General features: G+C 38.7%; 1 protein-coding gene across 1 annotated transcript; it reads right to left on the minus strand.

Annotated features, from left to right (window-relative positions):
- Window positions 1–6,440: 6,440 nt before the first annotated feature.
- Window positions 6,441–33,707, minus strand: LOC131243145 (peptidyl-prolyl cis-trans isomerase FKBP18, chloroplastic). The gene is made up of 7 exons (XM_058242276.1): window positions 33,351–33,707; window positions 23,429–23,499; window positions 23,232–23,318; window positions 7,544–7,693; window positions 7,374–7,433; window positions 6,612–6,657; window positions 6,441–6,576 (listed from the first exon to the last, which is right to left on the minus strand). The coding sequence occupies exons 1-7, from the start codon at window positions 33,580–33,582 to the stop codon at window positions 6,560–6,562; spliced, it is 663 nt and encodes a 220-aa protein (XP_058098259.1). The 5' UTR covers window positions 33,583–33,707; the 3' UTR covers window positions 6,441–6,559.
- Window positions 33,708–72,089: the final 38,382 nt, after the last annotated feature.

Below are 72,089 nucleotides of genomic sequence, written 5' to 3' on the forward strand. Positions count from 1 at the left end.
TTAATGGTAATAGCGATATTTGGCGATTGTAGTAATTGTTGGCGATCATAATTGGTGTTTGACGATAATCGGCAACTATATCAATTTGGCGCAGATAACTTTGATATACTTGAGAATTTGCCTACTTTGATAATGCACCCATGTCTGGTGGCCTATACAAGGACTTGATTTAGGCTCTACGATAACATGAATTTATGCCCTATACAAGAGCCAAGGTCCTACACAAGAACTTATGTTTATGCTCTACACAAGAGCCAATGTATTACATAAAAACCTAGTTGAGTTTGGGTCACAAACTCTCACCCTCAATCCAACACAAGGAAAGAGAGTATACAGACTCTTATAATTGACAACTTACTTGTTGGATTGATTAACTTTTGTAGCGTCGTCTTGAGTTGCTTGATCGATGCTCTCCCGTACTTCAATCAACTTCCCTTCATTCCCCCTATTATGATGTTAATGCTTTGCCAAGGCTTTAGATCTAAGATCAAACACCATGTATGTAGTGCTCCTTTTGAGGTGACTAAGGTGATAGGATATTTTGGTTGAATCTCCTACAACTAATGAGAAGTTGTAATTCAATGGGGATTCACCTATGAGTCTTCTAGTAGATTTAGACAATGGTATGCCTGTAGAGGTTGAGTCTAATCTCTAAAAAATGGAAGAGTTCAAGCACATCTTCAAGGTGAAGGTTGGATTCCTCATTATAGTGTTAAAATGAAGGAAGATGACTTAGAATTCTTTGGTTTGGAGGCTTGGGATGAGGGATATGATTATAGAATCACCTAAGCTTCTATTACATAAAAAATCCATCCAAATGCTCAAGAACCGAATACTCTTTATAAGAAGTTCGAGTTTCAATGGTCAGAAAACGAATAGATAATGACTCTATCGATGCCATCAAATGGTCTTTGATGCCATCGAATGACCTTCGATGCCATTAAGGTGACCTTCGATGCCTCCTATGGATGTTGGGCACATCATTTTGGGACGGCGTTAGCTATTTGACCATGATGTGATGATATATGGCCGCGTGAATGTGTGTTCTTTTATGCATCAGGGCAAGAAAATCACTCTAGTTCCTCTCTGACCAAAAAGCAATGAGGAGAAGAATGCTGATGGAAAGTCAAGTAACCCAAGGGATATGAGGAGATCCAAACCCAAGTCTCTTCATGTTGTCAACTCCAAGGAGTTTAAGAGAAAGGCTAAGATGGATTCGAAAGTGTACGACGTAGTGGCTAGGGAAGTTATGACGCAGGGATAAACATGATGAGGTCAAGCACCGGTCTTCCTCAAGAGGATAACTATTCCGAATCCACGGAATTTCTCTGGATTCCTCACAGAGGCTTCTCGAATCCACAAGAAAGAAAGCCAAGAAAAATAAAAAATAAATTCTATAAAATTCGAAATTGATTAATGAATCAAATAAATGAATTCACAACCCTTTAAATAGGGGTACCAAGCAATGAGAGAGAAATCGAAAGCAAACTATAACTAAAGCTCCTAGAATTCGTAACTTACTATAAATAGTAAACTTGCTATTTATAGACAGTCGTGATGTCTACTAGGGCGTAAGTTTTTCGGCCAAAAATAGTAAGTGTCCTATTTGGCTTCACTAAACTGTTCTCTTAATCATTCTAAGCACTTTTCATGTTGGACACAACTCCTAAAGCCCAACGGATGAAGAGTTATAATCAAACTAAAACTAACTATTTATAGTAAAAACGGAATTAAAATAGGGAAATAACCGTCAATCCGGGGGTATTTTGCAAATCCGGCTTGCGCAACCCAGCATAGCTGGGTTGAGTAGCTAAAGTAGCTCGTTTTACCCTAAAATCATATATTTTATGCCCGATAACTCATTCTGGATTGTGAGATACACCCGATCTAAGGTCCGACGGTCCATATCACTTTTGTCATCGACCGAGCCTTTTCTGATCCATCTTGGACATGAAACTGTCCATGACCCGCTCTACATCAAGTTACACTCGAGGTTAGTGTAGAGGGACCACCTAAGGTGAATTCGATTTTGAATGAGTTTCACAATCTATTCTTAGAGGACTTACCAGATAAGCTTCCACCCATGAAGGACATCCAACATGCTATTGATCTTGTCTCTGGGTTGACTTTACCAAACCTTTCTCATTATCAAATGAACCCTACGGAGCATGTAGAGTTGAAGAAGCAGGTATATGAGCTCCTTGGGAAGGGTTTCATCCAGGAGATTTTAAGTCCGTGTATCGTGTCAGCGCTTCTCACACATAAGAAAGACGACACTTGGAGCATGCGTATGGACAACAGAACCATCAATAAAATCACTGTCAAGTACCGACTTCCCATACCACGCGTTGATGATATGTTAGACATGATGATGGGTGTCACCATCTTTTCGAAGATTAACCTCAAGAGCTGGTATAACCAAATACGTATATGCCTAGGAGATGAGTGGAAGACAACCTTCAAGATGAAGGATGGATTATACGAGTGGCTAGTCATGCGCTTCTCACACCTAAGAAAGACGGCACATGAAATATGTGTATGGACAATAAAACCATCAATAAAATCACAGTCAAGTACTGGCTTCCCATGCCATGTTTTGATGATATGTTAGACATGATGACGGGTGTCACCATCTTTTCAAAGATTAACCTCAAGAGCAGGGATCACCAAATACGTATGTGCCTAGGAGATGAGTGGAAGACAACCTTCAAGATGAATGATGGATTATACGAGTGGCTAGTCATGCCCTTTAGCTTGACTAACGCTCCAAGCACATTTATGAGAGTGATGACCCAGGTATTGAGACCCTTTATAGGTAAGTTCCTTGTGGTGTATTTTGATGACATTCTTATTTATAACGCATCAAAGGAACAACATCTCCACCATATGGGGCAAGTTTGTGGGGTCCTCAAAACTGAAAAGCTTTATGTCAACCTTAAGAAGTGCACATTCATGTCAAAGAATATTATCTTCTTAGGGTTCATCGTATCATCTAAGGGCATGAGAGTAGATTCTGAAAAGGTCAGGGCCATAATTGAGTGGCTTGAACCACGCAATATTCACGAGGTGCGAAACTTTCATGGCTTAACAACTTTTTATAGGCGATTCATCAGAGGGTTTAATTCCATCATGACTCCCATCACAGATTGCATTAAGAAATGAAAGTTTGTATGGGCTAAAGCTAGCCCTAAAGCATTTAAGGAGATTAAGGGCAAGATGAGTGAGCTCTCGTCATGCAGCTTCCATACTTTTTTAAAGTCTTTAAAGTTGCATGTGATGCATCTGGGGTAGGTATATGTGGAGTGCTTAGTTAGGAAGGACACCCCGTTGCTTATTTTAGTGAGAAGTTGAATGAGGCAAAGCAATGATATTCTACCTATGACAAACGTTATATGCAGTCGTCCAATCCTTGTGCCATTGGCGACATTATTTATTACCACAAGAATTTGCCTTGTTCTTTGACTACGAGGCCTTACGTTACCTTAATTTCCAGAAGAAACTAAACCCTATGCATGTTAAATGGGTCTTATTTCTTTAGGAATATTCCTTCGTTCTTAAACATAAGTTGGGGTTGAGAACAAACTTACTAATGCCCTTAGTCATCTTGTAGTGCTACTCCAGAGTATGAGTGTATAAGTAACTGGGTTTGAGCGGTTGAGAGAAGAGTATCCTACATGCCCAAACTTTAGTGAGTTGTATGCGTTACTACGAGATAGTACGTCGAGCGACAATCACAAGTTTGTCATCATTGATGAGTTCCTATTTAAAGGTGACAAACTCTACATTCTCTATACTTTTCTCCGTGATTTCCTAGTTTGGGAACTTTATGCAGGAGGAGTAGCCGATCATTTGGGGAGGGACAAGACCATTGCCCTTGTGGAGGATAGATTCTATTAGCCAAGTCTCAAGCGAGATGTTGCCAAGATAGTTAGGCAGTGCAAAACTTGTTGACTGGCAAAGCAAAGAAAGCAAAATACAAGATTATATACACGTTTGCCAGTGCCCGATGCTCCATGGTAGGACATTAGTATGGATTTTGTGTTGGGTTTACCGAAAACTATCAAGAAACACAATTCCGTATTTATGGTTGTGGATCGTTTTTCCAAAATGACCTATTTCATTCTGTGCTCGAAAACATCAGATGCCTCCAATGTGACTAAACTTTTATTTAGGGAGGTAGTGTGTTTACATGGTCTATCTTAGACCATAATGTCTGATCGTGATGTATATTTTATGAGCTATTTTTAGAAGAGACTATGGCACACTGCCCATCATCCTCAAACAGATGCTCAGAGTGAGGTCATCAATATGAGTCTTGAAAATTTTCTTAGATGCCTTGTGGGTGATCATGCCAGAATTTAGGATACTGTTTTGCCTATAGCCGAGTTAATGTATAATAGTTCCATTAATAGGTCCATGGGTATGAGTCCGCTTGATGTTGTGTAAGGCTACAAACCTAGGAAATCCATAGATCTTATACCTATGTCTGCGTCCCATAGGCCATCTGAGTCAGCACATGAGTTTGCACGTCATATACATGAGTTGCATAGTGAGATCAGGAAGCGAATTAACTTCAGTAATGAAAAATACAAAGCATTTGCTGATTCTCGTTGCAAATTTCAGGCATTCAAGGTAGGAGATTACGTCATGGTTTATATGAGGCCTGAACGGTTCCCACATGGGGCTGTTAAAAAGTTGTAAGCACCGAGTGCAGGACCATACAAAATATTGCAGAAATTGGGTCCTAATACATATGTAGTAGAACTTCCACCTACCATGGGAGTTAGCTCTACTTTTCATTTGGAAGATCTAGTACGTTACAAGGGTCTTGCTACTTCACCTTCTGATCCATTTTTATACCCTCAACAGACCATGATCCAGTCCCTAACTCATAGCCCCTATCTCACCCATCATCCCAACCTTTGCCACCCTTACCCTCATTGCCTGCTCGAAGTGAACAAGTTGAAGACATATTAGATGCACAAACGGTTTTGACTCGCCATGAAGGATTTCCGAAATTCCTCGTCAAGTGGAATCACAAGCCGATTTCAAATAGCACATGGATTACAGAGGCAAAGTTGTAGACTTTGGATCCCGACATCTTAGAGCGTTATGGGAGTTTTAGTCCATCAGAAGTGAACTCTTCTCAGCCGAGGAGAGTTGATGAGAACATCACATCACGTACACATTTGCATATGTATCATAGGCGGAGGCGGGCAACACCGATTTCCCGGTGGCTACGTGAGTACCCATGTTCATGTTGAAGACCCCAAGTGCATGTGCCAGCATCTAGAAGATCTCACACTCGGAAGATGCACATGGGTTGCTTTAGGGAGCGATTTGGACCGTCGAATTTGAGGGATGTGATGATCGGGTAGTTGGATCACGTGGATTATATGATTGGGCCATTGATCATGAATCATTTTTGTGATCATAGGATATAACTATGTTTTAGGATTTAGTTTATGATTGATTTATACTTTGAATAACTTATGAGTGATTTTATTTGATTTTTCGTTAGATTAGGTTTATTGTGGTCTAAATAATTAAAATAATGTTTAATTTGTAATTTTGAAAAAAGTCTTGAGGACCATTTAAAAAGATAAAAAAGATTTTTTTTTTTTTTTGGGGGGGGGTGGTTGACTGCCTTTATGGTGATTTTCTCTTCTTTTTTTTCTTTAAAAAAAAAAAAAAAAAGCAGCAACAAAGTTTGTTTGTTTCTTCTTTTTCATGCGACGTGAAGACGTATTACAAGCGATTTGAAACGAAGATTGGTGCGAAGCTTATCTTCAATCACAGGAGTGCGAGGCTTCTAGTTATCCATCTTTGAGTTCTTTCAAAAATGTACTTTGTTGAAACCTCCTAGTCCTTTGTGATCTCTTAGGCTTAAATTATGCACGATCTCCTTTTGAAATCTTGGTATTTGTGATAATGGTAGCAAGTTTTTTATTTTGTATTAATTAATTTAATTTTGCTGATTGATCTCTCACAATATTTGAGTTCATGCATTGGTCCTATATCACAAATTATGAGTTTTGTTGGCTAGTGGTGACTCTCACTCAAGCACATCATATGTTGAGCCCACACATATCTGTCCACCACAGGCACTCTTAAGCATCCACAACAATATTGCTCTAATATGATGTTTGACTTAAGAGAGTACATTGTGGAAGATGTGGAGAGGAAGAAAAGAGGAAAATATTTTCACCTAATCCTTTTCCTTCTACTAGCACTTTTTATAGATCCCTGGTTATAAAAGATAAGCTCAAAATAAATGCAAAAGAACTATATAATATACACCATTATCTTTAAGGATATGGTTACAACTAATTATATGTAATCTCACACTCAAATACACTTCAATGCACGTGCAACAAAGATTGTGTACTCTAACACACACACACACACACACACACACACACACACACACACACACTCCATACAGAAATATTTAATAGCACCAATGCTTACAAAATTCATTTCAATGGGAAATATACAAAAGAATCATTTGCCATAGGGTGTTAAAATTCATGTGACCATGTGATTCACCTAACTTAGGCTACTTCTCTGATGGAGGTAAAACTTGTAAAAGCTCTACATTCATTTCAAAGGTACAACTTCTAAAAGCTCTACATTCATTTCAAAGGTAGCCCCTGGCTGCAAAATAAACAGAAATTCAGTGAGCAAGATTCCCCCCCCTCCCTCCCTTTTCTTTTGATAAGCATGTGTATACGCACGTGAACTTCCTTAATGGGGGCATGAACACAGATAGAACATGTAGATGACAAATCCAGCACCCATTTTTGCAGGGAGAAATAAAATTTGGATAGCTATATCTCACTGGGCACCTGAACTCATCTAATGTACATGTGGCATACATTTACGCTAATTTGCACAATCCAAGTCATGGGCCGGATATGGATAGAGCATAGCCCAAATATCACACTGACAGGACAATCCTAAACATGCCATTAGTGACCATCAAATGGATGGTTAAAAAATGGCATCAATCAAAATTCAATGGGTGAAATCCAATGGTTTTAAGATCATCTAATTGGTGTGATTTCTGGGCTATGCTCCATCCCCAAATGGGGCCCATGATTTGGATAGGTAGGATTGGGCTGCATGTATCTTGCATGCACATTGGATGGTCACATGGCCATGGCATCACCCTTTTATAATATTATTTTAAACACATGCACATGCTTAACGTGGGCATGGACATGTTTGCGTGCAACCATACACGGAGAGGCATGGGGGTCCAAATGAGTTAACACACAACACCAGGGAACACCACTTGAACACTGTTGCCATTGCACTGAGTGGATTTGATTATAAATGAACAAGTTTTAGAATCAAAATGCAGTATTTACCGGGATCTCATTCATTCCCTTTTTGCCATACCCAGCCTCCGGAGGCACGATTACGGTCCTCTGTGCAATCAAGATATAACATAAAAATCAAAAGGGTAATCGCATAGAAATCAAGATATGTCGAGGACATTAGATTGCAGATTCAAAATGAATGAGGGAGAGAAATTCACCTTCCCTCCTACTTTCATCCCCTCAGTTATGGAGTACATAGCTGGGGGTGGTTTTGGTGCAGCCTGGGCAGAAAAGAGACCATTTGCGCTGTCGACGTATTCACGCTTCCGTTCTTTTCCCGGGGGTGCTCCGATGGTAAATGCATATGGCTACTTAAGCATCATGGGACCACGTCAGTAACTATTTTATTTCTGAAATGGACAACTATCAAGGAGACCAAAAATTGCAGAGGAAGCATTCGATGCTCAACCAGACTAGATGGGCATTTTTAATTTGGGACAGCAGCTGCAGGTGGGCCACTTTTCTGTGATCCAGGTCATCAAGCTAGTGGAACCCAGTTTGGATGAGTCATGCCCCAAAGATGTACCCCATCAAATAAGTTTAGCCATGGGATTAGCAGAAACTTTCTCATTGAATGTGGAACATTCCCTAAACTGTCCACTTACAGGCCACCGATTGGATCAATTGAGATCTAATAAAGTAGAATTTTAGGACATGGCCCATCCATGATTAGGCCTGCCAGATCATTGAAATGTGGCCCCCACCATTACAGTTGTTGCGCCAAACCAAAAACACTATTTGGTTTGGTCAAGAATCATATTATACCTTCAAACTATGAATGCTACGCAGAAGAATTGAATCTAGGATAATGGCCAAAAACTGACAAAATGTTCCAAAACATAGTTTTGAAACTCGAAACTCCACTTGGCCAAAAGTTTATTGAGTTGAGTCTAATGGAGTAACTCGGGCAAGGGTTTTTTTTTTTTTCCAAGTCTTGAACAGAGTTGATGGCGTTTAAAACTTTAATTTATGAAATATTGTACTTTCTTAGTAACTAGAGTTATTTATTTATTTACTTATTTAAATTATATATATATATATATATATATAGTTGTTAGTTCTATTGAGTTGTTTTCTCAGTTCCAAGTTTTGTGAAATCGAGTGAAGCCAGCCTAGTCTTGGAAAAGTTGTGAGTTGTGACCAGAGAGAATTGAATTGAATTGATAAGCCAAGTTTGAGTCATGTTTATCAAAGTTTTCAAACATAGGCTGAAACAGTTACAAAAAAGAGTTGAGGAGCCCTAGTGGAAGGACAGGCTAAATTTCATTAGCAAGGGATTGGTTACTTCGTTGGCCTCATATAATAAATAACTAAATTCAACTTCTACAGTAATGAGTACGTCCCAAATTTCATCCTGATGCGAGCTGATATCCATGTAGAAAGATATTGTAGAGAGTATGCATGTGTATAGTCTCTTGTATTCCTGAGGAGTACCATATTTCTCTCATATATAAAATAAAGTATGTGTTACTCTTTGACACAAGTATATTATCCTAAACTCTCTCTCTCTCATCCTCTCTCTTTCTTTTTTTCTGCTCTCCACTTAGTATCGAAGTAAATTTCCAGGCTGATGGCAGGGGTTTTTGGTGGAGATGACTGCTGACATTATCTGTTTGTATGGGTGACATCAACAATGTATGGTAGGACAGCCTTGCGAGTCTTGCTCTCCTTAGCTGCCAATTTCTTCGGGCCTCTTCAACAACTCAATTTAAAAATGTCTTCTTGCATAGATATGTTCAATAAGTGTGTACGGCTCCTCCTCTTGTGTTTCTTCTTGCTGTCGAAAAGGGGTCCATTCATAAACTTTGTAAGGCTATATATGGTTTGAAGCAATCTCTGAGTGGTTTGAGCGCTTTAGTCACGGCTTACTAAAGTTCAGATACACTAGAAGCCACGCTAATCATACTGTGTTCTTCAAGCGTGCTTTGGGCTTCTTTATTGTGATTGTTTACGTTGATGATATTATCGTCATGTCTGATGATGTAGGTGCAATCTAGTCCTCAAAATCATTTCTAGGCAAGGAGTTTGAGATAAAGGAACTAATGCAGGGGCATTTCACACCGGGCTCGAGTGGGGTAGCCCGTGGGATGCGGGGACACACCCGGGGTGGGTGACCCATGTGATTTGGGGCCCACGGGGGAGGTCTCGTGTTCGAGACTCCTCACCGGGGGTGATTAATGCAGGGGCATTTCACACCGAGCTCGAGTGGGGTAGCCCATGGGATGCGGGGACACACTCGGGGTGGGCGGCCCATGTGATTTGGGGCCCACGAGCCCACGAGGGGGGTTCGGCCGAGGTCCTGACGCATGAGATGTGGGGCCTAGGCTACAAGATAAAGGGATTAATTCGCCATACTCTAATAGTTCGAGCTTTTAGAGCAAGTGGTTAATTCTCCTGCATCAGGAAGTTGGGCATTTATGCTATTTTGTAGGTATTGAAGTCGTGTGTTTACATTGAGGTATCGTGATCTCTCAAGGAAGTATACTCTTGATCTTCTCCACGGTACTGCCTTCTGGGCACCCAGCCTATGGATACCCCCATTAAGCAAAATCATTGTCTCCAACTAGATAGTGGAGATCCTATTCTTGATGTTGGCATGTATTAGCCCCTTGTTGGCAAACTCATTTATCTTACCATGAACCATCTAGATATTGGCCATGCTGTTAGTCTGGTGAGCTAATTTATGCATGATCCTTCCACCTGTCACTTTCATGTTGTTTATTATATCATGAAGTTTTTAAAGGGTTCTCTTGGTTAAGGCATTCTTTATTCCAAACAAGATCATTTGCAAATTGAGGCCTATAAGGACACTAATTGGGTTGGGTCGCCTTCTAATCATCAATCCACTTCCGGTTATTGCACCTTGGTTGGTGCAGATCTCGTCACCTGGAAAAGCAAGAAATAATTTGTCACAGCTCATTCCAATGTTGAGGCAAAATATCGAGCTATTGCTCATGATGTGTGAGAATTCCTTTTGTGCACCTTGTTGTCTGCATTTGGGCTTTATGCCTCCTCTCCCATGACTCTTTAGTCTTCACTGTGATAACTTGGTTGATAGTTACATATTGTCTATTCACACTACGCACATTGAAGTTGATTATCATTTTATTTGTGACAAAGCAGTTTCAAAGGAGATTTACCTCTTTCATCAAAAGTTGAAAGATCAACTTGCTGATTTTTTACCTAAGGCACCCACTGTCATCACTTGAGTCAGCTGTGCACTTTGACCATGATAAACAGTCATGCTCACCCCCGGGATACTAGGGAAACTGTTGCTTTGCGCGTGTGCGCACGGGCGTAACAACGCTGGGGGTTGGTGGTAGAGAGATATATTTAAATGTATATGTTCTCTTGTATTACTAATGATTATCATACTCTTTTCTTTATCTCATATATAAAGTACGCTAATTCAAAAAGGCTAATTGGGAAAAAAAATCGTACTTTTGTAAGGATGGGGATTGCTGTGTACATCTGGAAAACCTCTTTAGATTTATTTAAGCAACAACAATGTTGCAGGAATAGACCAAACACAAGCAGGTCACTATCTTTAGAATTAATTTGCCCCCATGAGTGCACTGGATCGACAATAGAAAAGTCTCAAGGATTTAAACGGCCCACCTCAAACATGTATTCAACTCTAGATGCACTACCAGATCGAGCGGGAAAACTACAAGGGACTCAAATTGCACAAGGATTTGAAAGATGTTGTAGAGAGAGAGAGAGAGAGAGAGAGAGAGAGAGAGAGAGAGAGAGAGAGGCATGGGTTTTTCTTGCCATGGTTTAGACTACTACGGTTTATATGGAGAGCAAAGACTCTCTCTTTCTGTAACGGTTTGAGACAGTTAAAAAAATTAAAGAAAAACATTACAAAGATAAAGAGAAGACAGTTATAAAGCTTAAAGAGAAAATCGTTACGCAAGACATTTGATTTTTTAAATTAAAAAACATTAAAAAATTGCCCATGGCAAGGAACAAAACCACACACCAGACTGCATCGCTCTGTGCCACAACGACCACAATCATAGCCTGGCCCAATGTAATGCCCGCAATTTAATAAATTTTAAATTTTAAATTTTTAAATTTAATTTTGAGTGGGAAATAGATCCACCGATCTTATCATCCTTCCTCTTTATCTCTCCTTATTCAAAACTTTCCTTGTATCTCATAGTCTCCCAATGAACCCTCTCCCTTAAAAAGGGAACGTAAGAGATAAAGAGTCCTATCAAAATTAAAAGAACCAAAGAAAAACTTGTAAAATAAAAAAACACGAAAGTGAAAGTGGGAAGGAAGATTTTTGGAATTCGTCTATTCAGGTTAGTGTATTTTTTTTTTCTTTGTTTTCTTTATGCAATAGTTAATTTGGCATGATCAACACATTGGACAAATTGGATCAGTCAAATATCCATTGTGTAGGTTTAATTCATTCATATGGAAAGGTACACTGATGCGCATGGTTTTAAGGCTGATGTGCAAAAGGTGAAAATTTTCCATTATGGACATCGATCGGTATGATCTGTACTATTCATGGGTGTTCTAAGACTTAATTATATAATATTTTTAAGAATCAAACCAATTCGACACCTTAATAGACTGTAATGATCATAGATTTATCAATTTTCTTCTTTAATCTAACGAAATTGAATAAATACCGAAAGAGTAATTCTCTACACAAGATACAACTTGGTACAGAGAATTATATGACATAATCTGAAATATATGATTAAATCATCACCATTCATTAATTTCTTAAGATTAAAATAAATTAAAATCTTAAATGCCAGAGCGATCGAACCATTGGATGAGTAGCATCGATTAGAAGAAATGATAGATAATGAATCATATGTTGATTCATTATTGATTAAAAATAATTCTTCTTTATGTAATTTTAGGAAATTCTAATTCAATTCAAACCATTGGTTCACGGAATCATCTCCACCGCATCAAGATGAGTGATCCCGATATGTTTCCCATCCATCAAGTTAAAATAGATGGATTGTTTAATATGTTGTACACTTACTCTGATATAATAGTCATGTACTCTTAGTTGATTTAGATGAATGATTGATTTCTGTATTAATATAATAATAATGATTTGATTTAATTAATGTGGTATAATCAATTATTTGAGTTACTGTATTAATGCAACTTATATGTCGAATTAATAACTGGACATGAATTGAATGATATACTGGATAGTATGGGACTATGTTGATTCAAATGTAATAATCGAAATGATCTATGCAATACCTAACTCATGATTACTTGATATGCTTGTGCATCTATCAATTGCATACATGACACGTGCTGAATTCCTGGAGGACCTCCCTAGATGATATACCTAGTAGAATCATTACCAGAAGCCCATTATACTAATGGAAGCCTAGTTAAGGAGTAGATGCGGGCCTTGCCTATGCCTACCAAATAGTAAAAGCCTGTCAAGGGGCGGATGCGGGTTGACGGGTTTCCAACTCAAGCAAGTGGACGGATTCTCACTTGATGCATTAATGCATTGCATAATATTTGCATTTAAAAAAAAAAAGTTTATTGTATATGATTATTGACATTCTATTATAATTTGATGTAAAAAACCATGTCGGGTATTCTCACTAGGCCTGACCAGCTTACCTTTTATTGATGTAAAACTGTAGAGATGAGCAATTAGCTGATGAGTTGGCCCAAGAATAAGAAGTTGTGGTTGAACTGGTGCACGTCACACATGAGACGTAGTTGTACCTATCAGAAGAGGAACTGACCGCATTTGGACCATTCCTAATTATTCAATTAGAAGTTTATTTGTTAGGATGATTTGATTAGTTGTAGGATTTTAAGCATTTGATTGATTTTATTTAATTGAATTGTTTTAAGTCTGTAGCAAGTATTCATTGGTAAGCTGTATTGACTGATGAATGATGACAAATTTCTGCTGATTAAATGTTGAGAATGGACGAATGTTGATGATTAAATCATTGTGTAAATGATTGTGAATGGACCTAGTTGGAATGTAGAAATGAATATTAATTTTGCCTCTGAATAATCGTATAATGGAATGAAGTTAGTACACTTTGTGTACGAGTTACGACTCGAAACTTGGGTCTGAGGGTGCACACTCTGTACTTGAATTTTGGGGCATGACACCCAACATGGTGCAGCTCAGCAAGCACATGTCTAAAAAATTGCAGAGGCACACCTACCCCCATGCTCCTCATGCATACTCTAGAAGCGACTCGAGCCCCCAAGGAAGCTCCTTTTCTTATGAAGGTGATTTAGAGCTCTACCCTATCCAATGTGGGAAAGACACGAGCTAAAAAAACACCACCAGGTTTGTCTTGAGACCACTATAAACACAAGAATCTCCCTCTTGATTAAAAATAAAATGTTTTTTTTTTTTAATTACAAAAAAATAAAAATAAAACTTGGGGCAACTATGAAGAATATGAATAGATATAGATATCAAACAATTTGAACCTATATCCGTAACTTAACCTGATTCTTATTAGAATATTAGTGAATTGAGCTTTGAACTTGTATTCTTTTACTATAAGACTCAAGTTAATTTGCTCACATTTTTCAACCACAAGATTTCCATGCCATGTGCAAAATCCTGTTTCATGAGCGCTCTAGAGATTCAGCTCCAAATGTCATAGGAAGCGGCCATACTTCCAGAATCATATATAAGTGAGTCTATCAAGGACATCTTGTAACCAATATCCAACTATAATAGTTATAATCTCATTAAGGAATTTAATCCAGCCTATCTCATATTATGGTAGTAGCACCATTTCACACCTCCGGAATGTGATTTTCAGAATGTCAGTTCTCATTCATGTTGGTGCTCTTTAATCAAACTCCCAATCTCAATTACCCATTGAACTTAGATTTCCTAGGATTTCCATTTATCAAGTTGGGTTCATAAGATTGAAATTTATTTTAAGGGCTACAATCTCATTCCCCTCAATGTTTTTTCTCTATCTTTTGTTAAAGGATTAGCCAAATTCTCACATGATCTGACAAAGTTGATAACTATCATCTCAATGTCCTTAACTCCTAACACAGTTGCAGTTTAGTCGCACCTGCTGGATTTCAAATTGTATATTTTGTTTTGGGCTCTATTGATAGCTGCACAATCACAATGTATTACAATCAGTGTTCGAAGAATCAGTATCGCTATAAGTTTTGTTGGCCGGGGATACGGAAACAATATCGATATCGCCGATAGTATTGCTGATAACCAGAAATGCAGGAAAACATGGGAAAAACCATAGGGTTTTCAGTGAAACTTCATGAGATGCTAAAATGCATGTATTTGCATAGTTAGGAATAAAAAGTTTCAAAAAGAATGTATGCCCAATAAGTTTCCATTTAATGGGGGCTTAAAAGCATGTGTAGTTGTAAGAAACAGTCTAACCATCCAATCATCCATCCAAACATCCATCGATATTGCAGAATATCGGCAACTTGTGATATTTTGCTAAAAAATCATCAACAACTGGAAAGGAAACGAAAGTTGTTGTCTTGATGTCGCGCATGTTGCGATAACAATAATATTGAGATATTATCAATATTAACAACGACAAATTGAAAACTGCATACAACAATGTGCTCATAAAAAAATGAAATAGAATTTTTTTTATATAAATAAACTTTCGTGATATCTCTACTTTGGCGATATTATTGAAATATCACCAATACACTTGTGATGCAAGCGGCACCTAGAATTTACACAGTCGAAAATATTGACCATAACGATACATTGGCAATATAAGTGACACCTAAAATTTACACAATTGAAAATATTGATTATTGGTGATATCGATACGTTGGCGATACTTAGCGATACATTGTTGATGCCTGGAATTTCTAATACTACCGGTGTTATCGGTATCGCTACCAGTATTATCGGTATCGCCAAGATGGAGATAACGATAATACCGGAGATAATTCAATAAATGATTACAATAAGAGGATAGGTTTAGCCCTAAAGACAAATTACTTCCTAAAGTTTTTATCCATGTAGCTTCTTCCCCGGCTCTTAGGACTATGATCTCATATTCCATGGTTGAATGAGATATAACTGTTGTTTCTTCGATTTCTATGAGATCACACTTCTACCTAAGGTGAAGATATAGGCACCTGTGGATTTAGACTCATCAATGTAAGAGTTCCAGTCTACATTACTTAACCCTTTTAAAATAGCAACATAACTAGAAAATTGAAGGGCATAATTTAAAGTTTTTTTTTTTTTTAGATATCTTGATACTCTAAATACAATATTCCAATGACTTCTACTAGGGTTATGTGATTATCGACTCAATTTACTAACTGCATAGGCTATATAATGCCTCGTACAGTTTATTGCATATATTAAGCTATCAATCACGCCTGCATATTCACGCTTTAAAAAACCATGACCTTTATTTCTAGTTAATGTAACACTAGGATCGAATGGTATACTCACCAGTTTACCATCAAAGGTATTATGCTTTGTAAGAATATTCTTGGTATAGTAGGATTGTGAAAAGCAATTCTATTTTCATTCCTAGTAATAAATCCGCTTCACCTAAATCCTTCATTTTGAATATTGATGATAAAAAGTTTTTTGTTTCTAGAATGACTTCTAAATTCGTACCAAAAATCAACATCTCATCCACATACAAGCATATAATAACTGTATATACGGTTTTTCAGTATATCTATTCATATAAGTGGCTTTTCAGTATATATATTTCTCTATATTAGTGGTTTTTTAGTATATATATTTGTCTGCTTTATTTATTTTAAACCCATATGATAAGATTTTCTGGTCAAACTTCTTATGCCATTGTTTAGGCCCTTGTTTTAAAGTATATAAAGATTTAACCAGCTCACATTATTTTCCTCTCATGTTATCACAAACCCTTCAGGCTAATCCATATAGATTTCTTCCTCCAGATCGCCATTCAGGAATGCAGTTTTTACATCCATTTGATTAACTGATAACCTATGGATGACAACCGACGCTATAAGGACTAATATGGCTTTATACTTCTCTACAGAGCCATTTGTCTCACTTTTCTTCTTGAAAATTCTTTTTTTTTTTTACTGAAGTCTTCACACCTAGAGGAAGATCAACTAGGATCTATGTTTCATTAGAAAGTATAAAATCTATTTCATCATTCACTACTTCCTTCCAAAAGGGAGAATCGCAGGAGGTCATTGCATCTTGAAAGGTTATAGGGTCATCTTCCACCATGTAAGTCTCAAAATTAGGTCCAAAACTAATAGTTGTCCTGACTCTCTTACTTCTCCTTGGTTTAGAATCTTTGTTTTCTATGGGTGTTTCACTAATCCTCTTACGAACACTAGAATCAGTTTATGATTGAGTTTATCTTTAAAAAAGCTAGCATATACTGATTCTATGACTTATTTGACATTTATATTTAAGAATCTATAGAATGCGCTATTCTGAGAATATCCTATGAATGCGCATTTCTAGGTTTTAGGTCATAGTTTGGGTCTTTTAGGATTTGTCATCCTAACATGAGCTAGACAACCCCACACTCTAAGGTGACTAAGATTAGGCAATCTACCATTTCAAATATCATAGGTTGTCTATTATTCTATTGGACTCTTAAGAGCATAACATGCAGACAAGGGAGCTTCTCCCCATAGGTATTTAGGTAAGCCGGAAAATAATTAACATCACATTTACCATCTCTATTAATGTTTTGTTTTTTGTGTTTGGCTACTCCGTTTTGTTGAGGGGTGTACAGGGCAGAGACTTGTTTCCTAGTTCTATTAGAATCACAGAATTCTACAAATTCTTTAGAGGTATATTCTCCACCTCTATTGCTTTTGATAATTTTAATTTTATTGCTAGTTTAGTTTTCAACTTTTGATTTGTACACCTTAAACTTTTTTAAAGCTTTAACTTTATTTCTTAACAGAAATACACAGGTAAATTTGAGTAGTCATCTATAGAAGTAACAAAATATGACTGACCACCTTTAGTCATCGTGTTTTTTCTTCTTTTTTTATTTTATTTTATTTTAAAGTCACATATGTCAAAGTGTACCATATCTAGAATATTATTATCACTTTCAACACCATGAAAGATTTTATTTTTATTTGGTGATGTTAGATTGGGTGCACACCTCATAACCTTTGTGAATTTCATTGCTCGCTTTAGGAATGAGACCAACTTTACCCATGTTTTTCAACAGTCTGAAGTTAACATATCATAAGCGTCCAGGCCATACATCCAATGACAATAATATAAGAAGAATAATTAGAAGCTACACATCCAATGACAATAATATAAGCAGAATAACTAGAAGCTATGTTCTTATTAATAACACTCAATTTTAAACATCCCATCACAAGCATAATCTTTTCCAACAAGTACAATTTTCTTGGAAATAACAAATTGATCAGATTCCATCAAAAGTTTAAAACCAGACTTGTTCAAGAGATACTCACAGACCAGGTTTTTCCTCATTTCTGGTGCATAAGTTACGCTCACTACAAGAACGAGTTTTAAGTCATTCACAACAGGTTCGTATGTCTTGAACAGGTTTCTACCAAAACAGAAATGAGTGGATGCACGATCCACCATCCACTACTCTTTCCCCCCACTGACCATGTTGACCTTAGAAATTACTGTTACAAATGGCTCTTCCATTCATGCTTGCTTGCGTTTCTGGGTTAGGCTGTGTGTGTGTGTGTATTAACACACACTCACACCCACACACACCACGATGGGTACTCAAATCCATGACCTTTGTGTTGAAACTCTTGTGAGTAGGCTGTGGTTGTTGCTGATTAGCCTTAGGTTTCTTGCAATCATAGCACTATAGCATAATGTGCAAGTTTACAACACACATAGCAGCCACCACCCTTCTTTCTCTGGTCCTTGGGTTTTTTCTGATTTTGATTCTGGTTGGGTTTTTGGGTTTATCTTTCATGTTTTTCTTTTTAAGAGCTAAATGGTTAGGTTTGCCATGTTATGGTTTTTCTTTCCTTTCCTCTGTCACATTTACCTTAAATACAGTTTCCAGTTCCTCCTTTTGTCTCTATTTTAAACTCTTCCTCAATTAGCGGGTGGAGTTTGAGTCTTTCAAGGGACGTATATTTATTTTTGTGTCTAAGGGTATTCAAGTAGTCATTCCAAGATGTTGACAATTTTTCTATGATTGCAGCTACTTGGAATTGTTCATCTATCCAAATATCTTATTTCATGAACTTTCCCTTGTAGTTCATGCACTTATGACAATAGAGGTTTCTCATTCACCATTTGATCTTTGAAATATTTGCTCACAACATACTTTTCAGTGCCTGCTTCATTAGTTTTATATTGTTTTTCTAAAGATTTTGACAACTTTCAAGCAGTACCAGTTTCAAAGTATAAATCATAGATTTAATCGGCAACAGATTGAGGATATGATTCTTGCACGTGTAGTCATCATCTTTTCATTTCTTAAGAGCATAGGATGAACTGGGTTCGAGTTCACAAGGAAGGCAAAGTTCAATTAGCACATGAGCCAATTTTAACGATGTCAGCAAAAACAACACCTTTTTTTGCCACCATCAAAAGTTAGTTCCATTGAACCGGTCCAACCTGACAAGTTCTTGGTTCATAATTTTCATATATGCGTTTGAAGCCATAATAGTCCTAAACTAGTAAATTCAAAAAGGTTAAGAACTGAAGAGATCATACTTTTGTAAGATGGTGCTTGTAATGTGTGTATTTGAAAAACCTCTTTAGCTTTTATTTGAGTATCAATGATGTTGCAGGAAGAGAACAAACATGACCAAGTCGCTTTCTTTGGGAGTAGTTCCACCCCATAGGAGTGCACTGGATCAACAACAGAAAAGTCCCAAGGATTTAAACAGTCCACCTCATACATGTGCTAAATTCTGGTTCCACCACTAGATCGAGCCAGGAAACTACAGGGGACTCTGATTGCACAAGGATTTGAAAGATGTTGGAAGGAGAGAGAAAACGAGACAGGGAAAGCAGGCAGTGGTTTCCCTACCTTGGTTTAGACGCTGCTATGGTTATATAAAAAGCAGAGACTCACTTTTTGTAACTGTTTGTGATGATTAAAAATTAAAGAAAAAACCGTTACAAAGATTAAAGAGAAAGACGTTACAAAGATTGAAGAGAAAATTGTTACATAAAACATTTATTTTTTAAATTTAAAAAAACATTAAAAAATTACCTGTGGCAAGGAAAAGAGCTACACATACACACCATACACCACACTAAACTAAACTACATTGCATCGCGCCACAAATTGGCTTGGCTCAGTGCATGGCTGCACATTTGTGAAAAGTTGCACAGGGCACACCCACCCCACGCTCCTCAATAAAGTCTTTAGAAGGGATTCAAGCCCCTACAGAAGCTCCTTTTCTTATGAAAGTGATTTAAAGCTCCTCTATCTAATGTGAGACAAACAATAAGGGCTAGAAAAAACACCATGTTTGTTTTCAAAGCACAATAAACACAACAAAGTAAATGTTATTCTTTGGGCTAACCCAAGTATCTTGCCCTAAACCCTCTCTTTCTCTCCCCTCTTTCTTTCTCCTTCTCCTTCCTCTTCTTCTTCCTCATCCATTCTTCTTTCTTTCTCTCTTTCTTCTCTCCTTTCTACTATCCATAGACGGACTTCTTTCTGATGCCCATGATACAAGATTAATCTAATCACCCTCAACGAGTAGATGCCTTGACAAGGATGATGTCAAGATCTTCAATCCATTGAGCAGTCCTCTCACCTTGTCTCTGTTTGAGTCCATTAGTCCAATCAGTCTCAAAAAGGAAAATTCAACATCTCCACTTCATATCTATAAACACATAATACATTGGCCAGGACTAGATTATTGAGTTCCATCGGAAGCAATGTTTTAAATATAAATGATATCAGCTGATATATCCCACGATATATCTTGTATCTTACCTGTGCAATACGAAAAGCACAAGTAATGCCGATATATCCCACGTTTGATGCGGTGAGCATTTTCAATTTTCGATTCCTTCTTTTTTTCTTTCTTTTTTTTTTTTTTAAAAATTATGTTAAATCAGTGTCAAATGGTTACAAATCCATTGGTTCTTCATATTTTGCATGACAAATCATGGAGTTGGAACTTTGATTTCGATATCCATTGGTTTTTCATGTTCTCCAAGTTTTTTTTTTTCGAAATTTTCCTTCAACCAGTTGTCAACTAAGACTAATTTTGAAGTATTTAAGAGTATTTGATGAAATGATCATCACATACACTCTAATTTTGAAATTTGAGTGTAGGTGGTATGATTTAGAAAATTTTGGGGAAAATTCAAAATTTTATCAATTTCTCCCAAATTGCTTGCAATGTTGCACTCCAAACATGAAATCAAGCATGTATGAGGGCTGATCTGCTGATTTGTTAAGTCCTTGTCAATTTTCAAAAAATAAAAATCATTTTTAATAAAAAAATTAAAAAATATATATATTTTTTCGAAATTTCCCTTCACTCAGCTGTCAATTGAGACTAATTTCAAAGTATTTAGAGGAGCATTTGATGAAATGATCATCACATACACTCTAAATGTTATGCATTCAATTCAAATATAAGTTGCATTAGTTCAGTCACATAACGCATAGCTTAGGACCCTATACAAAGGAAACCTATTATGTGCACTTCTTTTTTGAGATGTTATGGTTTAAAAGTGTGTATAAGGTCTTCTCTAACAATCCCTAAAGTTTCATTGAAAAATTCAACCATTTTTCCAATGTTTCCCCATGTTCCCCAAAGTGCGATGAATTACTCGATACAAATGATATATTCCGTGCGATCATGGTTCTGAATGACGATATCGACCACCATATCAGCCCTGCGGAAAAATGATACAATACGGCATCGTGTATCGAAATCGGGGCTGTATCAGCCCGTATCAGTCAAAAAAAAAAATAAAATAAAATTTTGAAGCAAAAAAAAAATACAAAAACAAAAAGGAAAAAAATGAGATATTCACAAATTTATCATATATTTTTTTTGTGTGTGTGTTTTTGACCATGTATTCAATCGTGTATCGAACCATTTTTTAATGAGAATGTTGTTTGCCGATTTGACTTTTTGAAGATAAACTAAATGGGCCCAAATTGAACAAAAATTAAACATGATTTAGTGAACAATGGCCCATTACATTGAAAATGCAACAAAAACAGATGAAAAGAAAACAGAAAAAAGTGAAGGTTTACCCTTCTTTCTGATTTCTCCCTTAATGGTCCACTTCGCTTCAATTTGCCGAATCCCATTCCAATCATCTGTTTTGATCCTAAAATAGGTCTAGATCTAGCCTGAAATGAGTTTTTAAGATTCTTCCATGGTTTAAATGAAAAGAAGCAGAGGAGACATGAGTGAATTTTTGGAAAAAATAAATTAATTAAAATTTGGGGCTTTAAGGGCGTATTGGCATGTATCAGCCCCATATCAGCCATATCGGCTCTGTATCGTCTCCGATATGGGCTGTATCGACCGATACGGTCCAACTGATTCCGATATGGTTGATTCAACCCTGTATCACGTATTGTATCGAGTCGATACGGACAAGATACTCCTGTATCAGCCGATACGATACCGATTCCAATTTTCAGAACTATGAGTGCGATGACTGATATGTATTTGTATCCCAAGGATGCGATACGCAACGCGATACCAATATTTAGAACACTGATCAGAAGTGAGTTCAATAGTCAAGTAGTGTTTCCACCTCATAATCGGTCTTTCCTTACATAAGCTAGCTTGTCCGACTATCTTCAGATTTCCAGTGACATCTTGAAATTTCTTTTAACGGGCACTCAATTTGACTATAGCTATTAGTTTCAACATCAACAATGCCTTTTGTATAAAATTCCTTTTCTTCCACTCAATAGACCCCACAAAATTGCATAGGAGAAAACATTTGAATGCATACATAGGTCATTGCTAAATTAGCCTCCCTTCCAACCACTTAACTAATTTCCATCTTTGCTTGGAACACCCAAGAGATTCCAAAAAAGATTTGATGAAGAAGTTTTGTGAATTGTATGGCCACTGAACAATGGATGAGGGCATGATTCATTGGTTCCTTTACTTTCCTAGTGATAAATGCTTGCTTGCAAGACAAATCATTCATAAAAATGTTTCCATGTTGTTCTCTCTTTGAATTCTAATGTGTTACCCTGAGGAGAATAACAATTCAAGCAAAGAGAAGGATCGGTGCACCTCGGATAGGCTTTGAGCAGGTTGCTTCAATTTGACTTTGCTTACCATTGGCTTGTTTTAATGTGACTGACTTTTAGCTTTCACTCTACATTTCTTGGATTGACTTTGTGGGGCCAAATAGGTTGCAATCCTATGATGGCATATTGAGCACATGAAAGAAAAAAAACAAAAGACTTCAAGAGGAATACATGACAAACTTCTGAATCATTGCCCGAGTAAAGTTGGACTTCAATAATTGATTCCTTTACCTCATTGGATCCTTTTCCGATCAAAGGATACATTTTGTGGGCATCCACAAATAGGCTTATAGAGACAAAATCTAATACACCATGACCTGTGCTTTAATTTCTCAAAATATAGCTGGTATGTGGATTTTGATGTGGGTATTCTGCTTCAATTAGGTGGGTTTGCACCCACCTGGAACTCAGCCAATCCGTATCACCGCGGTAGAACCGGTGATGATCGCGATAAACACAAAAGAATAGTGACATGGAATATATTTGATTGGATGGTGAAAGTATCATGATAATATCAAAGGAGAAAACGTACACTGTTGAAACCAGATTAAATATCCATCTTTTTAAAAATCACACTAAGACATTAGACAAGCGGGTTATGGAAGATAACCTGTGCAATAATTCGATTGCCTGCTAAAATTTTAGATTCTCGACTCGAGACTGCCGTAATACCACGATATAGACAGTCAAAATGGACCTACAAAGGCATAAACCATAGAAACTAATGTCATAAGAATATCCATCATTCCAGTAAGATCAGTTCAATAATACGGTAGGAAAAAATCATCTAGTTTCAACATATCAAACCTGTACAATTGAACCTTTGTCAGCTCTGGGCCCCTTCCCCTCCACTAGGTCGTAGTACTTCAGTCCATCAGCTGCTTTTCATGACAAAGTTTCAAACTTAAAGATATTCAATGAAAGAAAAGTAAAACACAAAAAATGCTATGCTTAATACTTAAATGATTTAACAACATTGATTTAATTGAAGACCACAAAGAGGCAATGTACTGAGAATACTATTTGATAACAGGAAAATATCTTGCATTGACCCTGAAACATTGAAAAAAAAAAAATGCACGGTTACTTTCCTTGCCTAATGATCAATCACTCTTGAATTTATTTTAAAGAGCAACCCCATGCATATTGGAGTTCACTGACCAAAGAATTACATAACCGTATCGGGCAGTGTATCAGCCAGCTTGCTGCTGATATGTTCGGCCCTGCAATGGAAAAAATGTGTTTTTGGGAGAATAAAAAACCGGTAGAATTCTAAAAAATGTGTGGATCCAAAGTATGTTTTCTTTTTGGTTTTGGACATGTGTTTGATTGTTTAATGAGCCATTCACTGGAAAGAATGTTTTCTGTCAGGTAGCGTCAGCGTGACCTGCCTAATCAAACATGATTTGGTGGATTAGGGCCCTTTACATATAAATACCAAAAAAAAAAGAAGTGATGGCTTACCCTTCCTTCCAATTTTTCCCAAAATGGTCAACTCCACTTTGATTCATCGAATCCCACTCAAATTTGTGTTTTGATCCACAAAATAGGCCTAGATCTAGTTTAGAATTAGTTAACTTGATTTATATGCTTCTCAAAAACTCGAGATATAAAGGAGTCTAGCATACGCACTGAAGACAAACCCATCCTCCTATGTGGAAACAAACACCCAACTAAGACCATCCACGTATTTCTCTAAAGAAGCAAATTCCAAGTGCCCCACCTTCAAGCTTGAAACAAAAATGTACAACAAGTGCTAGTTGGCTAGTGTTTGGGTCGTATGTTTATCAGATGCTCAAAAAATTAGGTCAGCCCACTCATCAAGTGAACAACACAAGCACCTTGATTACAGGCCACCAGTTATCATTTTATATCCGTCCATTTCTTCATACATGTATGGCCCACCTAATAAATGGACCAGCAAGAATTTTGGGCAAGTAACAGTTAGTGTCGGTTCCACCCTATGAACACCTCAGATCCCAGCACATGCCATGTTTGCCCAGGTGGGGCATTTGTGTTTGGAAGGAATTTGGAATTAGCATTCCTCCTGAAGAAATAACGTGGAGTAGTGTTATCATGAAATAGCTAACATACAATGTGTGTTATCGGATGTAGGCCATACTACTGAAGTCTGTACGGCCCACCTCTTTTACATTAGGCTCACTCATCACTAGTCATTTGTCACTTTGCTTAGGACGTTGGAATTATTAAGGGTATTACGGTCATTATTGTACTTATGACTTCAATAAAACTTGGGGGAGGGGGGGGGGTGTGTCTGCTCTTCTCTCTCTCTCTCTCTCACACACACACGGCATCAGAGCTTTGGTTTATCCACGCCTTGATTTCTCTCATTTCTTTTATTTTCTTTCTTCTATTTATTTCAAGTGGAATCCTAAAGTCAGTTAGGGGCTAACCAACACCAGTCCTTTCCCAACTACCATATGGTGGATCATGTGATTGTGTCCCGGAATTAAATGGGTGTGAAGCCTACTTTCTTATAACTCCATGGATCAAAGTGGCCTATCGTGTCTATGGCTAGATTTGAGATCAAAGGTGTGTATGGAAAGGATTAAAAAGTAAGTGTACGTGCAGAGGTGTTGAAATAAGAAGTGCAATTAGGTGATCGTGATGCTTGATATATGTTGTTTTTTGAAATACGTGTTGGGTAAGTTAAAGTTAAACATTCTTCCCTTGTGTGATTGATTTCTCCTGCATCCATGAATGTCAAGAATGAAGCCAAGACTAATCTTTTATCTCCATCTGAGTTGATAACCTTTAGATTACATCGACTAAACTTAATGGAGCAAATTACTACAATGGGCCGCATCGATAGAGGTATTCCTTATGGGTTAAAGGAAATAAAAATATTTGACTCCCTCCAAACTTGAAGAAAGTTCAATGGAATACGAAGGTTGGGTGGTGGAGTATGCTAAGATCAAAGCTTTATTATGGAATAGTATGGAGCCTCAAATCAGTGCAAACGCTATCTTTTTCAAGACAACAAAGGAAGTATAGGAAAATCTGAGAGAAACGTATTTAGGTGAAAAGAATTTACCTTGGATCTACAAGTTACTTCAAAATATCTCCGCTCTTCAACAAGGAGATAAGAACGTCGAAGAGTATTATTCAGCCTTACGAGGCATGTGGGAATAACTGAACGTATACCAGCCCATGTCTACTGATTATGAGACTATGAGATGGTAGAGAAAGAAATTTCATGTTGATAAATTTCTCTCCGGTCTTTGTCCCAAGTTCGAGCCTTTCCGAGCTCAAATTCTTAGAGTTAGTGAGATTCTATCAATCACTAAGGCATTCGCTCATATTCAGTGTGGTTAGTGTATAGAGTTCATCTTTGTTAGATCATTCTACATTCCTTTGTACATCTAGTAGAGGGGACGGGAGAAGTTGTGGCGGTGGTCATGGTCGTAGTCATGGTGGTCGTTTTGGTGGTAAGGAGCTAAGAGGAGGTCACTATGGAGACAAATAATTGGGGAGGTAGTGATACAAATTTCAATGGTAACCTCGGACATCGTCATGTTAATCAGCAATTACTCATTGTGGTCTTAGTAGCCACACGGTTAAGACATGTTGGGATTTTGTTGGTAAGCTTGCTTGGGCAAATCAAGTTTTCTCTTCAGATGCCTATCTCTTTTGTTTCCAAGCCCAGTACTGCAGGTGATACAATTATGTTGTCCAAGGAAGAATATGCCAAACTTCAGAAGGATTATTCCACTCACGCATCATCCTCCACAAACTACTCTCGCTCAGTCAAGTATAGTTTATCTTGAATCGTATAGTCGTATACCTTGGGTCATTGACATAAGAGCTTCTGATCATATGGTTGATAAGCACATTGTATTGTCTCAGTTAGTTAAGTCATCGTCCATTTCTTCTATCACATTAGCATATGGTACTTGAACCCATGTGTCTAGGTCGGGTACTACTTATGCTACCCTGTCACTTTCATTGTCATTCATACTTTACATTCCTAAATTTCCTTGAGTTTGTTATCAGTGAGTAAACTAACCAGATCTTTAAATTGTTTTGTCACATTTAACCTTCTTATTGTGAATTTCAGGATCTAAAGACAGGGATGATGATTAGCAGAGGGCATAAAAGTGAATGGACTTTATTACCTCAACAATGGTATAATCGGAGCTGCATTGCAGACAAACATCTCTCCACATCAGTGGCATTCTAGGATTGGTCATCTTCTTTTAATAGTTTAAAGAGTCTAGTTTCATTGCTGTCACATACGTCTAAGATAGAGAGTGAGGCTTGTGAGTTGAGCAAGCACTATAGAGTGTCGTTTCTTCCTAGTGTGGACAAGAGAAGTGATAAACCTTTTTATTTAGTATATCATGATTTTGGGGTCCAATTCATCGTACTAGTTTATATGCTTTAAGTACTTTGTTATCTTTATGGATGATTACTCTCGAATAACATGATTATATTTGATGAAAGATAAATCAGAAGTATTTTCTTGTTTTAAAGAATTTCATATGGACGGAATTCAATTCGAAAGCGTGTCTTCTACGTTCAAATAATGCTATGGAATATATATCTCATGATTTTAACTTATATCTTTTATGGCATTTTTCACCAAACTTCATCTGTATACACACCACAACCAAATGAGGTAGCTTAACATAAGAACCATCATTTACTTGAGGTTATTAGGGCATTGTTGTTGAATATAAAGATTCCAAAAATATTCTGGAGTGATGCAGTCTTAACTGCATGCTACTTAATAAATTGGATGCCTTCATCTGTCCTAGATGGAAAATCACATCTCCATCCTGTGTCCTCAAATTCCTTCTTTCTCTATTCCTCCAAAAGTATTCAATTATGTGAGTTTCGTCCATCAGCTTGATCATGTTCATGACAAGTTTGAACTAATGGACTATCAAGTATATTTTTCTTGGTTATTGGGTACTCTCATACCAAAAAAGGAAACAAATAATATAATCTTATTTTCCATAGATGTTATGTATCCGTTGATGTCACATTCTTTAAACAAACTATATTTCTCCAAGGGAGGAAAATCTTTACAGTTTATGAATAGTTCCACTACTAAGCTTTCCATCGTACCAGACATTACTACTGGAGTTGGGGAGATGCCTCTACAACGTGCATATAGGCCCTAAACTACCTACTAGAAAGAGCACAATTGGATGTAGATGGGTATGTACAGTGAAATATAATCTCAATGGTTTAGTTGATTAGCTAAAAGCTTGGTTGGTTGTAAAAGATTGCTCTTGGATTCTAGGAGTCAACTATTTAGAGATCTCTTTTGACAAAGCTTCATTCTGCATGTGTGTTTGTTTCCATTGCTGTAAATTTGGATTGGCTTTTGTATAAGCTTTATGAGAAGAATGCTTTTCTTCATGGAGATCTGGTTGAAGAAGTCCACATGGGGCAACCGCATGGGTTTGTTGCTTAAGGCGAATCAAATAAGGGGTTAGATAAAGTATGTCGTCTTAAGAAATCAATTTATTATTTGAAACAATCTCCAAGAAATTGGTTTGACAAGTTTAGTAAATTGGTGTTCGAATTTGGGATGAAACGCCGCCAGGCTGACCATTCTATTTTTGTAAGGCAAAGTGAGACAAACACTATTGTGTTGATTGTGTATGTGGATGATATCATCATTAAAGACAAGTTTAATAAAGTGGTGTTTGAATTCGAGATGAAACGTAGCCAAGCCAACCATTCTATTTTTGTAAGACGAAGTCAGACGAGCAATATTGTGTTGGTTGTGTATGTGGATGGTATCATCATTAAAGGAAGTGATAGTGAGGGGTTGATAAGTTGAATTTTATTTTTTATATAGCAACACTTTTATATGAAGGACTTGGGCTATGTTCGATAGTTCTTAGGCATTGAAGTAGCCAGGTTTAACATGGAAACAATTTATTACAACAAAAATATATGATGGGTTTATTGGATGAAATAGGTCTTCTGGGAGCCAAGCCCATTGAAACTCCCACGGTACAAACAAGAAACTTAGTATGGATCGGAGAAAGTTGGTTAATGATCCAGAGAGATATTGTTACATGGTTAGAAAATTGATCTATCTAAAGATTACCTGACCTAATATCACATATCCAGTCATCGTGGTCAATCAATTTACGTAGGATCCCCAGGTCCCTCATATGGAGGCCGTGCTTTATATCCTCAAGTAATTAAGGGAGATCTTAGTCGTGGTATCCTTTTTATAAGCAGAATGGTCATCTTAGTGTAAAAGAATATTCTAATGCATATTGGGTTTGTTCTCCATCTAATAGGAAACCTACCATTGGTTGTTGTACTTTTGTAGGTGGTAATCTTGTTACATAGAAGAGTAGGAAGCAGAGTGTAGTCACCCATTCAAGTGTTGAGGCTACATACAAGGCAATGGCCCATGCAACGTGTGAACTAGCTTGGCTAAAGACGTTAATATGCAAGCTTGAATTTATGGTTGATACTCCTGTGAGGTTATATTGTGAGAATCAAGTAGCTTCTCATATTACCAACAATCTTGTCTATCATGAGAGAACCAAATACATCAAGGTCAACTATCACTTCATCAGGAAGAAAGTTGCTAGCAAGGAAATTTGCATGCCATTCGTCAAGTCCCAAGACCAACTAGTAGATATGTTCAAGAAAGCTCTCAGACATACTCAGCAGCTAAACCGTCTCTTTCTCAGGTTGGGCATTCACGATATGGATGCTCCAGCTTGAGGGGGAGTGTTATCGAATGTGGGGCATCTATTGTACAACCCACCTCTTTTTCATTAGGCTTACTTATCTTTAGTCCTCAGTCACTTTATGTTACTACTAGTCACTTGGGATATGCTAGGAATTCTTTCTTTTGTTATTAAGGGTATTATGGTCATTTTTGTATTTAGGACTTAAATAAAATAAGAGAGGAGGGGTGTGAACCCTAACATCTTATTCTCTCTTTTCACTCATTCTTTCTCCCTTCTTCCTCTTTTCCTCTTCTCTCTCTCTCTTTCCCAATCATGTCGACAATGTGCATGTGTTCAACACTTCCATCTCAAATCAAGATGAACAATATCAGCCAAATACACTACATATTGGATTGACTACTCACCCATACACCAAGATAGCTCGGTACATTGTTGATATTGGAGTCCCAAGCCCGGGTAAAGGAGTAGGGTTGATGTATGGTGGGCATCCATTCAACCAACCATCACCAAAATAAATTTTTTATTCCATATATACTTCGAAAAATAGGATTCTTGAAGCCAACCCCACATTCCTAGGACAAAGCTATGTGACACTATGTGATATCATTTCTTAGTTTACAGATAAATATTAAATCAAGCATCTCACGGTAGGTCACTGATACGCATATTTTCAAATACTATGCCAAATCAACACCCCACTTTCAGATTATTGCATTTGACATATTGTGATATTACAAACTTTGAGAAATGGTTAATCCTTCTATATCAAAACAACAACTAAGAAGATTGTGCATTCTTTTAGTTTTGGAACTCTTTAAGCCCTATTTCATGGACACTTAAAAAGCATTCATCTCATTTTAGTCATTAGTAATTATATATAAAGATTTTAATCTCTAATACATAATGACTGTTAACATTAACTCATTATGCATTAGAGATCAAGATTTTTAATGCACGATTATTGTTAACTACATTGAACAAGGTATTCCAAAATAGTTATGTAATGGTAATAGTAGTAACTGTTGCGTGTTACGGGGTCATAACGGCCGTTACGAAAAAAAAAAGACCCGTAATGGCCTTGTAACTGTCCTTTATGGGGCCAAAATAGATTTGTTTTTTATTTTGCTTTTTAAAGAAAAAAGAAAAAGAGGTGGCCATTACAATCACCGTTACCGTAATGGAATACCTTGAAAATGAGATGAACTTATTTTTAGGTGTTTACCAAATGGAGACTTAATTCTATAACATTAATTAATGAAACAACTCAAAAAAGCTTTAGATTTGAAAAGGGTGATGGATGCCTCTGAAAGCGTCCTTCCTTCTCAATGCCTGGGCATGCATCCAATGCATTCTTTTCAATACAGTACGGTACATTGAACACCATCCCAATCTTGATGAAAAAAAAAAAAATCCCTCCTTTATCGGATTTGAACCGATGACTTACGCACTCCACTAGTTGCCTACTCCACTCGTGACCGCTGAACGATGAAGCTAGGAGCGGAAGGAGGGACTTGAACCCTCAACCTCAGCCTTGGCACTGCGCTGCAAGGAACCCAAAGCCTATGAGTGAGGTACTAACCCCAAAACACAAGTAAAAAACAACAGAAAAACCCTGCCCCGGAGAACTCGTTTTGCAAAGTTCAGAAACATGAGACTCGAGCAGATGGATGTCTAGCTCCATAGAGTTTATTAACAATGACATAACCATTCCAACTTTTTTTTACATGGTATCAGAGCAATAGATCCTTAGCTTTGAGAAACCCTAGTGCCCGAATTTCCTCTCCACCTTGGTAGGATTGGTAGGGTTGAGGAAGGAGGAGGGAAAAGGCTGCTCCACTCTTTTGCGGTCTCTTGAACTGAACTTCGTTGCCTTCCTGCGCGTGAAGCAAATGGGCACTATGCCGTGGGTCAGTTTTGGGGCGGGGGGTGGAGAGAGACTAGAAGAATGATTCATTTGGATGAAGGCATTGGTTTGCTAAATCGATATACAAGAATATTGTATCATGGGTTTGAATCCCATTTCATCTCGCACGGAAGTGGAATAGGTAGGCAAAATTATGTGAGAGAAAGAACCTCTTGGTCCCCCGGAGGACAGAAGAGTGTGAGTGCCAAATCTTCTTCAAGAAGTGCATTTGTTGGTTGGTCAATAAACAGAAAGTGCTTGATCAATTTGGCAATTGAAAATTACGAAACTAACCAAAATGTAGTGACTAGGATAATGTTAGCAGCTAGTTTTTTTAGCAGTGAAAGGACAAAATGGTAATAAAAAAAGGAGGTTCACCAAGCCACTCACATGTTGGGCCCTATAAGCAAAGCCCATGTTTTAGTGTGGCGTGTGTTTGAGATCTAAGCTTTCCATTGGATAATTGCTTTAAGAAAAAGGTTGCTTCACTCATCAAGTGCACCATACTGTACAAAACAAATTGATGGCTTAAAAAAAAATAAAAAATAAAAAAAAAATAAAATAAAATTTCCGTACATTGTAGGTCAATTGAGTGAAACTGCCTCGTTGTTTTTTTTTTTTTGTTGCCAAAAGACCTAATTAGTTTGGTGTAACCAATGGAAAGCTCAGATCTCACACACGTTCCATATTTGCACCTTTGATAGTATGCAAATGAGCAGGGCTCTACATGCGTCTGGGCTGGCAAGTCTCATTAAAAAAGAAGGCTTAAAAACGGTGTTATGACCCCATAACAAAACCAGTATTACCACTATATAAGATAATGTACATAATGAAATGGCAACATACAACATGGGGAAATGGAAAGTATCTGACTCATGGGAAATAGAAGTCGTTATTTTGTTTTAGAAATAACAACGTTATAATCCATGTTGGGATTTGGTCCAAATACACAATTCTTAGGAGCCTTTAGAAATGTAAAGTCCATAGGAACTTCTTTGGTAATTTTCCCTCAAAGAAAAATTCCAAATGGCCATCCCTCAGTATGAACAATTTATGTCATTGTGGTCAGAAGGTCACCATAAACAATTCAATCTCTTTAATAACTCTCATACATAAGAGTACATACAGAGTTATATACATAACCCACCATGCATATACATAATAAATAGAAGACCCAATTGCTGAATCGTAGTCATTCAATGTCTTCAATAACACTCAGATACAAAAAATGTATATGGTTACATACATAACCACATAACAACATACACAGACATACATCCATGAAGGAATAAAAGTCACCCAATTGCTAAATCATAGTGATTCAATGTCTTCGATACATTCATACATAAAAGACATAAATTTTATACACATACCCACATGCATATGCACACATACCAACATAGATATACAAATACATACATGAAAGAATAAAAGTCACTCAATTATTGAATTACAGTGATTCAATGACTTCAATAACATTCATACATAAGAACATACATGGTTACATGCATACCCACATACCTATTAAACGTGGCAATGGGCCAAGTAAACTGCCCAACCCGACGAGCCCAACACTGCTTTGGGCCAGACTCAGACCTACTAGGTTGGCCTGTGGGCCAGGCTTGCGCCTTGCATGCATGGGCCCGATCAATTTTCGGGTCAGGCTTAGGTTCACGCCAATTTTGCCCGACTAGACCCGACTTTATATCTAAATGTGTGATACCCTACAGATGTGTCATTCTAATCCCTAGTTATGCAACCATCAGTCTTGAATGGGGAATATTGGTTTCATTCATCTAAAATGTTGATTTCTTTGTGCATATGTGGCATACTTGATTAATGGATAAGTGGAAATTAGGGACTTTATCACTTCAGGTGGGCTGGTTGGGTCCGGGCCTAACCTTTTTTTTTGTTCGGGCTCCGGCGTGCTATGCTAAGCCCATGCCAGGCTCAGGCCTTGCGTGCTAAGTGTCAGGTCGGCCCAAACCCGACCCATTGCCACCCCCAATGCATACATATGAAGGAATTTCAAAAAAAAAAAAAAAAAAAAAAAAAAAAAAAGAAGACAACAACAACAACAACCCAATTACTGAACTATAGAGATAGTTTTTGAAAGGGAAAGGAAGTGACTAACAGCTGGTCATGTAGTCCTCAATAGGGATGGTTTTCCTGCTCCTCCGCTCTCTGGCATGGGATGCTGGTGGGGAGATAGCAATGAGGTTGACTGGCAGAACCGTAAATAGAAGAGCGGATCTTCTGGAAATGGGTATTGGAAGGAAAACAGGAGTTGGGTTTTGCTTCTTTTGGTATAGGGAAGGGAGGAGAAGATCAACGACCCACTTTTCCAGGTTCTGTATTGAAGCCATAGCCGTTGGAATGGATAACACACAACAGAAACGGTGTCAATGTTATTAACCTTGGGCTAGACTTGTATGTTAATCGGCACAACTTCAAAAATAGTGTATACTCTTCAATCCGACACGTGGCACAATAGTACGTAAACACTGTCTGTCGACCCAACTGTCGACGGAGTCTAACTAAAAATTGCACTGAGAAGATCATATTTATTATCTGATTTTCCCTTTGAATTTGGACCACTCAATATTTTATTCTTAACCATCCATTTAATAGCCATTAATTGGACGGTTAGGATTACTTGGTCAGTGTAATTTTATAGATGTACTCCATCCACAATATGACCCAATTTGAATGGTATGGATAGTTGTAATTCAGTGTCACGTGTGAGGAGGATGAGTCGCTACTATTTTTCGTGACATACGATTCTGCCGCATGAACGCCGATTAGATGTAACCCTGACCCTGACCCTGACAGTGGGGCCCACGTAGATGTATGAGTTATATATCCACGTTGTCCATCCATTTTGCAACGGTTTAGTGATCCAAACCATTGAAGCTGAGACCCATCATATCACCTCTTTGGGCCATGGATGCTTGATGGAAAAGTTAACGGAGCAGTTTACAAGTATTGGGTTAAACCATTGTATTTAGGAAACATATCAAGGGGATTCTGATGGGGATTTTCTCCTCATTGCTGGGTTCGATGAAATTGAACTAACTTTGATATCATCGAATATTTTTGGGATTTTTCATCCCGGGTCGCTGGATAGTTTTGGTCCATTTTCGATATCATCGAAGGACCTTAGATGAAATCGAAGGTTGTCATCGAAAGCCTTCGATAACATCGAAGGTTTACACAGATTCGTTTGAAAAAATACAGATTCTACGATTTTTGTTTCCTATTTTGATTCTACCTCTTTCTAAATATATATATATAAAGGGGTGTATGTGAGATTGGGGTGTATTCTAAGGTATTCTAAGGTTTCCTAAAGGTTTTCTAGGATGGCTTAAGGTTATCAAAGATGTGTGTGTGTGTGTAAGAGAGAGAGAGAGAGAAAGAGGAAGCTTGTGGAAGAGAGATTCTACTCGTAGAGGTGATCTACTTCGCAATCCACGTCTCAACGCTTCTTCGTCCTAGTGATCGGTGAGATCTCTCCATTTTTTTTGTTCTTTTATTGTTTATCCACTCCTGCGTGAATGAAGAAGGTTTGATCCAAGCGGTGTGTGCTTGTGATCGGTTTTAATGTTTTGCTTTATAGTGGATTGTTGATCTGGACGAGGTCCCGTGGTTTTTTCCTTTTTGAGGGTTTTCCACGTAAAATTCTGTGGTATCGTGTGGTTTATGCTTTGATTTATTTTATTGCTTTATTATCCCATAATTCTGGTATATTTGGGAGGCTAGATCCTAAGGTTTTGTGCAACGGCCCCCAACAAAGTGGTATCAAAGCTAAGTTCATTGAACAGAGTGGGATCAGTTTTGAATTATTGAAGGTGACTCATCAAGGATAATCAGCCTCAATGGTTCTAACTGGACCATATGGAAGGCCCAGATGGAGGACTTGCTTTATTGCAAGGACTTGGATGCACCAATCTTAAGCATATCAGCAAAAACAAAGGATATGACAGATAATGATTGGAAGAAATTGGACAGGAAGGCGGTGGGGTTTATTAGACAATGGTTGGACGATTTCGTATTGCATCATGTGTTTACGGAGACCTCAGCCGCTAGCCTATGACTGAAATTACAATGGCTGTATGAGAGGAAGACAGCCGGCAATAAGATTTTCTTGATACGACGACTTGTGAATCTCAAGTTCAAAGGTGGTGGTTCTGCGACTGAGCACATGAATGAGGTCAGCAATATATTGAACTAGCTCTCCGCTATGAAGATGGTCCTGGATGATGAATTACAGGTTTTACTATTGCCTGATAATTAGGAGACATTGGTAGCATCTTTAAGTAACTTCGCGCCAGATGGAAAGGTATCCATGGAACAGGTTACTAGCTGTCTCTTCAATGAAGAGACAATGAGGAAGTCTTAGGGGTCTACTTAGCAAGAAGTACTTGTGACACAAGAACGGGGGAGATGAAAGAACAGAAAAGGCGTGATGCAGGACGTGAATTTAAATATGATATGCAAGATTTCAGGCTTAGATCACACCAATTCAGAAACAATCACACAAATTCCACATCCCACATGAAAATCCAAACATTCAATTAAAGGGGAATCTATGCGGATCCAGGCCTACACACGTTAGGGCTGGATCAATGAAAATTATGAACCAAACAATACTCAAAGGGAAATAGAAATCACCAACACATGTATAAGAATCAGTCTCTAATCCAAGAGATTCCCCAATCTTAATTCAAGGAACCCTAGGATGAGAAAATGGGCAAATCAATTAGGGATAATGTAATCTAGGGTCAGGATTTATGAAATCATGTATAAAAGAGAGAAAAATAGGAAGAAATCTAAACCCGAGATAGTCCCTGCATGTGGATAACGAGCCAGGTGCGGGAGCACGTGCGCCTGAGGCTGGCCGCACGTGTGGTGGGGGACGGAATTCAGAAACGGATTCCTAGGCCTTGGTCGGCCAGGCTTGGGCTGCAAAACTCCCAAATCTGACGTCGATCTGAGCTCTGATCTGAGTGTGGTACTCCGTCGAAGTTTCAGCTCGCCCGCGGACCGAAATCTGGAAACCTGCTACAATGAAGAAATCTAATGCAACCAAAGGGACGAATTTAAAGTACGGATAGTGGGGGAAGATGAAAAAAAAGATGATGTAGGATGGTGGTGAATCGGGATCGATGTGGCTTCGCACTACGGTAGTTAGCCCTTCGAAAATGGAGGGTTTCGCACCCACTTTTGAATTCTTCCACAACTCACGAAGAAAGTAGAAAAATAAAGCAGGAAATTTTTTTTATTAACTTCAATTAATCAAAAGAACTAAAAGGGGTGCCTATTTATAGGAAAAATTCTATACCCAAAACTCGCACCATGTGCGCAACCTATTACTTAACGATGAAGTAAACTAAAATAAAAACTAAACAGAGAAATCTAAAGCGTTCACAATGTTCTAAATAATAACAATAAGCAAAACCTAAAATATAAAATCAATCCGACGAATGGGCCACGATCATAAGATCCCATGATGGGTTTTTTTACTATCGGACCCACTTTTTTTGAACCAAAACTTGGCTTCTAACTAAGAGGCCATCCCTGGACGTCGTCATCGAGCCAGATCGATGGTGGGGTCCTCCTTCTGCGTACGTACGTGGGTAGGGGTGGTGGTGTGCTGGCGTGCCTGTGCACGATGTCCTTATCAAGGCGGGAAGACCCGAGATAAATCAAGAGGCAAGTCGAGTACTAGGAAGGATGTTGAATGCTGGAATTGTAGAAAGAAAGGCCACTATAAGCATGAATGTCGTAAGAATAAGAATGACAAGAAAGGAAAAGGAAAGGAGAAGGAAGATGAATCAGATTTCACCGTGGTCGCTTCAGATGGCGATGTTGTAGTTATTCTTTCAGCAGATCATGATATTTGTCTCACGGCTACGAGTCAGGACACCGACTGGGTAATTGATTCTGGAGCTTCTTTTCATGCGACTCCACGCAGGGACTTCTTCACAAGTTACAAGTCAGGTGACTATGGGACCGTGAAGATGAGAAATTCTAGCATATTAAAGATCGTAGGGGTCAGTGATATTTATGTGAAGACCGATGTGGGCTGCACATTGGTTCTTAGGGATGTGAGACATATCTTAGACCTTCGCTTCAACTTGATGTCAACGGGAAGGCTGGATGATGATGGCTATGAAAGTCGATTTGTTGGTGGGCGCTGGAAGCTCATCAAGGGTTTGTTGATCACAGCTAAATGGAAGAAGTGTTTCACCCTTTACAAGGTAAGTGTCAGTGTGTGCAAGGGTGGGTCGAACGCGGAGGAAGATTCAACTTTTGAAGTGTGACACAGGCGTCTAGGCCACATGAGTGAAAAAAGGGCTTTATGTACTAGCGAAGAATTCCAGACGTGACAGGTATACCTCTCAAAACCTGCATTGATTATTTATCAGGGAAATAACATATAGTTTCATTTGTTAAAACTGCTTCTCATGTTAATAAAGTGCATGCATTAGATTTGGTTTATTCTAATGTTTGTGGTCCTATAAGGACAAAAACCTTGGGTGGGGCATTGTATTTTGTCACTTAGATGATGCATCTAGAAGGGTTTGAGTTTATGCTTTGAAATCCAAAGACGAGATCTTTGGTGTGTTTAAATTGTTTTATGTTATGGTCGAGAGAGACAAGTAGATCATTGAAGTGCATCCGTACTGACAATAGTGGTGAATACATTGGCGACTTTCATGAGTATTATAAGTCCTTGGTTATATGGTATGAACAGCCGGTTCCCAAGACCCCCCAACATAATGGTGTGGCTGAGCGAATGAATCGCACCATTGTAGAGAGAATCAGATGCATGTTATCCCATACGAAATTGCTCAAGACGTTCTGGGGAGAAGTAATGCACACAGCAGTGTATCTAATAAATAGGTCTTCATCAGCCCCATTGAATGGAGAAGTGCCTGAGAAGGTGTGGACTGGATAAGATCAATCGTACATTCATCTCAGGGTGTTTGGATGCAGGGCATCCGTTCATGTACCAAAGGATGAGAGGTCCAAGCTTGATATGAAGATCAGGCAGTGTGTGTTCTTGGGGTACGGTGATGAAAAGTTCGGTTACAGATTGTGGGATCTGACCGAGAAAAAGCTCGTTAGGAGTAGAGATGTGGTTTTCTTTAAAAATCAGTGTATAGAAGACATTGGTAAGCCAGAGAAGAACTAGCCTAGTTCAGGTGAGCTAGAGGACATGGATATGATTATTCTTCCTGTGGTGCTTAATGATGCGGGAGTACAACAAGGTGTAAAGGACAAGGGAGTTCCTTCAGAAGATGGACTAGGGGAGCAGCTCCCACTTGATCCATCTGTTGAGCCACAGGTGAGGAGGTCATCTAGGGACAAACAACCACCTAAGAGGTACTCGATGCATGAGTACATTATACTGACTGATGGGGGAGACCCATAAGACTATTCTGAGGCCCTAGCCGACGAGCATAAGGGGGAGTGATTGAAAGCTATGCAAGAGGAGATGAAATCTTTGCATAAGAACCACATCTATGATATGATGAAATTGCTTAAGGGCAAGAAAGCTTTAAGCAACAAGTGGGTGTTCAGAAAGAAGGATGAGCAGAAGAATTCACAGATGGGGTTCAAGGACAGACTTGTGGTGAAAGAGTTTGGTCAGAGGAAAGGCATAGACTTCGAGGAGATATTCTCACCAGTGGTGAAGATGACATCCATACGAGTGTTGCTTGGGTTAGCAGCTAGCATGGATCTTGAGATAGAGTAGTTAGATGTTAAAACTTCCTTCCTTTATGATGACCTGGAAGAAGAAATTTACATGAACCAACCAGAGGGGTCGAAGTCAACGGCAAAGAGCGTATGGTATGTAGGTTAAGGAAGAGCTTGTATGGGCTGAAATAAGCTCAACGGCAATGATACAAGAAGTTCGACTCGTTCATGGTACAGCATGGGTATGGCAGAATAGAGTCGGACCACTATGTGTTCATGTAAGTACTCAGATGGTGATTTCTTAGTTCTTCCGTTATACATTGATGACATGCTCATCATGGGAAAAGACATCAAGAAGATCGACAGGCTGAAACAGGAGTTGGGCAAGTCGTTTGCGATGAAAAATTTGGGCCCGGCTAAACAGATTATACGAATGGAGATAACCCGCGACAGACGCAGAAGGAAGCTTTGGTTGTCACAAGAGAAGTATATTGAGAAAGTCCTATAGTGATTCAATATGAATGCAGGAAAGCCGGTTAGTACTCCACTGGATAGTCACTTCAGAATGGGCGACAGGAAGTGTCCTAAGATGAAGGCAGAGGTGGATGAGATGAGGAAGATATCCTACGTGTCAGCAGTAGGAAGTTTGATGTATGCTATGGTGTGTACGCGTCCGGACATAGCATATGCGGTTGGTGTTGTCAGCCGGTATCTTGCCAATCTTGACAAAGAGCATTGGACAGCGGTGAAGTGGATACTGTGGTATCTAAGAGGCTCATCCAGGTTGAGCCTATGCTATGGTGACAGAAAACCTATCTTAGAAGGCTACACAGATGCAAATATGGCAGGTGATATAAACTCCAGAAAGTTTACATTGGGGTTCATGTTCACGTTTGCAGGGGGAGCGGTCTCTTGGCAGAGCAAGATATAAAAGGTCGTAGTATTATCGATGACAGAGGCCGAGTATATTGCGGTCATAAAGGCATGCAAAGAGATATTTTATATGAAGAGGTTCCTACAGGAACTTAGCCTGAAGCAGGAGTAACACGTGGTCTATTGCGATAGTCAAAGTGCTATACACTTGAGCAAGAATCTAAGTCAGCACTCCAAGTCGAAGCACATAGAAATTCAGTATCACTGGATCAGAGAGACTTTGGAACAGAAGGTGTTACAGGTTGAGAAGGTCCACATGGACGATAATGGGTTAGACATGATGACGAAGGCATTACTCAAGGGCAAGTTTGAGGTTTGTAGAAACCTAGCTGGCTTGAAGAAGACGAACTCCTCTTGAGTCGAAAAGGGGGAGATTTGATGGGACTTTTCTCCTTATTGCTGGGTTTAATGAAATTGAAATAGCTTCAATATCATCGAATATTTTCAAGATTTTTCATCTCGGGTCGCTGGACAGTTTTGGTCCATTTTCGATATCATCAAAGGACCTTAGATGAAATCAAAGGTTGTCATCAAAGGCTTTCGATGACATCTAAAGTTCATCCAGATTCGTTTGCGGAAACGCAGATTTTACAATTTTTGTTTCTTATTTCGATTCTACCTCTTTCTAAATCTATATAAAGGGGTGTATGCGGGATTAGGGTATATTCCAGGGTATTTTAAGATTTCCTAAAGGTTTTCTAGGATGGCTTAGGGCTATCAAAGGCGAGAGAGAGAGAGAGAGAGAGAGAGAGAGAGAGGAAGCTTATGGAAGGGAGATTCTGCTCGTAGAGGTGATCTACTTCGTAGTCTACGTCTTAACTCTTCTACGTCCTCGTGATCGGTGAAATCTCTCCGTTTTTCATTTGTTCTCTTATTGTTTATCCACTCCCACGTGAGTGAAGAAGGTTTGATCCAAGCGGTGTGTGCTTGTGATCGGTTATAACGTTTTGCTTTATAGTGGATTGTTGATCTAGACGAGGTCCCATGGTTTTTTCCTCTTTGAGGGTTTTCTACATAAAATTCCCTGGTGTTGTGTGGTTTATGCTTTGATTTATTTCATTGCTTTATTATCCCATAATTCTGGTGTATTGGGGAGGCTAGATCTTAAGGTTTTGTGCAACGGCCCCCAACAGATTCATGCGATCAGGGAGATTGAGAGGATATTGGTGTGATGCAGCAGGTGCATGAAAAAATGGGAGACAGAAATTAGTTTTCTTTCTCTATGATAAATCTCAAATCCATGAGAAATGGTGAGTCCATAAGGCAAAATAAATAAATAAATAAATAAATAAATAAATAACACAAGACTTTTTTTAATTGATTCAAACTCTTTCAAATGCCTCAAAAAAGAACTTTAATCATAACTAGAGTTCTTCAAAACTAAAATACACCAAATAGCAAAAACACGTAACTTACTAAAAAATAATAAATTTTAACTTTAAATTTAAAATTAAACCTTAAACAAATTTAATTTGAAAAACCGTTCAGGGTGGTCTAATGCCAAAGACAGTAGAGCTCGTTAATAGCTTTTCAAGGATATAAAAATTTATAGCCGTTGGAAGCTATAATATATTATACTCAAATGTATTTTGCCTTATCTCGAGCCACATATCTTGATTTCTCTCAATCTTGACCCTCCATATGATTGCCTTTAACTTAACCTCTAGCGGTGGCACACTTGTGGTGTTGGAGTAATTTCTCAATTGAAAATTAAATGATAAAAAATTATAAGCAAACAAATAGATAATAAAATATAATAAACACACCATAAGAAAAGTAATCCCATTGTCAAGTGATTTTGTAGAAAATTAGCTTTTGGTAGGAAATTCAAATGTTCCCCTTTGTTTGGTAATGCAAAGGTCTAGTCCCATGCTGCTTTTGTTGAAATAGTGAAGGGCGGTGTGGGCTATAAATACCCCCTCAACCTTTCTCATTCTCAAGTCTCCTTTTGTTGGTTGACTCTGCCTTTCTTTGAGTAAAAATGGAAATAATATAAGATATGCAGTATATAATATTATGTGTCAGAGAAAGGAGTATATTTTCTTTATTTTCGATGTCCTTAGGACAACATACCATTTCTATCTCATTGCTCTTAATAAAATAGATTAGGTAGGTCACTCACTCAGTAATACACATTTTTCCTACATGTATCATGTCTACGATATTGAGAGTAGATTTGATAACACGTGATGATGTGGAGAATTCTCCTATATTTTCATATATTTGTTTTACTCCAAATAGGGTTTATATGGAGATGTACACAGTGTATACATGGAAAGATAATAATCAGCGGATATATATATGAAAGGGAATTCGGATATACACGAAGGGAAAACCAATGCAATGAGGGTAATGTTTATCAAGATTGTCTCTTGATTTATGAAAAGACTTCTTCAGCCTTCTTTTCAAAACCATGCATCTCATTCAACTTAAAGAAATATGGTGAGTGCTTAATTTGCTTTCAAGTTTTTAAAGTTGACCTCTATTAGGTTTGAATTTTTAAGGTCTTAATTACCCCAATTTTCATTAAAAAATTAGACTTTTCTAATCTGCAAACTCCGTTTCTCTTCCTCTCAAGACAAACCCTAGGAGGCTCCACATTAACTTCCCCTTGAAGATTAGTATGGAAGAAATCCAATTTTCACATTGAGCATACAAAAATGCAATTTTGTTTATTAGCGGCATTGGATAGAAGAACCAATACAGAATTCAGTTTCTGCACTGGTGTAAATGTTTCTTGAAAATCAATCCATACTGCTGAGCAAACCCTTTTAGCCACAAGATGTGCCTTGTATCTTTTGATAAAATCATCAGGCTCACAATTTATGAAATTTGGGGCTTTCATCAGCCAACCCACTCTGTACATTCTGCTAAAAGGTCCTCATGCATACAACAAGAGATGGTAAATAACAACCAACATTTCACATTCAATGTAAAAGTTTGGCCCACCTGATAAGTAGTTTGACCTTATTTTTTGGGCCAGGTCATCTCTGGCTTACACTCTGACCTGAGTAGCATGGGGCACATGGAATCCCATGTGAATCGGCAAGTTGGGTAATTCTCAAAGAGCTCAGAGGGAAATCCTTAGGCATTTATTGAGCCATCTCTAACTTGTTTTGTTTGTCTTGTCTATAATTTATTTTCCTTTCTCATTCTGATCTAGTTATTGAGACTGCAGCAGGCATTAGTTAATGCATTTTTATAGCACTAGATTTCTCTAGTAGTTGGGTCATCCATCTCTCGTTGTCTCGAGTCGATACCTCAGGCTGAATGTTCTTTTGTACACCCGACCTAAGGAAAATTAGGAATGACAAAAGTTGGGAGAGGCACGGGTGGTTATTTGCAGCGTAATAGCTTGAATGTCTGTAAGGCGCTGGATAGCCTTTCGATCACAATAGCCATAGTCTTCACATTTCTTCTGTTTAGCATAGAACCAAATGGTTGATAGAAACCGTAGAATACATTGACCATAAGTTACTACTATGGCCGACCCTAGATAGCTGCGAGGTGATGATGATGATATTTTTTTACTGATATACTGGTTAAATTAAAAGCTGTTTTAAGGTCTAAATTCTGCAGGTGGTGACAGGCTGCCCTAAAAGTACCACTCCTCAATGCATGTCAAACATGGATATGACATGCATTTGAAGTGTCTAGTTTATGCAGGTGTTTGTAATATCATGGCCATTACAGTGTAGCCATATCTATATTTCCAGGTCCCATTTTGTTTAAGACGTTTACATTAGAATAAGATAATGTTATAGTGTTACTGCAACCACATGTTCAAGATGACATTAACAAGGATTTTGACGAGTCATTTCACATGGAAATCATAAATGAATCATTGTTGAGAACAATCCATGATACTGATACAACATCTTCTAAGGTGAGTATTGCTTTGGCTTGTATGCCTACATGTTTTTGTTTTTTGTAAGACCACATTTCTGCTTTTCCTTGATACTTACTGATTTTTATTTCCTCTATTCTTGAAACATGTAAAGGAAGCTTACAAGTATAAACAGTTCAAAAACGAATAATAATAATAATTATCTTTTCTACTTGGGGTAGTGTTGTAGAGTAAGAGGCTCTTTTGATACTAGTGATTTTTACTACTTGTTAGTGTTGGAGAATCAGAGGCTCTTTTGTGCCCGAAATGTTTTTTCTACCTTCATGAACTTAAAGGTTTAATTTTTCCGATAAAATTCAATTTCTTTAGCCTTTTTATATGCCATGGTGTAGGAGGTTAGATGGTTATCATGTCTTCTATAGACCATTCTGCTACAATGTTTTTATGCTGTTGCATATTCGTGCATGGATTGTGACTGACTTTACAATTTCTATGCACTCACACCAATATACTAAGATTTCATGAAGTAGAATGGTTCATAATTTGTACATTACAGGTAGTCTCTGAAAGTTGTCTGGATAGAAAATATGTAATGATGCTATATTTCTGAAAAAAGAATATGAGAATGTAAGTTGCAAGCCTCTGAAGGATCAACATACTTTGGGGCAAAGGAACTGACAAAAGATTATCACCCTGATAGATATGATGAAAGAACCAGAGTGGAAGCTGCTGCTTGTGATATTGTAGAGTAGGGTGGTGTGTCTTGAGTCAATGGTGAGCTGGCTATATCTCGAGCCATTGGTGGTGTGTCCTTTAAAAGGAGATGTTTTAACTCCAAAGTTATAAATTGATACCCTTTATTTGTCTCTTTTGAGACCTGCTACTAGCATGCTGGTAGTAAGTAAACATTTTTATGGGGTTTATATTTATCATGAGGTCACTATTAGATCTTGCAGGGTTTATAGTTATCATCTTTCAAATTATCACAAGTTGGTGTTTTTGACTTATAAAATATAAACAAGTTTTGATTTTCTCTCCCCCCCTTTTTTTAAAAAACCATTTGAATATTTTCTGTTCTTTGTTAGAAAATAGTAGTTCATGTGCTCCCCACATGGCCACAACACATGATATGGCCTATGGAAAAGGCTTTTCTTTGGATCTAGAATCAGATTAGTTTAGATCTTGGTATCATAAAATCCACAATAATGCTCTTAGTTCATTGGGCAACTCAAGAAAATGTATCAAAACTTTCAAATCTTTAGACCAGAGGTGATAGTACTCACTTTGTTAGGAATAAAAGAAAAAGTAAGGAAAAAAGGTTTTTGTTTTCTGAGAACATCGAAATGGGGCTACACTAACTCAGGTGACTTATATTTGTGGTAGATTCAATTCTCCACTAATCAAGAGACCCGTGCAACTACCGGTGCAAATAGGTTGGGTCAACCCAACACATTATTGGAGGACGGTCTGCATTTGTGATCCGGGTTATCAAATGGGACTAGTCTGGAACCTCTCTAAACAATTCATTAGTTAAACTCTACCCTGAGTAGGCCATTCATCAAAATCCTCATTGGTAGAGCAATTCTAGCAGCCGAGTTAGAAGACTTTTGAGATCACAACTGAAGAGTTAGAAGAGATTCCAGTAACTCTTACTGTTGTTGTAGATTTTCCAAGTAAAACTTCTCTTTCACTGTTGTTGTAGATTTTTCACAATAAATAATCTATGGGATTTCCTCTTGTTGGATGTTACTTTGTGTGCATCTATGAGATTGCAGGTTTGACCCACCCTAAGAGGGTTAGCATGGGACATTGAGTTTGAGTTGGTTGGATGGGAGTGTAAAAGAGCAGCGGAGGTTCAAAGAGAGTTTTGGTTGTATGATTATTTATGGTGGAGGTTGGAAGAGAGATTTTGTTGTAAGATTATTTATGTAATTCGTTACTCTTACATGAATTGCAAATTTTTATGAAGATTTTGTCATTTTTAGAGAAGTAGCAACTTACGCTCTAAAACTGGGGACTTAAGCTAACAAAAGCCACGGAATTAGTTTTTTAGGTAACAGGATGTAAAAGCCATATTAACGAGGTATATATCTGTACGAATCCCAAAAAAGAAAAAGTCTACCTTATAGGCTTGAGGGTGACTAAATATGCAACATACATCCACCTTCTAATCTTTTTTATATGTACAATCCAATTTGTTTGGCCCATTGTATCCATATCATCTAAATTGTAGCCCTCACGATGGATCCTAGCTAACCAACTAATCAACATCTTATCAACGGTTAAATTAAAAAGGAAAAATAAAGCACGTCTCTCACTTTGCTTAGGAAAGTATCAGTGGAAGGATCCATAAAATTCCCTTGTAGTATTGAAGGTTGCAGAGTCTTAGTGAACATCCACCCGATAGTGCATGCATACACGATTCAAGATCTTCATTCAGTAGAACACATTGTTTAGATCTTATGGCTTAGAAATCACTGCTAAGTGGTGATGCAAGACATGAAATTCAAATATGATGTGCGAGATTTCAGGCTTAAGCTCATGTTAGTTCAGAAACAATTACACAAATTCCATATCCCACATGAAAGGCCAAACATTCAATTAAGGGGAATCTATGCGTGTCCAGGCCTACACATGTTAGGGCTGGATCAATAAAAATTATGAACTAAACAATATTTAACGATAAGAAATAATCATCCATACATGCATAGTAATCAGTCCCTAATCCAAGGGATTTACTAATTTCAACTCAAGGAACCCTAGGGTGAAAAAAAGGGAAAATAAATTAAGAGTAATGCAATCTAGGGTTAAGGTTTATGAAAATAGGTATAAAATGGGGAAAATAAAAGAAAACCTGAACCAGGAGACAATTCCCGCAAGCGGACAGCGGGCCAGAGGCTGGCGCACGTGCAAGCGGGTCCCACACCTGGAAACGGATTTCTTGGCCCTGGTCGGCCAGGGGTGCGCTCTAAATTTCTAAAGTTTCAGGGCGATCTGAGATACGGGTTGTGCGCGGTGCTCCGCCAAAGTTCCAGCCCCCCTGGAGAGCCAGATTCTAGAAACTAGCTGTAGGGAGAAGATTCGCTGCGAAACTGATGGACTCGAGGCGAGGATGGTTGTAGAAGGTGAGATAAATGGATGGAAGAGGATAGGGGCGAATGGGGATAGATGTAGCTTCACACCACGGTAGCTAGCACTTCGAAAAGGGAGGGCTTCGCACCCACTTAAAAATTTCCACAACTCAGAAACTCAGAAAGTAGAAAAAAATTTGAAGGAATTTTTATTAAACTTCAATGAATCAAAAGAATTACAAGGGGTGCCTGTTTATAAGAAAACTCTATTCCCCAAAACTCATGCCATGTGCGCAACCTATTACTTGGCGATGAAGTAAACCAAAATAAAAATAAATAAAAAAAATCTAAAGCGCTCATGATGTTCTAAATAATATAAATAAATAAAATCTAAAATATGAACTTAATCTGACTACTGGGCCCCGATCATGAGATCCCATGATGGGTTTACTTGATTATCGGGCCCACTCCAATGAATCAAAACTCCGTCTTCTAATTAGGAGACCCTCCCTGGACGTTGTCATCAAGCCAGATCGACGGTGGGTCCCTCCCTGTCCTTGCGTACGTGCGTGGGGGCGGCGTGCGTGGGTGTGTGTGCGTAATGTCCCCATCAATTCTCTCCGGCTGCAAAGATTTCACCACTGGCAAAATAAAACTCCTGGACCACTCCAGGATGTCAGGATCAAGTCTCTGATACCCCTCCTCAGTGAGCCACGTGCTATTTGAAGCTGCGCATGACTTCCATTTAACCAGGTACTTCTGAAACCCGTCGTCCAACGTTGAAACTATGTGATGGTCCATGATATCCTCTATTTCATCTGTGTGTATGTGAAGGTTATGTATGGGAGGTAGAGGCTAGGAAGAAAGGTCAAGAAGAATAGGTATGGTAGATAGAGGCTAGGAAAATGGGTTGGGAGGGGGCCATGGATCAAGGGAAAGGTCCGGGGAATCAGGCTGGTTAGGCGAAAGGCTGGACAATGAATCAACGATCCCTTGAAATGCAACTAGATCCTCCACATTGAATGTGAAATTAATTCCCATGGAGGGTGGAAGATTTGCCATATACATATTGAGACCATTTCATTTTATAATTTTGAATGGTCGAGTGTTATGCGCGTGTAATTTTCGAACGGTTCCCTGAGGGTACCACTTTGGCCTGATGCGGGTCATCACAGAGTCCCTTACATTAAATTCCTTGAAACATTTATGTTGGTCTGCAGAAAATTTGTAATGCTCATTACTAGTAGTGATCTTCTGCTTGATTTCTTGATGTCATGAGTGAATATGATGCGTAAAAGACTCTGCAGGTTCTGACGGCATATGGGACGGTGACATGGGGACAAGATCAATAGGTTTCAACGACTTCATAAGGACTGAGACCTGTAAACCTATCGACAGAACTATTAAACGCAAACTCGGCAATAGGTATTACGGTGTCCCATGTTATGGTGTGCTCTATATCCCTCCTAGGTGGAGACACATCCGGTAGATCATCAGGGAAGACATCATGGAACTTATCCATACCGGAATGGCCTCAGTGGGTAACTCTACACTAGCCTCTGGCGTACCCTCTCTAGCCACAAGTCGTGCATCTTGTACCACTCAAAATAGTGGTCTTGATGTCGCTCATGGGGTGGGTGCACGGGTGCATGCCCTTGACTGATTCCTTGGCCAACTCCATTCATTGGTCTATCCTACTGGCCACCTGCCTAAGATTGGACATTTACCCCAATAGTGGGGTTTGTCCCGGCGGAAGCCTTTAGTTGGGTAATGCGCGTCTCAAATTGTTCAAAGCGTTGGTCTATATGTTGTTCCAAGAGCTGACCCACAGACTCGATCTGCTGGGACAGTTTGTTTAGTGACTCTTGCAATCGTTCCATATTTAGTGTAGGGTGCAAACCAACTAAGACCCGTACGTGGGGTCATACGACTGCTAACTCCACCTAAGGACTTCCTAGGACGACTATATGCAACTAAATGAGACTAAATGATCCTATAAGACTCTATATGAGGGAAAATACGCAGTATTACTAAAATTCAGCAACATAGTTGTCAAAATAAGGGAATAACAGAAAGTTACAGCAATGTGAATTGCTAACTTCCTGATAATCAGAAATTTCAGCAACTAATATCAGTAAATACGGACTCCTAAGCAGCTACATATGATGAACTGGATGCATGAAGGACTGAAACAAACTAAACCCTAAATATGTGATGTATTCCGCTACAAGAACCCTAAGCTTTGATATCAAATTTGATGCAAGACATGAAATTCAAATATGATGTTCGAGATTTCAGGCTTAAGATCACGTTAGTTTAGAAACAATTACACAAATTCCATATCCCACATGAAAGCCCAAACATTCAATTAAGGGGAATCTATGCGAGTCCAGGCCTACACATGTTAGGGCTGGATTAATAAAAATTATGAACCAAATGATACTCAAAGATAAGAAATAATTATCCACACATGCATAGTAATCTGTCCTTAATATAAGGGATTTACTAATTTCAACTCAAGGAACTCTAGGGTGAAAAAAAGGGCAAATAAATTAAGGGTAATGCAATATAGGGTTAGGGTTTATGAAAGTAGGTATGAAAATGGGAAAATAAGAGAAAACCTGAATCGGAAGACAATTCCCGTGAGCGGACAGCAGGCCAGGGCCTGACGCATGTGCGTATTAGCCTGACCGCACGCGTGAGCGGGTCCCACACCCAGAAACGGATTCCTTGGCCCTGATCAGCCAGGGGTGGGCTCTAAACCTCTAAAGTTTCAGGGCGATCCGAGCTACGGGTTGTGCACGGTGCGTTGCTGAAGTTCCACCCCTCCTGCAGGGCCAAATTCTGGAAACTGGCTGTAGGGAGAAGATCCACTGCAAAACTGATGGACTCGAGGTGAGGATGGCTGTAGAAGGTGAGATATATGGATAGAAGAGGATAGGGGCTGATGGGGATAGATCTGGCTTTACACTACGGTAGTTAGCCCTTCGAAAAGGGAGGGCTTCGCACTCACTTAAAATTTTTCACAACTCAAAAACTCAGAGAGTAGAAAAAACTTGCAGGAATTTTTATTAAACTTCAATGAATCAAAAGAACTATAAGGGGTGCCTATTTATAAGAAAACCCTATACCTAAAACTCGCGCCATATGCACAACTTATTACTTGGCGATGAAGTAAACCAAAATAAAAACCAATAAAAAAATCTAAAGTGATCATGATGTTCTAAATAACATAAATTATTAAACCCTAAAATATGAACTTAATTCGACTAGTGGGCCCCGATCATGAGATTTCATGATGGGCTTTACTTGATTATCGGGCCCACTCCAATGAACCAAAACTCTGTCTTCTAACTAGGAGGCGCTCCCTGGATGTCGTCATCGAGCTAAATCGATGGTGGGGCCCTCCCTGTCCTTGCGTACATGCGTTTGGGGGGGGGGGGGGGGGGTGGCATGCGTGGGCCACAAGGTACTAAACAGTTCAAAACTAAAAAATAAAATAAAAATATTTTTTCTGTTCGCTTGTTTTCGAATAAAACTGCCTAAAGTTTTAGTTAGAACATACAACAAATGTGTCCTATTTGACGAAAAGTGTAGATCTTATACGCATTTTCCATATTTCCACGTGCATGTGTGGATGAACCCAGCTTCATAATAAACCCACTCTTGTATTAGTGTTTACATCCATATTTGACACACCTACATTGACCAATGAGATGTTGTCATGTACCAGCACTACACAACTAATGGTGTCAAAATCATACACGCACCTAAAGATATCTCATGTTTCTTTTTCTTCGACAATATGCCTTGTGGGATCCCGGTCCTTTGCAACACTGCTCGTATGCACACGTGTCCCAACTCGCACTGTTGATAGACTACACACTGCATCTTAGTGCACCTAGAAAACTCATCGAAGTGATTTGTTATGTATGATCTTGAGACCACTATCATGTGGACCGCATCTTCGTTGCGGTCGCAATGGTGAAAACCGCACATCAATCTGACGCTTCATTAGTGAGATATGACCCATCGAATGTAAGGCCCAAATTATGTATTCAATAACATAAGCAACCTTTATTATGCTAGGCCCATTGGACTTAAGCCCATGTGGGCATAAAGCCCACTATTAGAACATGAAAATTACAAATAAATAGGACAATTACTACATGATAAAATAAGAAGCTAGCAAATATAAGATAAAAACTATAAGACAAAATTGGATTCTCTCCCAAAACTCATCATTAGCTCTCTCCCCATGCCTTAAAAACTAATCATGACCCATGTCCACCTTATCCTATACATGCATCCAATGCATATCTGATTTGTGCCACATCACTTTAAACAACCAATTGCAACACTTCACTTCATCATCCACCATGCATCACCTACAACCCATAACCCTTTTACCCAATACATGTCTAGATTTCTTCCACCTTGGCCAATGCATTATTAACACTATCCACCTTATCTATCCACTACCCATGCCATACACCACCTTCCACCTCACTTTTGGTACCAATAAGATCCCATAAACTTGCCACATCATTTTGCCATGTCAACCCCCAATTCTCTATATAAGAGCAGGAGCTCTCTTGCACTTATTCTTTTTCTATAGTTAGAAATTTTTTGAGATTTTAAGAGAAAGTGAGAGAGAGTGGGGCCAAGGTGTGGCCCACCATTGATCAAGAGGGAGTGGACCACACATCATCATCCAACCATCCATCCATTGAAGTGAGTCTACACCCCTCCTCCCCTCCTCCTCATCCTCCTCTTTCTTCCTCTTTTTATTTTCTTGATATATGTAGGCCCCACTGGTGTGGAATTCTTGTGTGCATGTATTTATGGCTATGGTGGTCAGCAAGGTGGCCCACATCAGTATGGTCCACCATGATGGACATCATGTCTACACCCTTCATTTGTAATCCTGTTTTTGTTTCTAAATAGCGAGTTCTAAAAATTATATAAAATCAACCATGCTAAGTCGGAGTTGAAAATTTGGAATATTGTTAATCACAATATGAACTAACTCGAGACCAAATTTCATAGCAATCCAACAGTCCAATCATCCGTAAAATCAAGTTTACTTGGCTACTATCCAGCAGCATATGTAGGATTCCGATTTGCCTAAATGGACCCATTTTTAACTCTTTTAATAAATGTATTAAAAGCATATGTTCCATTGGATTCGTAGAAAATCGAACTAGCTTTCCAATGGTATATAATAAGTCTCAGTCGGAGTTCGGACGACTGAGATCTTGGCCTTATACGAAAGATGTATTTGAGAGCTTATTATGACCATTCTTGTTTGGGCCATATCCGTGATTCCAACGGTCAGATGTATTTGATATTTACTCTTAACTTACTTGAGATAGTTAATAATCATATGTATGGTCCCTATGGTAAGATTCTTTCATGATAAATTTAGAAAATTCTGGACAGATAGATACCTCTGTAAGGACAAATCTTGAATTTCTATATATGGTCCAGATGGATTCGAGGCTCTGTATGGTTGGAAACCTATAAACAACCTGAATGACTTGTTCCAAAATCATCCATTGGATCAGATCTTCCAACAAAGAATCTGATCATAAAGATTTCATCAATATATATTTTATATGTTATTTGATGAATATGTTGGATCTATGTTATACATAACAATTATCCTCTCATTGACCCACTTGGGTGTGGGATCACTTGTGATTTATGCATTTTATTAGTTCATCCAATCTGGGAACCCATGTATATTTTTGTGTGTCTCTTTTCTATGGTTTGCTACTATGTGGATGGACCCCACTTGCCATTGGATTTATTTCATTCCCTTTACACTTTCTGTTTACTGAAAATTTTCTAAGCACCCAACTGTATTGCATGTAGGCCTCTTTGACACCTTGTAGTGGGTCCCATACTTTATATTTAAGGGTCCCGCTTTGGGGGATGTTTCGTCCTTATATAAGTGAGCTGAGATGTCCTACCCTTTTTGTTAAGAATGATCCCTAAGTATTTGGAAATTGGGTCCTAAGTTGTGACAGACCCCATTTCTGAAAATTGTCTAATTATTTGTGTTTTGTAACAACTTTGGGCCTCTGTAGTGGACCACACGCTGCAGATATAAGTAGGCCACCACTTGGAACCTTTAACCTATACCAATGAATAGATAAATAATATTTTACTTGGGCCAAATCAAACCCCACATGATCAGGGAGTGGATCCCAAAATGTGTTCAGGCATGGTTGTGTAGAAAAATTATGTACAGAAAATCAAAATGCATATGTTTGGCCCTATACCAAATATTACGTGTACACAACTAGTTGGTCCCAACTTATAATTTTTGAAGTGCATATATAGTACAACCAAGGTCACCTGACGGCACACTGAAATGTGGTCCTTTGTGATCATGGGATATACTTAAAATTGGGCCAAAACTAATTCTGCACTATATTTCCTGCACAGTTTCTCCAAGTACCCATGTTTGGGCCATCACCGTAAATTGTACTCACCCAACCAATGAGGCCTGTCTTATAATTGCCCATACATAGAGCTACTAGGTGGTTATTTTCTTTCACCGTATGTAGGCTCCACATGATCATGAATCTGACTCTAAAATGACCTAGAACTAACATTGCACCAAAAATCTGTTTGATGTAAAATTTATGTGGGGCCACGTTGGTGGGGTCCACCACCATCTTAAAGCATTTAATGCAGTATCTAAACTCTTAAAAATAACTCTCAGATATTGTTGGGCTTAAAAACCTTATGGGCCATCTAGTATGGGCTGTCTTGTATGGGCCTTACCTTTCATGTAATGAGGTCCACCTGACATGTTTTGTAAATAGGTGTTATATAACTTGTAAAATATTTAGTGGACAGATTTTGCTGTCCAAATGTTCTCTTGAGACATAGGTGGCCTTGGGCCTATCTAAATGATGCAATCCTAAGGCCCAAGTAGGCCCAACACTAAGAGAAATCGTTGGGGAATGAGAAACCCATAAAGATAACCTTCATTGAGCCCATTGGGCAGACCCATTGCTTACTGAGCAGCGTGTCTTGTATACTACCTCTAGTCAAGTAGACTACGCTTAGAGAGACCTATTTTATAATGCATAAACTGGATGATTGGGTTTTTTCTTGGTTTGTGTGTATGTGGCTAGTAGGCCCAATATGATACATGACATGAAAGATGTTAGCATGTTATCATTTGTGTTTGAGATTGTGCATTATTTCTAGTTAGTGGAATGTGTGGAGCCCACTTAGTTGTGGAATTAGATCCACACCATTGAAAGTGTTGTGGGTGGACATTTATGCCATTGAGTTGGCCTATTGGTTCACTAAGTGGGACTCACATTTGACCTATACGACCCCATGCCTTGCATGTAGTTCAATTCTAGTGTAGAAGTCACACTAGGTAGGACACACCTAGTGATGGGTGAGATGATGATACATGTATGGTAGCATGATAATGATGATTGTGTGTTGTTGGTTGAAATGATAAATATGATTTAATGGATGGTGAATTATAGCATATGCATTGAGGATGGATGAGTAATTATCTAAAACACTTGTGACATTGTTTATGTTAATCATGAAGTAAAAATGATCCTCATGGTAATGATGATGATAGTGTATATATATATATATACATGATGACAAAACATGCTAGTTGACCACCATGCTTGATATCCAAAGTGGTGTATATGAGGCACTTATGTGAGGCCCAAAGTGATGTATATGAGGCCCTTGTGTGAGGCCCAAAGTGATGTATATGAGGCCCATGAGTGAGGCCCAATGTGATGTATGTGACGCCCTTGTGTGAGGCCCAAGGTGATGTATATGAGGCCCAATTGTGATGTGTGATTCCACCATGATGTATGTAAAGATGTTTATGATGCCCATTCGTCTTTCTTGTTGGTATTAAAATGGGCCATGCCTTGGGAGCAATGATGGTTAAATGTCCATATTGTAAGGGCAATGGTGGTTAAATGTCCGCATTGTAACCCTCCCCTAAGGCCTGTTATTAGGCCCATTCTCATCTCCTCTTAGCGGGCTAACACAAATCATTGGGCCCCCATAATTATTAGGCACATTCTTGATATGAGTAGGCCGTCTAGGCCCATCCTTGATATAAGGAGAGTACATCATCACCATGATTCCTGCCTATACGCATCATCTGCATGCTTGATATGAGATGTGGTTAACCATTGCATATGCCATTGAGCAGGTTGTTTATGGGGCTCCCTGATAGGTGGAGTTGTCCCACATGAGCGTATGGTATGCATAGGATTGATGCATGATTGGACTGACTGACTGATGCATCTTGCATTGTGTGATTATGATTACTATACGCCCTAGCAAAATCAGGGCTGCAGTATCCCCAAATATAGCGTAGATGGCAAGATTGAACACCGAAAATTCTTGTTAAGCACGGAAGCACGAAGGATATCCCAAGGTGAAAGTCTCCAAACCCTTATGGTACCATGAAGGATTCTCCAATGCCTAGACTGAGTGGATGTATGAGCACATGAGAGCTGAATACCAGGAGGCTGCATCTCCCACAATGTCGTGGTCGGTTGGAAGGAGGTGTGTCCTTTCCCGCCCGAGGGTAGGGGGCAATTGCTATACTGAGTCTGACCAGCTCGTAAATGGGTCCGCTATTGACGTGCTGGGTAGATATTGGAAGACTATTAGTCAGGCGGGTAGTGAGATCTCTTCTGCTTACAAGGTTGTGCATCCAGGGTAGGGCAGTAATGTTGCGTATAATGTATTAGACCTCGATGATTATCCAGAGAGAACTGTACTCATATATGATGCTCTAGAGATGAGATGGATTGATATGTGGATTGGTATGCTTGAGTTGCATCTTGCATATGACATTGGCTATGTAGGCCTTGCATCGCATCGTATGGCCTTGGTGTGGCCGATAGTATTCATGCCTTGTATCGCATAATGTCACGCCCTGAAATTCGGGGGTCGAGTATAACTCAGCTCCCGAGTTTCAAAATATCACTTATGCAACATATTTAATGATGGACGTATGTTGTCTGTAAGAGTACATAAAACATGGAATTAATTAAGCCAAACTGCAGACATATTTCAGGGGTAAGTGAAAGACGCAAGCGGAAGACTTAAAGAAATATATGTGTATATGTGCAAGTCCCTGAAATACGTATACATGCCAGGTCATACTTACAAGTGTTGCTATCAAAAATACAAGCATCAAATGACATCATCTAGTACAATTACAAAGAAAATCCAGAATCTCCGCACATCAGGACATGTCTCACAAGAACCCGCCTGAGAACTGCATAAAAGAAAACGCGGCCTCATCATCCTCGAACTCCTGCTCTGCCTCAGGGGTCACGTCAACATCTGCATCTAATACAGAGTCTGGTTAGTGTTGAAACACCGCTCCAGAACGTGGGAGTGAGTGATCAACTCAGTGGAACAATACCGTAAAAGTTAACATGATATCAAATCAATCAAGCAGTAATGGTAAGGCAATACAATTAAACAAATCCAAAGTACTCTTGTTAATGCAAGGATGTATGTATAAATGATGCATGCCCTCGCCTGCACTCCCTCAGTGTCTTCATCTTACGTTACGCATGACAACCTCCCGCAGTGCCAACGACTTCCACGTACATGCAATGCGGTGCATGAACATGATTACCAAGTTGTTATTAGTCTCTTTCATACAGGAGGATTAGGAAGCTAAGGTACCTTCCTCATATCAATTTCCACACAGTGATCCATTCTAGGGTCGTCAGTCCAAGGCCATCTCATACGATCGTATGGTTTTAGGTCACTGCAAAGGGCTCGTCACCAATCAATGCACGCCTATCATACCTTCGTTACTACTCTAAGGCTCATCGCCTTAATGCAGTATCCAGGTATGCTCGAGGTCACTACAAAGGGCTCGTCACCAATCAATGTAGGCCGACAGCACGAATATAGTGTCCCATACCACCATAATCGGCTCACGAGTCTGGTGTGCTCACTAGTCACTATGGGGAGGCTCGTCACCCTAGCGTAGGCCGACAGCTCGACCACAGTGTCCCATACCATCATGTCCGGCTCATGAGTCTTAGCGGATCAAGGTACAACAGTTAACCATATTTCATCGGTAAGTTTGGTACCCTAGATTCAAACAATAGCGTCCATACATGGTGAACATACATCGGACAATCGGGTTACTTGACGAACTCGACTAGTACGAGCGCACGTTGGGTTGAACGACATAGAGTGCGCAAACACTCCGTGTGGCCAAACCACTACCGACAACTCTAATACGACTCGGGTTCGTCAAATCACGTCCTTCGTGGCGAAAGCAACATCAACCATGAACTCAAGGCCGATTACCGATTTCCTGGACTATTTCATAGTCCTAAGCACATTCCATTATAACAGCTATGCATATACAATTTAGAACAGTAATGGAGCAACAATTCAAATCATGTAGTATGTGAGCATTTGAAGAATATCAACTTAACATGAATTTACACATAAGTAATACTTGAAGTTAAACAACCAAGAATGTGACTTGCATGTAGGAAATCATACACACCAATAGGAGAGTTGAGAATCGCTTCTCAACGCCCGCAAATAGGATAATATGTTACACTTTAGACTATTCAGACATTTCTACAAACACTTATACATGACGTATGTTGGAATACACGCATTTGGACAATTCCTTTTGCCAAGGAGTTGACACACATACAACTAGCACAAATACATGACATTTAATCATGGCAAGCACATGTTCATATTTTATACGTATACGATACTTCCTACATATACATAGAAATACATAAATCTCAATATAATACATACATATCAGGAACGCAAAATAAACATAGCATTTGACATGTGAAATTGCACCCACAATAAGAATAAACCATTAACTGACATCGAAAGCCTTGAAAACCATAACCTATATGAATATAGTCCGCACCTTAAACCAGAAAAAGCACACTGAACTGATTCAGACGATATGTCTTCGTCAACGGCGACTAGATAACCTAAGGCAAGAATAGAAATAAGCTACATCAACACATAGACTATTCTAAGCTTTAAAATAGATTAGGGTTAGATTAACTTACCCAAGAAGGAACTTAGAATCGCCGGAATAACGATTCAAAAGTGATGGTTTAAGGATGTAAAGTAATAGGAAAGAATCTCAAATGATTCACCAACTTCTCTCTCACTTTCTCTCTTTTCTTCTCTCTTTCTTAGCTAGGGTTAGGAAATTCGTATGGAAAAGAGAGTGAGGGTTTTAAGGTCTTTATATAGGCTTAACATTGATGAAAATAGCCCCAGGGCCAAGGTATACTTAGGTTATAACCAAATCGGGTCTCTCTCGATCCAACGGAGCACTTCCAGTGGTCCTTTCTCCAGGTGTGGTCGGACTTAAGCTCACTGACCATGGATCTAGGTTAGGCTGAGTTTTCGTACCGATCGGATTTACAGATTAGCCGTGGCGGACCACTCTCAATTCAACGGTTACTGAAACTCGATCAGGTCTACAAGCACTATGACATGCCTGGGCCATCTTTCCTGATCTGAGGGTGAAATTGGGTTAGAATCCAACGGTCAGATTGCTTAAAGTCGTCACGTAAGCGACACGACTCAGATTTCATAAATTCATATTTAATTTCTCACCGTTCTCACACTCTTCACTCCGGACTCAATCAAATCGACCCAGGACATCATCTGGACTTGATTTTTGAGGTGATGGTCAAGTCCAACATGGTGACCATAACTGTCTAAGATCTCGCTATCGGACTTTCGACGCGCGGTCTAGGTTCGATCCAAAGCTTCTAAAAATTCCCGAGAGTAACTAGATATAGCGTTGAATCCCAGATTTCAGAGTAACATAGCGCTAACGATTCTATAGGTTTTGAGTCCTGCAGATCAAATTTAAAGTGATTGATGCTAATTTCACAAGCAATCGAGTTTAGCACTAATTAACCCACAAATAACTTCTAAGGAAAATAGAGGCAATACTCGGGTCTTAGCATGAAATTTTTTAGGTCATTACACATAACCTTGGTACGACAGATAACATTCGTGCCTTGCATCGCATAGCCTTGATACGGTAGATAGCATTCATGCCTTGCATCACATAGCCTTGGTATAGCTGACAACATTGTACTAGACCCCGGTGATGATCCCAGAGATGTATGGTATTAATATGATGACATCCCGTCACTGTTGCTCACATGGGCGGACATTGATGTGGGTGGGGCCTAAGGGCCTGGGCAAACTACCAGTGGTTGGCGGCTACTGTGCTGGTAGGCTACTGTGCAGCAGTTGCATACTTAGTACTTGACTCATTCATTCATCCATCCATTATCCACTCGGGCTGGTGGTGCGCAACTAAATCATTATGTGTATCTTCGCAATGACCAGGATTTCGGTTGGGGCGCGCGACCAACCTAAGATCAGGAGTTTGCCACATTGAGTCTAACTATCCAAATTTAGGTATGAGACTGGTTTGGATAGAAGTCCCTTCTGATGAACCCCACAGCTTGCGATACCATGTATTATCATCCCGACTACACACTCCAGCTTGTTAGTTCTTTTGAATTGCATATTGCATTGCATCCTCAACATATGACATTTAGCTTACTATGACTCCACATGTCAGCTTTGCCATTGCCTTTCCATCGTACGCTATATAGTAGAAAATGGAATTTGATTATCTTGTTCATAATGATTGATTATTTTAATGATTCATAGTCGCTTGTTGAGTGACATGCCTATTATTGATGTCATGTTCATAATAACCTATACAGTTATATGACATGCTTAATTGACAACCTGCTCATATATGATAACATGCTCGGTTGATAACATGCCTATGGTTGTTTTGAATGTCTTTATGGGAGCGCCCTGATAAGCCGCGTTTTACTCCTAGCACGCAATAGACTCACGAGCTGTGGTTTACTCATATAACTGACTTACACTTTTTCAGGATGCATGCAAGAGCAGTTGGAGTTGCTATTGTTTCCCTCATTACTATTGAGTTGACGCACCATAGTATGTGTGATATATTAAACAGGTTTGTCTCTTCAATATGCGTTGATATCATGTAAAAAATGTGTAATCGCTTAAACAGATCAACCGTTCAAAAAAAATCATACTAAAAATCCTCCCTGTAGGATCCCAGGATTGAAATCTAGCATATGGGTGTTGGGAGCCGAGAATGAGGTACTACGGAGGCTGTCGGCACCGGATTCGGCGATCGAAATTCTGTGAACCCGGTTTCCGGGTTTAGGGCGTGACATGCCTCCTATCATAGATGTGGTGACACAAAACCGTACACATGCCTTTATGGAAAACGAAGAATTGAATGACACGTAACCCTAATTTATATGGCATAGGAAACATGTAACGCCCTAGGTTTTTAAGACCCGAGTATATGACCTGTTTCCCAAAAACCCGAGTGTTAACCTAAAAAGAACCAAATTCCATATATGATCTTCTTCTTTTATCAGAGTTCACAGACAAGCGTAGAATGACAAGTCAGCATAAAGGAAAATTTTCATTTATATTTAGAGTATACAAGAGGTTGTCCATAATGACTTATACAAATCAATGTCTCCGAAACTCACAAGTACAAGATTTACATGATTTGATACAGAAAAAAAAACAGAAAGCATATAAATATGAGCCGCGAGACCGCGCAGCTCCTCTTAGCAATACAGCCATGCATCCTTGACACTTGTACCTGGCTCCTCAAGCAAGCTTGTTGAACCTTGACTATCTTGTTTATTTGTTTCTCTAATATATATATATATATATATATATATATATACGTAAGTGCTATAGTTTCTATCCCTCTTTGTTGTCAAATTTGTAGTGCCAAAATCACTATTATACTCTGTTATATATAACTTGCATAAGTGAAGCTCTCTCAAGGATCAACATTCATAAACAAGCTAAGCTCACAACAAGCAAAGCTCTCAAGTACAAGACTCAAGATCTTGAATGAAAGAACTGCTCACAAGACAAGACTCTGGAATGAAAGAACTGCTCACAAGACAAGACTCTTGAATGAAAGAACTGCTCACAAGACAAGACTCAAGCTGAACTCAAGACTCAAGCTAAAACTCAAGCCACTTTTAAGATTGAGTTACATGAAGAGTTCAACTACATCAAGACTTCAAGACTGATACTTCAAGGTCACTTGTTCCTAATGCTTCAATGTCCATACTTCATGATTGAGGTTTGTTTGACCATAGGTTGACCTTAGAAGTAGGTCATTTCGGATACATAAGTCGAATGTTATTTTTCATGTGCTTGGTCTGTTCTTCGACTAGTCCTAGGCCTTCTTCGACTAGTCCTAGATTTGCTTCGACCAGTCTAAGAAATTCCTCGACTAGTCGTAAGTTTGTTACAAATTCCGGATAAATTCTGTTAGCCTTCGACTAGTCCTGGAATCTGTTCGACCAGTCGTAGGAACAGTGTCGACTGATCTTTGACCAGTCATACAACCTTCGACTCGAAGTCCAGCGAAGGTTTACAGGCCCTACGACCAGTCGAAGGAAACCTACGACCAGTCGTAGGTGACCTACGACCAGTCGTAGGAGAGCTACGACCAGTCGTAGAACGGTCAGAGCATATCCCACTGGATTTTTCAAATATCTGTTAGGGCTTTGACTAGTCGAAGAGCACTCTAGACCAGTCGAAGACCCGATCTTCTCACCTATAAATAGTGCACGAATCTCAGAAGAAATTATCGATTTAATTAAAGAATTCAAGCCAATCTTCGTCGAACTTCTGAGAGATAATTCTGTGCTCCATCTAAGCTAAGTGTGCTTATTTAATATTCTCTTTCCTTAGCTTTATTTTAATTGATTTTGTTTCTTATATTCCAATCTGATTTGATAAAGAGGAATTATTATTCCCTTTCTTTGGAATCAAAATCAATTAAGGCAAGCCCTATTTGGTTTAATTTAAAATCTATTAGAACTAGAACCATTGTAATCGAGTACTGGACATTGAACTTGGACATTCAATCATCTACTTTGATTTGGTTCTACCGGGCTGCTACAACGAAGGAGATTTTCAGGTATTTTACATATTGTAAATTCCTTTCTATTATTTTGGTTTCTTTCAAGATTTGCCAGAAAAATCTTGTTATTTTGGTTATCTGAGGAAAGCCAGGAAAACTCAGAAGTGGGGTTTTTTTAATTGTGTAAGCCCACATACAAAGACACAATTGTAAGGGTTTTGGGTGAACCTGGGAAAACCTATTTGTTAGTAAACGCTAATATCCCCTGTGTGAGGATATTAGGAGTGGAGTAGCATTTTGTGTGGCTGTTGTATAACAGTTGGTGAACACACAGGCGAACCACTATAATCCCTTGAGTTGTGGTTGATTGATTTATTCTTTTAATCTTTTAATTAATTTTTGTGGGATGTATGTATGGTGGTGAATGTTGTAATTATTTCAAGCTTTGTGAGAATGTTGTAATAGCTTAGAATTTACTTTCTGCTATTCCTTTATAAGCTTGATTTTCAATTTCATTTGAAAGTTGTTCCAGCAAGGTTGCCCTGCCATTTTTATGGTGTATGGCTGTCCCTAGAACAATACATTTTTAATTACAAGTTATTTCAATTCAGTTTATATTTATTTTTGTATTCCTCTTCGATTTGAGACTTGATATAAAGACCTTTCTAGAAATAAGGTTGTCCTACCATAAACTCTGTTTTTGGTGTAAGGTTGTCCTTAGAACAATGTTTGTATCAACCTCTCAAGATCTGAATTTTGAGGTTATTTTAATTTACTGCATTGTGATTTACTTTGGCTATCATTTACTTTATTATTCCGCTGTTATAAGTTTTTATTTGGCATTGTCCTATTCACCCCCCCTCTAGGACATATAGCTTGGCCTTTTCAAATTCCCCTCAAGATTACACACCACCGCATTAGGTAAGCATAGTTATAAAACAATAAGGCATTCAAAATGACACATGATGCAATCTTTTTAAATGCATGGATGCGTGAATGCACATCGACCTGGGGACGCTCATCCAGTCGGACTTGGGCTCATCAGCCATGCAATCATCGACCTGGGAATGCTCATCCAGTCGGAACTTGGGCTCGTCAATCGAAAATAGGCCGATAGTCAGTGGTCTGAGAGCTAGCAAAACGATACCTCGATAAGCCTAGGGCACGTGCTATAACATCCAGAATTAGCCACCCGTCATTGCTAATATGCTATGAATGCATGATTAGCCAAACCATTATTAGTCCAGTTACAATCAGCTAATTTAAATAAGCTCAAGGTTACCACGGGGGTTCGTCACCAGTGTAGGCTGACAGCTCAGGCATAGGTCCCATACCACCATCCTCGGCTCATGAGAGTATCATCTTAGGATGTTTAATGGAAACCCATCGACTAGTGGCCAATCATATTATATTATATGAGGCTTACCATCACATGGTTGCACAATATAAAAAATCAAACCTATATAGGGCAAATACCAAAACAAAGCCACCTGTGCGAATTTTGAAACTAAGCCACGTAGGGCAATTATAAAAAACTAAGCCACATAGGGCCGATATCAAAACCATGCAGTAAAAGACCATCCTTAAGACCACCTAGACACAGCAACCCTTGGACAGTAAGCCCACATCAATATTCAATTCAAGCCACTATTCAATAACCAGTAAGTCGCAGGTCCATTACAATCACATTCAATCGAGTTACATCCCAAGTATGGGTGTACATTTATAAGTGAGAGTTTTCCACTGATGTACCAGATTAAGTTCCATAAACAATCCATAAGTAATTCATAAGTATGAGAAAATGTGCAGGATAAATATCATGCATGTAATCTAGCAATTTGATTCCAACAATTAATATACATGATTATAAGATAAAAGATATCAATTATCAACTGAAGTCTTAAATATAAACTATCACTTATGCTAATAGGTAAATGGAAAGCTCAAGGGGAAGAATCATCACCTTATTTGTCGACTCGCCTTCTAATGTTATTAGGAAGTGCGCGCGCCATTAGACTTGGATCCTATCATAAGTTAGGAAACTGTACCATTAGATCCAAACTCAGCTCACTATTTATGTTCAAAGTGTTGACCTTGGGTTTAGATTACTTAGGGTTTTGATGTAGGATTAGGGTTTTCATCCTAGGGTTTAGTCTTAGGCTTAGATTTTTAGGATTTGAACTCTAGTTGGTGTACCATTAATTATAATATAAACTTAATAATTATAAGACAACTATTAGTGTTAGTGTTATAATTTATATTAGTTAATATACTAATAATGATCATTATAACGATAATTAATATTATGATCCACTATTTATGATAATATTTAAGAGTGACAAAACAAGACACTAGTATTTAATAATATTATTATTTTATTTTATTCTATTTTTGTCTACCATAACTAATATTAGTATAGATAATTTACTAATGGCTATTCATATCCAATATTCATAGTAGAAGTATTAATCAGTCAATACTGATAATGATGACTCACAAGTTCGTATTTAAATATACCAACACCATCTAATACCCTTATAATGATTAATAGTCTCTTAAATAATACAAGTAGTAATAATAAAATCATTACTAACAATAATGTAATAAGGACTAATACCAATAGTCATATTAATAAGAATTTATACTAATCCTATAATGAAAATGAAAATATTTTCTAATGATAATTATAATAGTATTAGCAATGAATCTAGTCATGATGATAATATTCATAATGATGATGATGGTAATACAATTCTATTAATGTTTTAACGATAACTAATTCACCTGAATTTTTTGGCTCAATCCGACTCGGCTGGATACAACCACCACCAACTCTCTCTCTCCTTCTCTTTTTCTTTCTTCTTCTCCTTTTCTTCTTTCCGTTCTTCCTTAGGGTAAACTGGGCTGTATGAGGCCCACCATTACTTTGGCCCAATTTTTGGCCTAGACTTGGGCTGATTTCGGCCTAGCTCCAGGGCTGATTTCAGCCCAGAACGTGGTTCACACTAGTAGCTCCCCATGGCCCATATCACGGCCCGATCCAGGTGCTGGGACCCAGCTTAAACTCGGCCCATAGACTGAACTTGAGTCCAACCCAAAGAACTGGCCATTCTGGCCCAGACCTGATTCCAGCCTACTCTGAGCTGGTTTTTGAAGTGGAGCTTGGACCTGACTCATCATGGCCCTGCACTGCATTGAGCCCAGGCTCTAACCCAGCTTCTGTGGCTGTCTTTGGCCCAAACTCTGGCCCAAACGGTGGCCAATCTTGGCCCTGATTGCTGCCAAACCGAGTAAGCTTGGCACTATGAATCTCTCCCTGTCAACAATTCACACCAGGGGCTGTTGCTATGCTTCTGGGAGAAGAATTGAGAATTTCACTGTCAAAATAGGATTTCGAATCCTACCTCCCAACATGCGACAATGTGCAAGCGTAAGTGAGATTTGGGCTGTTCATTTGGTAGAAAAAGGGTGCACCATGGCACAAGGATCAGGCCCTCCTAATCGTTCGGGTCACCATCCTGGATGAAGAACAGAAGGACGGTGCTGAGTGTTATATTTTGTTTTAAAATAGTATTAAAATTTAAATTTTCAAATTTTTGGTAATTTTCCTCCAATTTTGAAAAGTTGTAGTACTTTTGAGTTGTGAGTTTTGTCCCACATCGGATTTGACATAGTAAACTATCTTGTATATAAGATAGTCTTTTTGCCTAGGGCTTGAGCCCCTTTCAGGGGGCATGTGAATTTGGTCCTGTGGGGGGGCTATGCTAATAGCTCTAATCTATGCCATTGACCACAGCGCGCGCGCCGAGCCGAGTCGTGCCGTGCCATGCCGAGCCGAGCCGAGCCCGAGTCTGAGTCCGTGTCCGAGTCCGTGTCCGTGTCCGTGTGCGCGTGCGCGACGTGACGAGACGGGACGGGACGGGCTGGGCATGGGCGTGGGCGTGGGTGCGGGTGCGGGTGTGGTGTGTGTGTACTCGTGTGAGTGTGTGTATGGGTACTCGCAGGACTGTATGTGCAGGAGTGTACTCGCATTTGCGCTTTTTCGTTTTAAACCAGAGAGATGCGTCCCTTCCGGTTGGTCGCACCTGTTGGGTTTAAACCCAACAGACCTAACCTTTTATAAGGGTGCTTATGCACCACTTCGGAGTCTATATAAAGACTACCGATTCCAGTTTTAACATACGAAATTATTATCTCTCTTATAAAACTCTCTCTGATACAATTTTAAGAATTTTACTAAGTTCATCGCTGAGTCAACTCAGCACTTTCGGATTAAACTGCAAGTGGTTCGAGCCCGTGTACAGTGAATGCACCGCTGGGACCGGGTCATAGTCCTTGTATCCTAGAGGTTGATTGCTCTGGAAACCTGTTGCACTTGGGACGCTGTCCAAGGGGAGCAAATTCGATTTCAAGCCGAGTGACTCAGTCACGCCTCGACTCAATTCAATAAGTTCTTCTTTCTCAAATTTTTTTTGGTTCTCGATTTTTAATAGTCTATTTAATTCAACCAAATATTGCAACAATCTTGAAATCGATATTTGTTGAATTATATAGACTATGGCTACAGTAACAGTAAATGCTTCTACTGAGTTAGCCAAAATCGAACCGTTCGCTGGACAATCATTTAAACGGTGGAAACAGAAACTGATGTTCGCTCTAACCACCCTGAAAGTTTCATACATTTTATCTGAATCATTTACTATAGATCCAGCAAATCAAACTGAAGTAACAGATGAAAATAATTGTAAAATTATATTCTAAACTCTTTATCCAACGAACTATATGACGTGTATGCTTCTTACGTGTCTGCTAAAGACATATGGACTGCTTTGGAAAAGAAATACATATTAAAAGATGCAGGTGCTAAGAAATATGCAATTGCTAATTTCCTTCATTATGAAATGACAGACGATATACCTGTCACAAATCAGATTCACGATTTTCAAAGTCTAGTTTTCGAACTATCGACAGAAGGAATTAAGTTGGATAAAGTGTTTCTTTCAGGAGCACTAATAGAAAAATTACCGCCCTCCTGGAAAGAATATACGAATAGAATGAAACATAAAAAGAACGGTGTTTCTTTGGAAACCACTATCGTACACATACGAATAGAGGAGGCCAATAGAATCAGAGACCAAAAAGAAAATAAAAATGAGATAGATTCAAAGGCGAATATTGTGGAATCAAGTTGGGCAAATAATAAGAAAAATAGCAACTATCATAACTGTAGCAAGCCTGGACATTATGCAAATGAATGTAAGCTCAAAAAGAAGAATGCAAACAATTAATTCAAGAAAAAAGGAAACTGCTACAACTGTGAAAAGCCTGGGCATCATGTCAAAACCTGCAGGCTTAAGAAAAACAAAGATAAGCCACAGGCTAATCTTACAGAAATAGGCAATGAGTCTGACATGATAGTAGCTGTGGTGTCAGAAGTCTTCCTTGTAAACAACTTGGAGAGGGTGCTAGACACTGGTGCAACTAGGCACGTGTGCAAGGATCATAGCATGTTTACCTCCTACCAAGTATCAGGAGATGATAAACAGGTGTTCATGGGTAATGCTAGAACGTCTCCAGTTGTAGGGAAAGGGAAAGTACTTCTGAAACTCACTTCTGGAAAGACTTTAATGCTGAATGATGTCTTACATGTGCCTGACATTAGAAGAAACTTGGTCTCTGGTTCACTCCTCAATAAGGCTGGTGTTAAGTTAGTATTTGATTAAGATAAGCTTGTAATGACTAAGAATGGAACTTTTGTTGGTAAGGGGTACTATAGCGATGGTTTATTCATTATAAATGTATCCAATGATAATAATAAGAAGACATTCAGTTCTGTTTATATCGTTGAACCTTTTTATCTATGGCATAGTAGATTAGGTCATGTGAATATAGCATCTTTAAAGAAAATGAAAAGATTAGGTTTATTACCTAATATATTTAATGAAAAATTTGACAAATGTGAAAAAGTGTTGAATCAAAATTCATTAGAAAACCCTTTAAACAAATAGAAAGATCATCTGTTCTATTAGAGTTAATACACAGTGACTTAGGTGATTTTAGAAATCATATGTCTAAAGGTAGAAAAAGATATTACATAACTTTTATAGATGATTACTCTTGGTTCACTAGAGTCTATTTGTTAAGGAACAAAGATGAAGTTTTAGATGCTTTTTCTAAATACAAAATTGAAGTTGAAAATCAGTTAAATATAAAAATTAAAAGGCTCAGAATAGATAGAGGAGGTGAATATAAATCTTCTCAATTTAGAGAATTATGTGAAAAGAATGGAATAGTTCACGAAACTACAGCTCCTTATACACCAGAACAAAATGGAATAGCGGAACGTAAGAATAGAACTTTAAAAGAGATGATAAATGCTATGTTAAATAGTTCAGGCTTACCCTCAAATATGTGGGGAGAAGCGATTCTATATGCTTGTTATATACTAAATAGGATTCCTTCTAAATCTTCTGAACAAACACCATATGAACTTTGAAAGAATCATGTTCCTAGTTACAAATATATTAAAGTGTGGGGGTGTCTTGCTAAAGTAGGATTACCTGAAACTAAGAAAAGAAAGTTAGGTCCTAAAATGACCGACTGTGTATTTATAGGTTACGCACAAAACAGTGCGGCATATAGGTTTTTAGTTTTAAAAACTAAGGATAATATTCTAGATCCTAATACAATTATAGAAGCTAGGGATGCAGAGTTCTTTGAAAATGTATTCCCTATGAAATCTAAATCTATAGGAATAGAAGAAGTCAAGGAATCAGATATTGCGTCTACTAGTAAAAATATTTATGAGAAAGTAGTAAAAGAGATACAACCAAGAAAAAGTACTAGGGTTAGAAGAGAAACTAACCTAGGAGATGGTTTTTTCACTTTCTTAGTAGAAGATGATCCTACAACCTATATAGAAGCAATTAACTCTTCAGATGCAACATTTTAGAAGGAAGCAATAAATGATGAGTTAGAATCTATTATATCTAATAACACTTGGGAAATTGTAGACCTACCACCTGGAAATAAACCAATAGGTTGTAAATGGGTGTTTAGAAAGAAATTAAAACCAGATGGGACTATTGATAAGTTTAAGGCTAGGTTGGTAGCAAAAGGCTTTAAATAAAAAGAAGGAATAGATTACTTTGATACATACTCTCCTGTAACTAGAATTACAACTATCAGGGTCTTAATAGCGATAGCTTCCATATATAAACTAGAATTACAACTATCAGGGTCTTAATAGCGATAACTTCCATATATAAACTGGTGGTACACCAGATGGACGTTAAAACAGCTTTCCTAAATGGAGACTTAGAAGAAGAAATATATATGGAACAACCTGAGGGTTATAAGATATCAGGAAAAGAAAATAAAGTATGTAGACTAATTAAATATTATATGGTTTAAAACAGGCTCCTAAACAATGGCATGAAAAATTTGATGGTGTTTTAAAATCAAATGGTTATCATATAAATGATGTAGATAAATGTGTATATAGTAAAATTTTTGGAAATGAATATGTTATTATATGCCTTTATGTTGATGACATGCTTATTTTTGGAACTAATATTAAATTAGTTAATACAACTAAGAAATTCTTGTCATCTAAGTTTGACATGAAAGACTTAGGAGAGGCTAGTGTAATCTTGGGTATTGAAGTAACTAGAAAAAATGGTGTTATTATATTATCTCAATCTCATTACATTGAGAAGATATTGAGAAAGTTTAACCATTTTGACTGTTTACCTGTCAGTACTCCTTATGATTATAGTGTGACTCTCATGAAGAATACTGAAAATAGCGTGTCTCAATTGGAGTATTCCAGAATAATTGGTAGCCTTATGTATCTAACAAACTGCACTAGACCAGACATAGCTTTTGCAGTAGGAAGGCTAAGTAGATATACACATAACCCTGGAAAAGAGCATTGAAATGCTTTGTCTAGAATTTTGAGATACCTAAAAGGCAGTATAGCCTATGGTTTACATTATAATGGTTTTTCTGCTGTATTAGAAGGATACAGTGATGCTAACTGGATTAGTGATTCAGATGAGACAAAATCCACGAGTGGATATGTCTTCACTTTAGGTGGAGGAGCAGTCTCTTGGAAGTCTACCAAGCAGACATGTATCGCTCGGTCTACTATGGAATCCGAGTTTATTGCCTTAGAAAAGGCTGGATCAGAAGCCGAGTAGCTTAGATATCTCTTAGCTGATATACCATTGTGGCCAAAGCCAGTATCGGCCGTATCTATTCATTGTGACTGTTAAGCAGCTATAGTGAAAGCAAAGAGTAAAATATATAATGGAAAGAGCAGGCATATTAGACTCAGACACAACATAGTGAAACATATGTTGCGTGATGGAGTCATATCTATTGACTTTGTGAAGTCAGAAAAGAATCTAGCAGATGCTCTGACTAAAGGACTATCTAAAAGGTTAGTCAATGATACATCGAAGGGAATGAGGCTGAGCCCAATATTGAGCTGCCAGTGTCGGTAACCCAACCTATACAAGTGGAGATCCCATGAGATAGGTTCAATGGGTAAACAACAAGATATGAGGTAGACGATTGCACTGAGTTGTATGAGCCCCTTCTATGGTGTACAGTGCGAGCAGCAACACAGAAGGATGAGTTGTTAGAACTCTTAATGAATCCATAGCCATATATTTGGTGGTGTATACAGTTGCTACATACACTTGATGGAATTTACCTATATGGGTGTAGAGGTGGAGGCCGCTTCCTATGAGAATCTAGGCGAATTCTCTAGAGCACTCATGAAATCCAGGTAATGGTGTATGACCGAAACGCACAGAACCGCAGAATCACTTGTAGAGGAGGAGTTGTGTGAGTGGCATGTACTTGCGATTTACATTAAAAGGATTCAGGTTCAAGACTATGGTGTCACCTGATTCTTGTAGACCTGTCTTGCTTACTCTAATGTCGGTTCAAGTCTATGGTAACACCGGCACCATTGCACAACTATTAGCTTTAATCCGAAAGGGTTTTATTTTAAAACATGTGGGGGATTGTTATATTTTGTTTTAAAATAGTATTAAAATTTAAATTTTCAAATTTTCGGTAATTTCCCTCCAATTTTGAAAAGTTGTAGTACTTTTGAGTTGTGGGTTTTGTCCCACATCGGATTTGACATAGTAAACTATCTTGTATATAAGATAGTCTTTTTGCCTAGGGCTTGAGTCCCTTTCAGGGGGTATGTGAATTTGGTCCTGTGGGGGGGCTATGCCAATAGCTCTAATCTATGCCATTGACCACACGCGCGTGCGCGCGCCGAGTCGAGCCGAGCCGTGCCGTGCCGAGCCGAGCCTGAGTCCTAGTCCGTGTCCGTGTACGTGTGCGTGTGCGGTGCGCGACGCGACGCGACGGGACGGGACGGGCTGGGCTGGGCTAGGCGTGGGCGTGGGCGTGGGCGCGGGTGTGGGTGCGGGTGCGGGTGCGGTGTGTGTGTGTACTCGTGTGGGTGTGTGTATGGGTACTCGCAGGACTGTATGTGCAGGAGTGTACTCGCATTTGCGCTTTTTCATTTTAAACCAGAGAAATGCGTCCCTTCCAGTTGGTCGCACCTGTTGGGTTTAAACCCAACGGACCTAACCTTTTATAAGGGTGCTTATGCACCACTTCGGAGTCTATATAAAGACTATCGATTCCAGTTTTAACATACGAAATTATTATCTCTCTTATAAAACTCTCTCTGATACAATTTTAAGAATTTTACTAAGTTCATCGCTGAGTCAACTCAGCACTTTCGGATTAAACTGCAAGTGGTTCGAGCCCGTGTACAGTGAGTGCACCGCTGGGACCGGGTCATAGTCGTTGTATCCTGGAGGTCAATTGCTCTGGAAACCTGTTGCACTTGGGACGCTGTCCAAGGGTAGCAAATTCGATTTCAAGCCAAGTGACTCAGTCACGCCTCGACTCAATTCAATAAGTTCTTCTTTGTCAATTTTTTTTTTTGGTTCTCGATTTTTAATAGTCTATTTAATTCAACCAAATATTCCAACACTGAGTCCAATCGAACGAGTCAAGACCCATCCGGATCTGTCTGGACTCGTCAGTGATTGACGTAGCTGGAGAGGAGAATGTGCACACGACTGCATCAAACCTCCTCCTTCTTCTCCTATTTTCTCTCCTGCTAAAAACATCCAACAATGGGTGCTAAGTCCAGCCAGACTCAGTCTAGACTCGACTCGATTTGAGTTGCTGGGTGCGGTAGAACGGTGGAGAAGAAGGCACCATCGCCGATGGCATCTTCCCAACCACTACTCCTCTCTTCTT

The sequence above is a fragment of the Magnolia sinica genome, chromosome 4, assembly GCF_029962835.1.
Source record: "Magnolia sinica isolate HGM2019 chromosome 4, MsV1, whole genome shotgun sequence".
In the NCBI taxonomy this organism is placed as follows: domain Eukaryota; kingdom Viridiplantae; phylum Streptophyta; class Magnoliopsida; order Magnoliales; family Magnoliaceae; genus Magnolia; species Magnolia sinica.

Coding starts and splice junctions, on each gene's coding strand:
- LOC131243145 (XM_058242276.1), bottom strand. CDS start 33,582: ATGGCTTCAATACAGAACCTGGAAAAGTGGGTCGTTGATCTTCTCCTC. Junction 23,500..33,350: donor TGAGGACTACATGACCAGCT/GTTAGTCACTTC, acceptor CATGAAAAGCAG/CTGATGGACTGAAGTACTAC. Junction 7,694..23,231: donor GCAATCGAATTATTGCACAG/GTTATCTTCCAT, acceptor ATGCTTAAGTAG/CCATATGCATTTACCATCGG.